Source organism: Phragmites australis, chromosome 6 (genome assembly GCF_958298935.1).
Source record: "Phragmites australis chromosome 6, lpPhrAust1.1, whole genome shotgun sequence".
In the NCBI taxonomy this organism is placed as follows: Eukaryota; Viridiplantae; Streptophyta; class Magnoliopsida; order Poales; family Poaceae; genus Phragmites; species Phragmites australis.
In genome coordinates, this window is record NC_084926.1 from 7,267,367 (window position 1) to 7,327,217 (window position 59,851).

Consider the following 59,851-nt stretch of genomic DNA (forward strand, 5'->3'; position numbering starts at 1 on the left):
TCCCCGCACCACAACGTGTCGTCGCCATTCGACCGTGATTGCCATCGCCATTGACTGAGCGGCCCCATCGTTGATCCCCTCTGCCATGTGCGAGCCGCATCATCTCTGGCTGAGCCAAGCTCACCTACGGCTCCCTCACATCAGCGCGGTGCTGTGGAGCTGCTCCCCTATCGCCCTAGCCTACCATAACCCCGTCGCCGTTGTCCACCAGTTTGTCACATCCGCTATGTGAGGAACCGTCCAAATAATATTCTAATTAATCACTAAGTCAATCATTTACATAATCATGACTTCAATGATTAACCAGAATATCATCTCGGTAATCCCGACACGTGTTTTGTGATCAAGATCAGAACACATGCCTTACCAACATTTAACATCACAACACAACTAAATAAAGAGCGAGTAATTAAGTTTATATTACAAGTTCTTAAGCATTTGCAAATTCTCACAATTTACAACAAAAGAGCTAGAAGGATACTAAAACTAATCAACCCCTAGACAAAAGATAAACTATGCAGCGGAAGCTAAAACTATAAATAACAAAAAGAGGATGGAGTCATATGTCCTTAGACTCCATCACAAAAGCATGACCTCCGAGTAGTTGCCTACTCATGCCCACCACCACTCTCGACGGGTGTGAAGTAGCCAAAGATCAACTCCTCCTCACCGATAGCACCCGAAAGAACAGCATGAGTACACAGGTACTCGCAAGATTTAATCCATAATAGGTATTTACAGATCACCCGACTCCAAGGATTATGCATTTGTACGTTAGCGAGAAAACGGCTACGTAGTTAAGTAGATTAATATGCGAAAGCAGTTTGACATAAACATATGAGCAACTCTACTATACTAAAAGTACCATTCTACCACGTAACCAACTTTATGAATATGTAAGTAATTGAAACCATATTAGCATAACTGAACAAAACCAACTCAACCATATCAACCCACAATCTTGACACTACGACCGATGCGGATGGGCAAAAGCATACTCATGACCGAGAGCGCGGTATTTTGAAATGTTTTTATACCCTGCAGGAGGATGCTCCTTTAACCACACGATTTGAGGACCATATGGCTTATATGACCACATAGGTCCACACCAGGGGTACTCAAGTCAACCTTTCTCATATCCGGAACTACTCTCTTGCACATACCCATATGGTACCAGGGTTACCGCAAGTGTGTCCTGAACACCTCCAGCTCCCCACCACATTACTTCTCATATTCTTTTTCTCTTATGCGTCATAGAGACGCATGGCAAACGTTAGCAATACGTATGATATTCAGCTTATCTTACCATTAGATCGACATATGGTGAGCACGGAAAGTGCTAAAGCCAACGGCACCGACGGACAATACTTAAATGATGCAAGCGGTCTATGGCATCCGGATTCCTCTCCCGTCCGACCTTGGGAAACTCTACATCGGGACAGGAGAAAACAACTCTAACACCGTCCATATCTCGTCTCATCCTCACTACTCATCCAACCAACATCATAAACTCAATATTGTTATCATTATGATAGTAATTAAAGCCTATGCTCGTGAACGATGAATTCATTTCACCACTTGATTTCTACCGAAGAATCTAAGGATGGCTAAGCAATTCAGTTAACCTTTGAATTAGACAACATCAAGTTAAACCCCGGTTACAAACACATAGATCATCAATATCTTAAGACAAGGGATATAATGCAGCAATATAGGTTCTACCCATACCAAAACCCAACACCGACTCGATAACATGCAAACATACATAAAGCATATGTTATCATATTAGACACATATGATCCAAATTAATAGGAGAAATATACTTAGATTCTTGTCTTGCTGCTCTGGTGACCGTCTAATGCTACCCACGTAACACTCACAGAATTCTGGTAGATTGGCGTCGCCTTCGTCCATGCTCGCGTCACGCTTTGGTTCTTTGTTCACTAAAGAATAATGCATGCAATGATGAGCATGAATGAGGTGCGACAATATATGCTACAATATGCATAATAACAAGCTAAAAGTGCAAGACATGTGAAACAATAGCAAACTTTATGATCTAAACGACTTCAGAAAGTTAACAGGAGGCCAGAGACTCCGGTTTGAACTCGGAACATCTGGGTTCTAGAACCTTTGGGTTGTATTTCGGATGGGGGTTCTCTGCTAAATCTAAATCGAATTAATTCAGAACCTCCGAGCTATACCAGAATCTCCAGTTTGGCTGGATTATCTAGGTGAGGCTCCAAGCGATGGTGCTCGGTTAAAATCTCTCGATTTAACCTGGAACCTTCGAGTTCCAGCCGAGTTGAGCTCTAATGTGTTTTCCTCGGTCAATTCAACTCGCATATAAAATCTATCCCACCTAAACATGTATATGCACTATACAAAGGATTCTAGACTCAAATGGCACCCAAAACCATCGCGATTTTTAAACAAAATTCAATGGGGTTTTCCCCCATGCTACCCAGAACTTCTAGGTGAAATCCAGATTATTCGGGTTGCTGCAAAGACCAATTTTCACGAGGAGAACTTGGCCGATTTGATTTGCGAGCCTCTCCAATCAAAAGAGAAACATGTTTGAGATAGTTTATATAGCCTGGACCTCACTTACCAACATAGCAAAATGATTCCTAACTCAAATCCCACCCAAATTCTCAAATTCGTTCCAAGCTCAAGAACATGAGGCGCTTCACAACTTTGCAACCGAAGCTTCAAAGTTGGATTTCAACCAACCAAACCATGTATTCTTGCAATGAGAGTCTAGGAGACTCATCCAAGATATTTTGTCGAGGTTGGTGACCATCGGTGGAAGGTGGAAAAGCTCGGGAAGAGGAAGAACACCGGTACTCCTCGTGCTTCAACCAAGAACACCAAAAGACATCAAACCGGCTCGAATCCTTCAGAAAAATGAAATTGAATTGGATGGATGAGGAGCTTAGGAGCTAGATATAGCATTAGTAACACATGTATACCTCGATTCCTTCTCTTGAGGTGGGATTTTAGGGAGGAGAAGATATAGTGCTTGAGAGAGAGAGGGGCTCCTTTGACTTGGTCGGTTAGAGAGGAGAGGGAGCTCGGGTGGGAGTGAGAGAGAGAGAGGGAGGGAGCAGGTGGGGTTTGACTAAGGAAAAGAGGGAGTGGTTGGCCACCCAGGTGGGCCCTACATGCTAGAGAAAGAAGCATGTTTTAACTGTGAATTTATTTCATTTCTATCTCGAATTTCTTTCTCTCATCCAATTGACTTAAAAACAAGTGCTCTAATGCTCCGAAACAAAAACACTCAAAATCAAACATAATGTTTACGAAGCATGATTATGCTTAATTACGTGATTACGGTTTCGAAATACGACACACTATCTCCTCACCATTGTGCACGCCTCTGCGCATCATAGCCAAGGGTGAGTCCGTGAGGTGACCACCTCTATGCTATCCATCGCCGACCCTGAGCCCCAATCGTAGCGACACCAAAGAGTCGTCCCCCCCCCCCAGGAGCCACTTATGGTGGACATGTTCCTGACCACATCGGGCGATGAGGGACCATAGGGGGTGGTGGAGCGGTGGACCATGCCATGCGAGACCTGGCCCTTGCTAGAAGGTGACGAGCGTGTTGTCAACATGGATGCCATGTTAGCAAAAGTAAAACACTTGGATGCCAGTAGCGCTACCTGGGACAAAACCGGGTCCAAAACCATATGGGGAGGAAAAACATCTGATTTTGATAATTGAGTGAGGTAAAATATCTAGTTTTACGGTTTAGGGGAAACAAAGGACTCGGGCAAAGTTGAGAGAGAGAAAATGAACTTTATAATCCAACGGTCAAGAGGCCCATTTGACTTTACGGCCTAAAATGGGTTCACGGCCCATATATAATGTCTATTGGTGGACATTAATCCGCTATGGGCTTCAACGCTAAGTTGGGCCAGTGAAGTCCACCTGTTTTGGGAAACCTAAGGGCACTCGATCAGTTGGAGAAACAAAGCCTACTTGATTTGTTGACATATATACGACTCCGAAATGAAATTCTCGCCGTGGTTGCAGAAAATAATGCTGATCTGGGGCGAGGAGGACAAGATCTTCGACATCGAGCTCGCCAAGAAGATGAAAGAGTAAGCGACTCCCCATTTGCTGCTGCCAATCCAAATTTCTACTCCTATCTATCCTCATAGCAAACGATCGAAACCACTGCAGGCAGCTGGGCGACAACTGCTTCCTGCACGGCATCCCCAAGGCCGGCCACATGCTGCACGTCGAGCGGCCGTGCGCCTACAACCGCCAGCTCCAGAGGTGGCTTAGCTACCTCAACTCCGTCGAAGAAGGAGATCAGGCCAGCTGATCGGTTCGTCCCAAAGCCAACGTGTGCCCGGAGAGCAGGGTGCATGCCCTGCTCCTGCAGATCATTCAGTTCGATTGATTCGGCTTGTTTCCTGTATGCTCCTGTTCTTTCTGTTTGCTCTTGACGTTGCTGTTGCAAAGGAAGGAAGGAGTAGTAGCTAGCCCACACATGCACTAGTGTTGCCTCGTACGTGATGCCTTATTCGTTTGGATTCTTTGTGATTCTTCAATCGTTCATATATGCAACGTGATGTAATAATACGTTGGTACGCAAAAGAAATTACATGCATGTCGTTCTTCTTTTTGTCTGATGTTCGTCCATCCGACGACAGATTCCGAATGCCCAAATGCAGTGATCGCTCGGACGCTCGCTCGCTCGCTGGCCTGTTTACAAACACGGGCTGACGGACGGGCTGGGTCCAACAGGTGCGCCCGATTCGAGTCCGTGCCGGATGGTTTCACATAAGAAACTTTCCTGTGAGCATCAGTGAGTGATCGATGGGAAAAAAGTCAACCTATTTTAAATTAATATTTTAATAATAACATGTGAGAATTTAAAATTTTAGAAAGTAAGTCTCTTTTAGTCACACCGTACTTTTTGGTGTGACTCTTGCCTTGGTCACATTAATCTCATTCGCGTGACCAAAGAGCCACGTTGGCGGCTACCCTGACGCCGTGTCACGCGTCGTTGACATGGCAGGCCTGAGTCGTGTCAAAAGGGTTGACGCAGCCGCCTATCACGCTAATACTTTTGGCGTGACTTAATTGCATACAGGGGGCGTCTCAACCCTTCTCTCCCGCGGTTCCTCTTCCTCCTCTGATCGTGTGCGAGCATAGGCGATGCTTTCCTCTCCGACGGTGGCTCCGACCCCCATTTCTCCACCAATCAAGTCCGATTCGAACGGGATTTCGTGGGAATATGTCGTAGGAAGGTAGCTCCTCCATTCCTAAAAAAAAATTAGGGTTTTCGGCTTGCATTTGTAGTTCTAGGGTAGTTAGGGTTTAAGATTATGTTGATATTTATCTATAAAATTTGTACGTTTCGATTTAGATCGGAGGTCATATATCGTGCTATGTATGTATAGTTACGCATGTGTATTATGTGAAATTTATTGCATGCAATTATTTGAGCGTAGAAAATTAAATCATATATGGTTAGGCTTAATGTATATTAGCAATACATATTCTTCTATATATATGAGCATTTTTGAATTGTAAGGATGAAATGATGAGGCGTAGGGATTGAATTGGATAATAATGTGTAGGATTTGCCTGTGTTATAGCGATAATATTTTTGTATATGTGTAATATTTGGATGGTTTGTGTAGATAGATCAGATTGTCGTATATTTTGTGGTGGCACGGTTAATGCAATGGAGAGTTTGATAAGATGAGGGAGCGAGTGTTGAAATTTGGGAACCCTCCTTGCTTCGATAAAGTTGTTGCTTGGGTTAGGTCAGTTATGAATGTTGAGGTGGATGTATATAATGTAATTGTACGTGGAAGGTTTGATTCTGATCGGGGTGGTAGGGCTCACTATGTTGTTATAGAGTTGACGTCGGAGAATGATTGGAAGCTGTACAAGGATTATGTGAATATTTCACAAGTTTGTTGTGTGGAGTTGGTAGTTGATGTGGGTATCGGAGGAAGCTCGATGCTATTGGTTCAAGATGTGTCAGGTAGTATTAGCCAGGAGGTGGAGCCTATTGAGTATTTAACTCAAAAAATTCCCATCATTGTCCTAGAGGTCGTCATTGTCTCCAAACTCACCAATATTACTATTCTGGAGGTACTTTGTTCCTTTGTTCAAGAGGTAGCTGCTGGTGGTTGCAATAACTTTGATTTGATTGTTGTATGTAATGACTTCGGTGATGGTTTTTTTGGATGCGGAGGCCCAAGGAAATATCGAGGATACACTAATCTTTTCGTCGAACAATGAGGACGAAGATGAAGATGATGAGGTAGAAGAAGTGAAACATCTGTCTGGTGCTGAGGAATGGCACGTGGGTGCTGTGGTGGAAAGAGAAGTGGATGAGGATGAGGAGGATGCTTGGTGGGATGAAATTTACACAGAGCATGAGATAAGGACACTAAAGGCTGCACATGTGGATGTGCCCAAGGTTCCAGGCTACATGGATATTTCATTGACCAAGAATGGTCATTGATGATAATGGCTTAATGTCTACGGAGGAGGAACAAGACAGTGAGAAGGAGTTGATTAAGAAGGGGATGATATTGGATTGTCTTGAGGAAGTACAATTTTGGTTCAGGGACTACTTAGTGTGGCACCATATGCCGTACGGCGTGGATCATTCTTATGTGAAGGAGAGGTACACTATCAAATACCAGAGAGGTTATGGATGGGGTGTATGAGTCCATCTTATTCCAAGCAACAGTCGATGATGGAAGGTTAAAAATGTTCAACAACCTTACACTTGCGGGTCAACGAGGCCCGGACAAATGCACTACCAGTGCACGTGAGGTACCTTGATCGGCGCTTAGCCCCTATCATTTGGGTAGACCCGGACACGACTGTGGCATCTCTAATTGAGTCTATAGTTGTATTTATCAATTACCGCATGTTGTATGACAAGACATGGAGGGCGAAGTAACATGCCATGACATTACTATGGGGAGATTGGAAGGAGGCATACATAAGGGTACCTAGGATCTTGGATGCAATTTCACATTTCAATCTCGGGATTAAGTGATTCATTTCATCTGGTGGCATGATGGGTAGCGATAGTGGTGTCATGAAGCTCATCATGCAACATGTGTTTTGGTACTTTCCTCAATGTGTGGAGGCCTTCAAGCATTTTAAGCTCATGATTAGCATCGATGCCACTTTCTTGACGAGAAAGTACAAAAGTGCACTTATGATTGCTATTGGTATCGATGCGGAGGATCAGTTGGTCCCGCTAGCATTTGCGCTGACAAAGGGAGAGAGGAACAGTAGTTGGTTTTGGTTCTTGTACCTGGTTCACCATCACGTAATTCGAGTGGCACGCCAAGTCTGTATGATATCAGATCGGCACCAGGGTCTTCTTAATGTAGCTACAGAACAAATGGAGGGTTACCTTCCTCTTGTGCACCAGTGATACATGCATTATTTTGCTACAAATATTTGGAGAAGACAGAAGAGCAAGAAGGTCATAAAGAAACTGAAAATACTTTGCAAAGTTAAAGAGAAGAGACAGTTCAACAAAAAACTTGTAGAATTGGAGAAGGTCTTGAACGAGCCTGCGATAGAGTGGTTGAGGAGCAAAATGGCTAATAAGTATAAATGAGTGCTAGTGTATGATGAGGGTGGTTGTAGGTATGAAATAATGATCACAAATATCTCAAAGGTATTCAACAATGTCCTTAAAGACATTCTTGCAATGATGGTATCTGCCATCATGGAGTACACCTTCCACAAATACAACTTCTATTTTGTCGATCGGTGGAAGAAAGCACGTAGTAGACTTGATGCTGGTGAAGTGTGGGAAAAAGTTATCGGTAAGCACCTCACGAAGCAAGGGGAAATATCTGCTACCCAAGAGGTGCAGCTCTTTGATCCAAAGAGCTATGTTTACAGTGTTACATCCGCATTTTAGACTAGCGTTGGGGGTGAGAGCTCTGGCAGCAGGATATGCAGAGTAGACTTAACTACAGTGGAATGCACGTGCAGGACCCTGCAATTGCTGCATGTCCTGTGCTCTCATGTTATCACAGCATATCAGATGAGAAGAGTGAACCACACATCCCCTGACTACTTGACCCCATTGTATTCTAAGAGAATGTCTCTGAAGACTTGGGAGTCCACCTTCGAGCCTTTACTTGATTCTTCACATTGTCCTGATTACAATGGTGATAAATATGTGCCAGATTGTGGTCTACTGAAACAAAAACCAGGGAGGAGGAAGAGAAAACGTCTCCAGAATGAGATGTATGATTGTTATAATTGTAATGGTGATGACATGTATGGAGGTGGCGACTTTGATGAGGCGCCTATTAAAATATGTTGCTTTATATGCCACCGATTTGGCCACAAGATGGAACAGCACAAGGAGGGCCCGAAGAATCAGCCAATTCGTAGGGGAAAAGGGAATTATAGAAGGGGGGATAGTAAATCGCAGTTTTATAGATATGAACTATTCAATATTGTGTTTTGTTCCATATCAAAAAATTTATATATGTTGGCAATTATGTTGTTTTTTATTATCTAACGACTATGTGATGATTCATATTGCAGGGCGATGACGCACCTCGATTACCCGCTCCTTGAGATGTACTACGACATGGATCACCGAGCACACCTGATGGTCAACAACGGTGAGGTATGATTTGTCAGTAACTGCTACGTATAATTGTTAAGTAACATGCAGGTGTAAATAACAATTTAAATTTAAATTGTATCTTTCAGGTGCTGAAACCCCTTCGGATACTCACTCACAGTCCTCTCAGGTGGGATGAGAGGTACGTCTCATACATTTGGTGTGCAGGCTTCTTACCGTTGGCCAGGTTGGTCACGGTAGGGTTGCCGATGTTCAACAATTCAACGCTGACTGCACTAGTGGACCACTGGAGGCCGGAGACATACACCTTCCACCACCTTCCACCTTCCTTGCGGCAAGCTCATGGTCACGCTACAGGATGTGGCCATGATAATCGGGTTACCAGTGGACAGACAACCTATGTGCGGGAATGTTCAGACTACTGGATGCGCGCGACATGGTGGAGGCGCTTCTTGGTAGTAGGCCTCCTGAGCTAGAGCAGGACGCGAAAGACAAGAAACCATCTGGCGTCAGCTCCACCTGATTGGCTGCCAACTTATGGGAGTGCGCTCCTGATGTAGCAGAGGAGTTCGTTGAGAGGTACGCTCGCACGTGGTTATGGCACATTGTTGGCGGTTACTTGTTTCCAGACGAGAGTGGCCACACAGTTTCTTGGATGTTCTTACTGATAATTGGCGAGGTTTAGGAGAACATTGGACTATACAGTTGGGATCTGCTACGTTCGCATGGTTGTACCGACAGCTATGTGATGCATGCAGGCGCAGTGGGGACCATGCCAACCTTAGGGGATGCGCGTACCTGCTACAGGTGTGAATGTGGGAGCAGTTGCCTGTTAGTAGACCCGACCTATTCCATCCCGGGGTATGTATTTTTATTTGTACTTACATTGCTATTTTTATTTGAACTTGTATTGTTATTTCTGCTTAGATTGTTATTTATATCATTTATGTCTTATGTTGTATTTTAACTGTAGGTTTGGGAGTTTGAGGATGAGTGCTCGATGCCAACTATTGCTATCCTTTGGAAAAACGTGAAGGCCGTGACTGATAACGTAGGCAGGCGATACCTCTTCTATACTAACGAGCTCGACTGCATCATGCAAAGCCACGTGAGTGTAAATGGATGGGCATTTTTGGTTGAAATACTTGCACATGTCAGTTGGCGTTGTTGTTGTATGTTGTTCATTTTCAGGTGACGTGGGAGCCATATGACCGGCAAGAGATCCTAGGCATGGGACTTAGCCCTTTATGCACATGGGACATGGAGTATTTGCATTCTGTTTTGCCGCTTATTTGTTTCTTTATTGTTGAAATCCATCTATCGAACCGTGTGATGAGGCAGTTTGGGAGGTTGCATCGTATGCCTCCAAACACGGCCTCCACGTTGGTGGCCTTGCACAAGTAAGTAAATCTAATTGTCAACCTAATTTGAAGCAATGCTTCCATGATTCATTCCTGCACTGTTACATTTGTTTCTAATTTTGCCATATTGTAGGATTGACAGGAGGAAGTAGAGGGGTGCAAGAGATTGGCGGGACATCCACGACACCTACTTGTTGCAATGGGCCAACTGGGCCCAGACTATAGTGCAAGGTGGGGCCCCTCACCGCTTGGTGCCCTACTATGACTACTTGAGATGGCTGCACAACAACTCTAGGTTAACAATCAAGCCACCTCGAGTTGCGGTTCGAGCAGAAGATTTGTATGATCAGATCACTCACCACGGTTACCAGCCCGAGCGTGCCCCACTTCACAACTACATGGTACTTGCAATTTGTGATAGGTACATCATATTAACTCATGGTTTGTACCATACATAATGTATTGCACCGTGTTTGCAGGGCCTACAACTTGAACGCCTTGCAAAAGAGGCTGGACAAGCGTTGCTAGTCCCACGGAGTTCCGAGGAGGAGGTCGGTCACCTCCATGCCTTTGTGGAGGTAATAGTTCACGTATTAACCATTGTTCTACGTTTTCCACATTTTTTTAGTATTCGAATACACTCTGACATTTTCACTAACTTCATGGCAGAGGGTTCGTAGGAGCTGCCGCTGTCTGGTGTACAAGATGAGCTGCATGACAACGCCGAATGTGACACTAGCACCAGGTGGTACTTCTTCCTAGTCATTTATTGGACACACGATAGCTTTGACGCAGCAGACATCGGTGCACTATGGTACCCAGGCCTGCAGTGGCACTAGCAGTGGTAGTGTTGCGCGCACGCCGTCGCACACTACCTCAAGGATTGCCTCTACCTCTTTGGAACAGCTGCACATGGGAAAGGTAAGGCTCCACATGAGGAAACCTTTGAGAGTGAGGAAGATAGCTCGCAGGGTGACGACCCATCCTACGGGGCCGATGAGATTAGGAACTCATAGCTCCCATGCGCACCTCCACCGACACAACCTTCACAACAGTCGTGGTGTCAATGTGATAGGATCGACATTGGGAGTGCCAATGTCCCGTCGACCAACCCAAGCCGTGAACGGAGAAAGAAGAAGTCATACACACCACGGGCTTGAGTTAATTTCAATGTTTGCAGTGCTTGAATAATGACGTTTGTAGACTACCTTGTGCGTACACCCCAGTCTCGTCGTGTTGCTTGTGTGTTGCTTGTGGTTTCATCGTGTGTTGACTACCTTGATGCTTTTGTGTGAATTATATGTATTAAGTTGGATGTTGTTTCGAACCATATAACTTTGTTGTGAAATGACAATGTGTGCTGCTATGGAATTGCATTTGGATTATTTGTGGAAGGATATCAAATGCATTTCCAACAATTGCTACAACCCTCGATAAAAGAAATGGACCGAGCATACAATTTTGGTATTTGCGAATTCTATTTCTCTGCGAGATTGAATTTATGTATCGATGTGCTGATGCATCTGCCCTGCTCTGCTCTGCACTGCCTAGATGTGGTTTGTCACACCAAACTTAATGGTGTGACTGGAAACACAGTCACGTCATATTGGCGTGACAAACCTATACATCCTTTAAGGCAACATACATGCTTGCCACACAAAATGTACTGGAGTGACAGTCTCTTTAGTCACGCCAATCACCCTGGTGTGACCCAACATGGCGTCACATCGGCCCTCCCCTCAACTCATCATTGCCAGTGCGCCCCTGCAAGTAGAAATGGATTGGCGCGGCACTAGCTTTAGTCACGCCAATAAACTTGGAGTGACACATCAAGGTGTCACACCGGCCCTTTTCCTCCCACCTCGACCCTAGTGAACCCCCACAAACGAAAAGGATTGGCGTGGCACCAGCGTTGGTCACGCCAAGGAACTTGGCGTGACACAACAAGGCGTCACGTCGGCCCTTTTCCCTCCCACCTCGACCCTAGTGAGCCCCTACAAATGCAATGCCCCTAGCGAGACACAATATTCACCAAAACTTTGGCAATAATGAGCTTGCATTATCAAAATTAGGGTAACAAAATATATGCCCAAGTTTCGACATATTTTGGCTCATCAACTCAAGCCAATAAAATGAAACCACAATAACATTTTAATGTTAGACCAAGCAATGGCAACATTTGGTCAAAGTTGGAGAAAATTTTAAAAGGCAAATTTTGACTCTTACGAGCATCAATCGATAAAAATTGGTTAAAAAAATGAAATATCATAATTTTTAGACTTTTACATAAAACCTAGGTTAGGTATCGTGTAGTAGTATTTGGCCCATCATCATCTCGGGAAAAAAGGTATTTAGCTCATCATAAAGGATTTGCTTGCCGATGCATTTGCACTACACCTAACAATGATCAAACTTGCAGTATTGCTTGGTTCACATGGTACATTCAAGATGCTTACACATGAAGTTCACAAATAGTTCATAACATAGTACATTACTACAACACACTAACCATATACCCATCGAACTGACCCCTCATACTAATCGTCTACCCCATCATAGATCAACTCATCATCCTCATCATTGTCCGGGACAATCACAATAGCCTTCATTGTCTCCATTTGCACAACCTTGGTTGTTGCCTCTTGACCCTCCATGGATCTCCTCTTGTGTTGAGGATATATGGCACGGTAAAAATCACGAGTTGTCTTTTTACGGTTCTCCAGATAGCTTGACAGCACCATCAGATGACGCTTACTGCACCATGCAATCTCATGATCTACCTCCTCTTTATCAAGGTATGGCTCCTATGAACATCTCGCATACTCTATTCCCAAAAACAAATTCATATAAACTCTCATTAACATGGTACAACTAGCATAGCATATCGAAATAGAAAATATAGATAATATGCATATAACTAACCATGTCATTACCAACCACATGCCCGCAGTAGTACCCCACACCACAAGTGCACTTCCTTAGGCAATATGGTTCTATCACCCTATTCCCCTTCACTTGATCCTGGACCTCCTATATCCATTCACCTTCAGGACCATACAGTAAATCCTAAAAGTTACAAGTAGCACTACAACGCTGGATTCAAATTCATGATACAAGTTATATGACACCCAAATTTACCTCAATAAATTTATAAACAAGCAACCATGTTCAGTTTTTACCTCTGTCATCCCTTCATAACGGAAGTAAGTTAAACCCCCAGAAGGTTCACAAAGCATGCTTCGCTTCCCATAGTTGCACAATGGAGGATCCGCTACACGTCTTCTGCTCACTTCCAACTTCTCTTTATCTGTCAGTTGCGGTGGATTCGGTGGAGAAGGAACCCAACGAACAAACTTGTCATACAGCTTCGGATACTGAGTAAACCGTTTCACCTTCAAAATCCTAGGATCATACATCTCAGGCCCATCAATCTATTGAAAGAAGTACCACATCTCCCACTCCTGCAAATTATTAAAACATCATATCAGCAAAAGTCATGCCATATGCATCTACCCTAACCCATAATAAATATACACTCACATGATAATCCTTACACATGTAGTAAATGTGGCAACAATATCTTTATGTAGCGACTGAGGAACCACAGTAGGCTTACCGCAGTCACAGGTCGGGACGGGGAGAGCAGGAGGAACGGGGGCATATTTGCAACTAACATTGGGATACTCCTTGCTGATATATGCTCACTTTTACTTACGCCATAAATTGGAAGTCATGTCGTACAACTGCATGAATGCGAATCCATTACGAATTTAACATGCACCAAACACTCTTACAATCAACACTACCATATATGATTTAGTTTTCTATGCTCAAATAATTGCATGCAACAAATTTCACATGATATATATGCGTAACCATACATCCATAACACGATATATGACCTCCGATCAAACCCGAAATATATAAATTGATAGACCATCATCAACACAATCATAAATCCTAACTACCCTTCAACTAACAATACAAGCCAAAAAAAAAAAAACCAAAAGTACTTAGAGTGAATGGGCAAATTACCTTTCTACGACAATTTTTTTGTAAAATCCCCCTTGAATCGGTTCCGATTGGAGGAGGAAAGAGCGGGGGGAGGGGGCGTCGAAGCCACCACCTGTGCTCACGCATGACTATAGGAGGAAGAGAAACTGCAGGAGAGAGGGACAGGGTGACCCCCTGTATGTAGCTGAGTCACACCAATCATGGCGCGACTCAGACCTGCCATATCGACGACAGTGGCACGGCGCCGGCTGCCAGCGTGGCTCCTTGGTCACACCAACGAGATTGGCGTGACCAAGGTGGGAGTCACGCCAGACTCTTTGAATTGGCGTGACCAAGGTGACCAAAAGGACTACTTCCTGAAATTTTTAGATTTCCATGTGTTGCTATTAAAATATTAGTTTAAAATAGGCTAAAAATTTCTTAACCGAGGAGACCCAATCGAGCAAATCAGATGTCACGTCACCAATCAACCACCCGTACAAAACACGTATGTAGCTAGCGACGAAGCTGCACGAGGCGATCAGGGGTGAAATCGGCTCAGAATGGGATGGATATCACTATTCATATTCTATTTCATTTTTTTTTTCTCAAAACCGGAGTTGAATATAGATAGTGTTAGGTATGAATAAATCGTGATAGTATGGATCATGAATACAAATTGAATACATATAAAAAGCGTGCGGTAACAAATAATATTTTACCAGACAGCACACGAAATTAACTATTGCATATGTAACAATCATTTAGCCATTTCACATGTTAAAAATTTAATCTTAGCGATCCAATAAACAAAGTAGCAATATATAACATCTCACAAGGAGACTAACTAGCATATAGTCACATGGTTAGTGTCATAGTAATATTTGAATACTTTGACACGTTGATATTACATAAATAATCGTACAAATTAACTAGAAGCACTAGTACCAAATATTCAGTCAGTGATGGGTTGGGAAAAAAAATGGACCCTACTTAGTCAAACACACTAGCTATTTATTGTTAGGGCGTGACGTGTATTGGGCTAGTTTGTTGGGCCATGAAAGCCATCCGGCATGGACTAATCTATCCCGATCCGGACAGTGCCCTGCAGAATTCGTACCGAATCCGATACGAAAACCGGCAATGATCCGAAATTTCTAGCTGAATTTAAACCGGACCTGCTCGGTCGGTCGCCTGTTATCCGATCTGATTTCGAGCGAACAGTGGCAGCCGCTGTGCAGGCTACTAGATTGGCGCATCCAACGCCGGTCCGGTCCGGCCAGGCCCGGGCAACTTTTCCACTTGCACATGCCTGCGCACTGTTCCCGTGCACCCCCCGAGCCCCAGCCGGACCTCGCCGATGGTCTCGTCGGGCCGGGTGGCGTCATAATTTGGGAGCAGGGTCATGGTGCCCGAGAGAAACCGGCAACTTGTCCTGGATATGTTCAGCGAAAGTACAGCCCCCCCCCCCCCCCTTCATGGCCTGCCCACGGTCCAGCCAATTCGTGCAACCCCGTCACTTGATCTCGTCCTCCGATCGATCGCTTGATTGCCGCTAGCTTGCATGGACCACCACACGCAGCGCAGCGCAGCACAGCAGAGCACCATCGTGTGGGCGCGTCGCGTCGCCTGCGCGCTGGACTGTTGGTGTGTGATTACTAGATTATATATATATATAATATATATATATATATTTCAAATATTTTAATATCATTTATCCGTTTTAAAAATAATAAGGTTTATCCTACCATCATCTGTTGAACGGGTGAGACTTTATGAGCCCTGGCTATCAAGGAAGTTAAATTTAATAACTGGAGAGAGAGGAATATCTCGTCTGTTCAGCGGACAAGAACTTAATCTCGCACGTTAAACGGACGAGGCCTTCATCTCGCCCGTACAACGGACGACATATTTACTCACCTCTCAGACCACATATTCGATTTAATTCAATTAAAAAATATATGTATAATTAGTTTTTTAATATAGATTTTGTATTCAATAATCGATAAGTTGAAAAATATTGCGTATTTATTCGGCGAAAAATAGTAGTTATGCATAAAGTTATCCAAACGGTTCATTCTATTCTTAATTTAATAGGATGTAAAAGTGTGTGGAATTTTTTAGTTGGATGTCATTTTTGTTGTATTTCTTTATTTAGTAGGTGTAAAAGTGTGTGGAATTTTTTATAAAGTGACTTTGTGACAATACAAAATCTAATTTGTTAAATAATAGTAGTTATAAAGTACAAATATTATATAACATGGCACGGAGTTTACATATGCTGATAAATATTACATGGGATATGAGTTTTTCGTCGCTACGAGAAAATCTCGCCCGCTGAACGGGCGAAACTTTCTCTCTATTTATTAAATTCGTTGGCAGTCGAGACCTACAAAGTATCACCCGTTCAACGGGTGATGATAGGATAGACCTTATTATTTTTCAAACGGATATATAATCTTATATATATATTCGTGATTACTAGCTACCGTGGCCGGTGGCCTCTCTGCCTCTGCGCCGGCCCAGAAGTGGAGGGCGTCGATCCCGCCGGCCGTGTCCGCACGTTGGTCACTTTGGTTGGGCGGTTGGGCCCGCGCGCGCGCGCGCTCGTCTGACGGCGCGCCATCGACGCGTCTCGCGCCGGGCAGGCCGCGGGCGTACCGCGTACGTACGTGACGACGGGCATATTCGCACGGCGTACTCCCGATTCGTCCGCGCCGTGCGTTTAGTCGAGCCGTGCAGCGCCGCGCGCGGCGAGGGCGCGCATGCAGGGCGAGTCGGAAGCGCGCGAGGAGCAGAAAGTTCACGAGGAATCAACGTGCGTGCGAAATTAACTCCCGCTGGTCGAGGAATGCACGCGTGCCCGTGCATGCACCTTCTAGCCAGCGAGTTCAATCGGAGTTGTACGTGGTGAACTGTCGGTAAGAGTTACTAACTACTTGAGGCCTCACAGTCACGGATGGCAGAAGCGCGCAGTGGAGCACTAAATATACAGACAGTAGTACTCGTATGATCTATCTGGCCTGGTGCAGTCACTGCTACCTGTTGATATGTGTCCTACTGTGCGTCTCACGGCCGGAACTAATGAGTAATGAGCTGCACGCGAGCAGGCCATGCCTGTATTTGCATGTACGGGCTCGCACGTTTGACGTCGTGCGATAAATCGTATCGCTGAAGGAGTAAGAAGGGTGGCACCGGTTCTTGTGCTAATTTGCAGTTTAGTACTGTACGGTGGTCGGTGAAACAGTAGCTGCTTAGAAAGTTGTAGCTCGATACAACATGCACGGTGTTTTAATGTTGTCAAATAATTAATTTAGAGGCCCAGAAGAAATTTCAACACAGTCGTACCAAATTCATGTGCGCCGGTGTGTTAGCTCTCTACTTCCTAGTTTTCTTCCTACGAAATTCATGTGCATGCGCGCAGGGGGGCAAACCACGTACGTACACATATGTGCACGTACGAGTCTGTTGCAATAAATAACGGATGACCGAGCTAGTGAGAGTTTAGTTGGAGTTGTACGTACGTTGGTTTTGACGTGCGTACGGCGCTTGCATTCCCGTATGTACGTACGTCGTGGCTTGGTGGTGAGAGTTCGTGTCTTCGTGATTACTTGGGGCCTCACTGTCACGGTCTCACAAATGGCAGGAGCACTAAACAGTAGTGCATGCTCGTATAATCTATCTCCTGGTGCTTGCAGTCTCGATCTGCTGTTCATATGTGTCTTACTCTGCTGCGTGTTACGGGCTTACGGCCGGAATCAATGAGCTCTAGCATGCGATCGGGAAGGCCATGCATGCACGGGCTCACAGCAGCCTCACACCTCTTACGTCGTGCGCTAGTATCGCTCCAGTAAAATTAAGGGTGGTATACTGGACTATACTGGTCCTTGCGTTTGCATATTTGTACTGTACGGCGACGTACGAGGCTGCTTAGAAAGTTGTAGCTCGAGATAACATGCACGCGCAGTTTGTAGCTAGTTGTTGAAAAATACTGTATGGCTCCAATTCAATCAAAGAGTTAAAGAAATGGGACCAGGAGGAATTTTCAACGCAGTACCAAGTAAAGGCTTATAACAACGAACTAGCTAGCTGGACTGATGGACACAGCAGGTACTGCATGTACTGCTAATTTATCAAGATGCTTTCGCTTTTATTTAGCCAGATACAACTAGTTTAATTGTTTATAAGGTTACAAAGAGCTATTTACGCGTGGAAATAAGCAGCATGTCCATGTAAAATCACTTCATTGTTTCCTTGCTAGGAGTAGCTTTTTGCTAGCTTAGATAGGATTACTTCTAGTAAAAGTAGTAAGCATGCACCCATGTGTTTAATTAGTCAACTTAATCGGCACGACATGGAATAAACAGGCTTGACAGCAACCGATGCGATACATATCTAGTAGCATCTAGCTAGCTACACATAAAACAAACAAGATGGGCAGCTATCACTTTCATAAGCATGCTTAGCTACATACTTGGCTTACCTTTCTCATCATCAGGATCTTTATGTGCTGATCGATCGGCATTGCTTCCTTTTTCCTTTCCAAGCTACTAGTAATCACCTGAGAATCTGGGAAACCTAGCTATCCTTCAAAGTCAAGCATGCGTTTCCTGCGTACGTGTGCGTGTCGTTGTAAAAGGAGGGAAACCCAGCTGGATAACCACCCCGGCCCTCACCCCTGCAGCAACGAAAGGCGAAAGGCTTGTGCAGACTGCAAATGCAATGGCAGCTTGTCTTCTTCCAAAATGGGTTGGTGAGTTCATGGATACATGCGCAACCTCTGCATGGACGCCGGAGTTTGAGTAGCGGTGACCTTCTTTGCGGCAGGGATTGCTGCAGTGCACGCCGGCCATATTGCCGTTGCTAGGTAGCTGCAGCAGGGCTTTGTGCCTCCTGGTTCTATTATTTCGTGGATCTCAATGTCATGTTTCTTATGTTATGTCTAAGAGAAGAGATGGAATAAAAAAAAATTAAGAAAAAACTTTCAATGCATACATGTGTGTTGTTATTTTCTTGAGGATTTTAATTATCTAAGGACTGCTTAAAGATCTAGTTTCTTTCATAAGAAAGAAACTCCTCTCTCGTCTTTAAATTATTTGCCACATCATCTTTTTCTTAGTGGACATCTAATTAATGTCTAACAAACCAGCATTGGGAGTGGCCTAATGCGTGGAAGAAACTTGGGTTGGGTTTGTGTTGTACCTTGTTGGTGGGTGGGAGTGCGAGACACTCAAGTTGTTGTGCATTTTTAGAGGTGCCTTTTGGGCAGCAGAAAGACATTTTTGCTCTCTCACAAATTGTTAAGATGATGATTAATCTATTATATTAATAATTAACCAAAAAGTCTAGTCCTTTGATCTCCAGGTCTAGGAAGCACCATGTTAATCAGATAAAAAAGAAAGTAAAGTGTTCCTATACATGTTTATAAATTACTTACCATTGTCATTAGAAAAAAAAACTCAAAATACACTTATACATGATTATATATTACCCACATTTGCCATTGTTAAAAAATTAAGTCAAATACACACGAAAGAATAAGAAAAACCCAATAACTCGTATGACCACTGACATCGATATAGGCAAAGATCAGTATGGGAGGATATAGGTGTTGTTGTCCATATGGCCATCACTACTATAAAATAGGGCTTCACTGTCAGTTCCAAAACCCCTATCACTACTAATTTTGGAACCAACAGTAGGCAATCGGCAGTGATATATAGTCCCAACGCTATCATTGCTAGGTTCTCCATCAGCAGTGTTGTCAGAAACAAAAACAAAAAGAAAAAATATTGGGCGCTCGCTCAGCCCCCCGCGCCAGCTCCGCTGCTACTTATTCGCCAGCACCCACTACTACCTCCTCACCACAGCGCCCTCCTCGCCGATCGAGACAAGTGAGTTGAGAGAGAAGAGAGACCACACGCCGCTCGGAGGAGCCGCAGAGTCGACTGCGATGACACCAGAGAGCATGATGTAGACAAAGTTGAGGCTGTCATCGCTGACCTCCTTGATGATGATGGAGTCGAGGCTGCTCAAGCTCGCTGACACCCACTACTACTCAAGCTCGCCATAGCCCCTTGCGCTATGCACCCATGACGCTTGATGTAGATGACCAGAGACACCTCATCGAGCGGGCGAAATCCCTGGTCCGCTTGTGCAGCCATGGCTGATGGGGTGACTCGGGCGATGCCAATGCCAGGAGAGTGAGGAGAGGGGTGGTCTAGACAGGTGCAGGCGGGGAGGGAGTGATAAGGCTAACGCACGAGTGGGTGGATTGGAACTGGGCGACGCTCAGGAGGAAGGGGTTGGGATTGAGGTGGGATCATGTGAGAGCGCGCAGCGAGCGAGCGAGAGAGAGAGAGAGAGAGAGAGAGAGAGAGAGAGAGAGAGAGAGAGAGAGAGAGAGAGAGAGAGAGAACTTAGAGATTTTTAGGCCGGACGTGGACGTGAATGCGATAAAGTGGATTCAATTGATTATTTTAGCTTTGGCTCCTAGGTTCACTGCCGGCTCATTACAAAAACTAGCAGTGACACTATAATTGCCAGTTTTTGTTATGAGCCGGCAGTGATATGTTACTATCACTATCGGTTCTTCATTAAAATCGGTAGTGATACTGTTTTTCTTATGAACAGGTGGTGATAAGGTGGTAAAAAAGATCATTTCTGTAGTAGTGCACCGACATTGATAGAAACAATGATTGGTATGGCAGGATACATGTGTTGTTGCATCGGGCTTGGACTCTGTAGCTCAAGGTCACGACGCTAGGCAGGCGACATAGCAAGATATACTTTGTAGATCATTGATGGTGGAACTGCAACCTCTGGCAGTGACAAATAACACGGACGAATCCACTGATATGTAGAGCGGGACACATGAGTCAATCAATATAGGAGAATACGACACTGTTGTACTCGGTTTGAACCATGTAACTCAAGGTAGCTACGTTAGGAAGGCAATAGGGAAAGGTGCAGTGCGTGAAGACGATGGAGCGTGACCTCCCAATCCAAACAAAAGTTATTTGATCGGAATAGCAAATAAAATAAAAATAAATGTCTATAGAGTATAATCTATATGAAATAGAGTAAAGAAATGACGATATACTGCCTAAATAGATGTAAATGTTGTTATGGTAGGCGCATGTTTGAATTATACCTATCAATGAGCCATCATAATAGTGATAGAAAGAAAAGCGATGATAAAATAAAACGCAAATTGATGAGAAATACAGAATAATACAATGATATGTGCAAAGTTGGATTATTGATACTAGGCACGTAATTGTGCGGGCCACCTCACTGGTTCTTAAAAAAAAGGAAAACAAAAGCCGCTAGATGTCAATATATGAATGAATTCCTCAATATTTGAATGCCGGTAAGGCTTATTTGTAACTTTTTTTCAATCTACTTAAATCAAAGAGCAATCCTCCCGCTCATCGTTCAAAAAACAAATGCCGGTAAGTACGTACTGAAGCGACGTGTTTGAACAGAAGAAGCTATTAGGAAAGAGGTGTACGTACGTAGTTAGCTCAGCTAGCTTAGGATCGAATCGGATTCTCGCGTCCATTCATCTTTGAATCCGTATGCAAAAGACATGTTGCTTTCGGAGGAGGGTATAATTAGTTAGGAGATTTGAACGTGGCCAACATTCTCTTACATGAATGTCGAGAACGATGCACGCACGTACGATTGACCCCTTTGGTTCACAGGAATTTCAAAAGAAAAAACGTAGGAATCAATAATTATATGGAATGGATATTGCAGCACACTTTGGTTTGTAGGAATGATCAAAGAAAAACCACATAAAGTTTTCATATCCTTCCACTTAAATAGGAAATCACGAGAAAAGTATAGGAAATAATAACTTATTCTGAGCTCTTTTTTCTCTTTTTGTTGCGTAGGATGGAGGTAGATTTTGACGTTGTTACGGCTAATCCAAGACTCTCCATTGGTCTATTACCGGTATACTAAGATTAACAAACGTGATTCCACATCTCTCTTCTAAAAATTCCTACGTTTTTTTTACATCTCATCCACACAACTTTTTCAACAAAATTCTTTTGTTTTTCAATCCTCTATTTTGCACATATATTCCTATCATATTTCTATATTTTTTGTATTCCTACATTTTTACAATCCTGAGTTTGAATGGGGCCTAAGCTTGTGATTTCTCAAAGTTTTGTTTACCAGTAGAAACGCATAATTAGTCAAACACGCAAAAGGAAGCAATAACATTATTATTTATAGGAATATTACAAACCCCATTTTTTGCGGGAAAAACAATGAAAATCAAGATTGATGTTGACACATTAAAATCAAAACTTTTTGCACTTCATGTTCCATCAACTGGCTGCATTTACCGGAGCCGTGCGAAGAGCAGGTCTCTCTCTGATGGTCCAGATGGTCCAAGTGCGCCACGACCGGTCCACACCCACCCAAGCTGTTGAGTGTTGACCAGACCGAAAAGCAGCAGCATGTTTGGTGATCGGGTGCGTTGCGGCCTGTGTGGTGCACGGACTTTGATGGCCGCCGAGGCGCCACGTCCTGAGACAGAGCTTCTCTTTCCCCGGGAGTAGAATGAGCACATTTATTTAATGGGTAGCATTAAGTATAGATAAATTCAATCATAACACAATTATAACACCAATAATTTGATAAGTACAGTTTCAGAGGTCAAAGTCAAGGATAGATGATTATGCACCGACCGAGGGTCTATTTGTTTTTATTATGATTTTAGGATTCTAATTTAAAAATTAAAATCGAAAACAAATAGTTTGATTTTATAATTCAGATTCTATAATTCAGAGGCAGATTATACCATAATCCAGGAAAAGACTATTTCTAGATTATAAATTATGGATTGTGGCACATATTTACTCACCATTGTTATTACAAACATAATATTTCGCTTGATTCTCTTTTCTCCTGAGCTTCGTTTCCTCTCCTTTCTCCCGAGCTTCGTATCAAGTCTGATCGTGTTGGATCCGACCACATCGGCATTAGCCCCGACCGCCATGGCCTCGAGTCCCGACCACCTCCGCCTTGGCTTCATGTGTGAGATCTGGCCACCATTGTAGCCACCAACAGGCACTGCAACCGCCGCAAGTGTCACTACCGCGATACATCATATGATTCATATGTCGTTCATCTTTCCTATAGCGTGAAAAACCTTGAACTGGATTTTGTCGTATAACAAATATACCCACCGTTGTTATGTCACTTACATCTTCTTTTCTTTCCTATATTTTTTTCCACCACTTCCCCAAGGACTCACCCTTCGCTTTATATTCTTTCATCCGCTCCGCTACTCCCTCTCACCCCTACTACTACTAGTTGAGTTGTGCCTCTGTCGTTTACTATACCCATCCTCTCATCCCCTCATTTCTTAGATACCGGAACCCTAGCCACCCAAAGGTGATCCGGAACAATTCGGTCGTAGGCCGGGAACTAAAATCATTAACTTCAATGTGATCTGAAAACAATTTGGTTGTAGGAGACTCCATGTAATTGCCGAGCCATGCTGAGCCACCGTAGGTTGGCCCTGCTACCTCAGGTGACTTGATTTGCCTTCATAATATTATTATTTCCTCAATCGAACTGCCACCTCAATGTTTTCTTTGGATGTCAATTTTATTTTTGGTGCCTCGACGTCCCCACGATGATTCAATCATGTCCATGATCCGCTTCCGGCCTCCCTCCTGCAAGCCAAGGCACATCCTTGATCAACAATCTTACAATTGCGATGGTGCCCACTTTTCACATGAGGGAAGAACGCTCCCAACATATTAGGTGATAAAGTTTTTAATCAAATAAATTCGGGTTCATAAATTACTTCCTGGCTCTGTTTGAGGTTCACAAGATAAATATTTCCAATATATATTGTCATGGCTTAGCGAAAACATTTGATATCGGGCAGATCTGGCGAGCCCAGCATAATTTTTTTTCACTACACTCGTACAACAGAGAGGCTTCATGGGCTTCTAAAAAAAAAAATCCTCATGCACATCCATCCATTCCCGTGACATAGGCCATAGCAAATGCTAAGTATAGAGATGCATGTCATCAGTATGCAGGCACGTAGTTTTTCTTGGCAGTGAGCTCAACCGAACTTAGGACTAGACTTCTAATCAATTGCACACGAACAAGACACGAACAAGAGAAGCCTTCCCAACCACATTAGAACAGTTGGGTTTTTATATATATCCACTGCTACATAATTAGTCATAAATGTCGCTCATCAGTACCGATTCAGTCAAAATCGGCACTGTTAGGGTATCAGTACCGGTTGTCAGTAATACCAAGCATCAACTTGTTCATTCAGATAAAAACTAGTACTGATAACTAGTATTAGTGCCGATTCGTATTACGAACTAGCATTGATACTACGATCGGATCTGAAATTTTTATGCAATGTATTTTTGGCTCACGCTGGCGTCCGCTCGGCTCGATCACCACTCACGCGTCCACCTTATCCTCTCGGTCACCACTCACACGTCCACCTTATCCTCTTGGTCACCACTCACCTCTCGGTCTCTCCTCCAGCCTCCTCCCTCACCGGCATCCCCTCCGGCTTCCTCCCCTCCTGTCTCCACCAACCTTCCCTCTGGCCTCCTCCCCCATCAGCCACCGTGGTGGTAGTGACGGTTGCGGTGTGTTGAGCATGCAGCGGCAACAAAGAAGAGGGGAGGTCGAAGGGGTAGCAAGGAGGCGGTCAATGGCGATAGCGCTAGGTACACCTGCGGTTCAAGATCGGTCTGTGGTGGTGGCTGGTTGCTGGGCAGAGGAGCTACCGAGGAAGGGTTCTCCATAGAAGCTTCAGTTTTTGGTTGAATCTATGAATGCGTGTGTGATCGATTTATGTAGGTTGATGGTAGTAGACTTGAATTGCAGGTGTGTGCACTCTGTGTATACATGTATGAATGTTCTTCTCCTCTATTATGTTCATGCATTTATATTTGCTCTGTTCTTGGGGATGGGTTGCAATGTGAAGACAGGTGTGTTGAGCGCTATTCTTGGGGATGGGCTGCAATGTGAAGAGAGGTGTGTTGAGCAGAGGGAGAAAGAAGGGCTGAAATGCTTGCAGAAAGCCGGAAGGGCAAGTGTGCTGAGCATGCGGCAGCGGCAGTGGCAGGAGCATGACGGCAGTGGCGACGACAGGAGCGGCAGCTGAGCCGGCTCTTTCGAGCCAGCTCGCTTATTTTTTTTGGCTCAGAAACCTTTTTCAATGTCGGTTGGAGGCATGAACTAGCACTGAAAGTTCTTTTCAGTGCCGATTCCAGATTCGACACTGATAGTTACTGACTATCAGTGCTGAGTAAAGAGTGCCGGTTGAAAAACTGGTAGTGAAGTCGTTTTTCAACCGGCACTGATATGTAGATCTGTAGTAGTGATCTGTTTCCTATGATGCAGTCCATATTAAACGTTGGTGATAGATGCATGGCTGCATGTAGGCAAGCGATTTTGGCAGTGATATCTGCATATGTTTATCTACGTATGCAAGTGAGCTAAGCATAGGACTTCACAACCACCTTAGAACGGTTTTGGCTTCTACCGTGCATCCATACTTGTCGCGACCCTAACAAATGCTGGAGATGATGCATCGATCCGTTAATTCATGTGACACAGATCAGCCCCCACCAAACCTTAGAGATAGGCAAAGCAAATTTTGGCAATTTTTTATTCTCTCTCTCTCTCTCTCTCTTTGTGTGTGTGTGTGTGTGTAGTCTTCACAAATGTTGAAGATAGATGTATATGTCAGCACGTTGGCAAGCTAGAATCGTCCTCTTGTTAGGAGAAGTTTAGGAAGGCATTTACATATATGTATATATAATCTACAATCCCATCTACGGATGCAAGTGATCAAATCATAAACTAGAGCCTCGGTTAATATCGCTCCAATAAATGAGGAAAGCCTCTTGACAACCTCCACATCCACATCCACCATGGAAATATTTGGGTTCCAACATGCACGTGTACGCGTACAACTGAACCTCGTTTTGGACTTTTAGTTTCCTGCACCGGAACAACAGATAGCCTCGCAACCACCCCTCTACACATTTGGCGCTTGTACATGTCGTAAATCCTCGATTGTGACACAACAGCTAGCCCCTAGCAAATGCTGGAGACAGACGCATCTAGTCATGGTGCAAGCAAGCTCATTTCTTGGCAAGGAGCCAGTGCAGGAAGACAGGTGTGCACTGCATGCATGCATGCCAAATCTCCATTGCATGACGCACGGACACTGTAGTCCATGCTCTCTACCTGTTTTTCTCTTCTTGGCCGGGATCTCCAGAAAATAAAAAGAATTGCATTTCCGAGAGATTTTGTTTGGCAAAAGTTTAGCTCGTAGCTTGATTTCAGATCTAAAGTTTATATACTAAAATAAGTGATTTAAACATTTATTTTTTAGTTTAAAATAAAAACAATATAACTCACCCAAAACACCTATACCATAGCTTTTGATCCAAAATTTTGAAGCTAAATATACATAACTTTAAAGTTTCTTTAAAATTGGAGCTCTACCAAACATACAGGAAAACCGTGAAAGGGAGAAGAGATGGAAGCATGACAGCGGGGAGCATCGATGATAGTGGCAGACCATGGCACACCAATTAGAGTGGCATGACGCTGGTGTTTGCGAAAGGGCCAGGGCCCCCAGCGTCCTCAATTCCCAAAGCTGTCCACCATCTGATGACTGTTCTGCCCCTATGTCTTGGTGTAAAACCAAGGCTAATGTACTGGGCAGATAGCCCCCTAGCTAGCCCTTTAGAATGCCAGGAAGAAGCATCTCCAACCATATCAAATCAGCTGGTTAAAAGTATGTATCAGTATTTATCGTGGAGAATAGAATAGCTAAGAGCTAGCTAATAATTAGTACTAGTTAGTATTTAACGGATTCCAAGATGTATGCAACATTTATAATCTTATTACAGGTGGGCCCATATTAGGTTTAAAAAACATGTTATAACTAGTTCATTAAATATGTTATCTATTGTACTTTTTATTAATGATATAAATAATTTTATACTATCATGTTCTCTTTTAGATGTCATTTTGGTCTTCGGCATATAGAACAAGATTATAATACTTTTATACATGATATATTTATCCCTCTTGATTTCTCCAATATTCAATCAATGACACATAAACTACCAATACACCATACTCATTGAATTAAAATTTCACTTTTCAATAGATTTTAATATGAACACTCTAAGTAAAACACCACTTGAAAATCTAAAACATGACATCTATTTAAAAATAAAATAAAATTCCTAAAATAATATTTATTTAAAAATGAAGGTAATAGTAGCTAGCTAGCTATATTGTTAGAGACGCATAAACTGGCTGCACACCTGGGCAGCTAGCTTCGATTTTAGGTACTAGGCCAGCACGTAGGGCGCCTACACGTCTCACAGAGATGCACTCATGCAGATAATGATTAATTGAACAACCATGTAAAAAATGAATCTTACTATGCAAAAAACGATTGTTGTGTTAAATCATTTCAAACAATAATTGTTATTACTATACGCTTGCTCAGTTGGTAGAGGGTGTCTTGGAGGACGACCCGTCTACGGCCGCCCCGGGTGCCGACCTCCTCCTTAAGTGAACGTCAGATCGCTGGCATGACTTAGAAAGAAACGGCAATCTATTGCCAGTAAGCTCTAATTGAGACCATTGAAGTCACATATACACTCTTGCGGAATTTTTTTTTCACATGAAATTTTTACGCCCGAAATAGACCTGGAATTATATCTGCATTGTTCTTTACTATACACCTTCTTGAGCTAGAAATTTCACCTTTTTTTAGCTGTGCAGGAATCACTTTTGAGAGAAACTTGATCAAGACATCAACTGACCATACTTCCAGATGGTCATATTTCACCACAGCTTACTACCAGCCAAGTTCAGTGGGTGTAAATAAAGCAGAGGTGTGAGGCAGCAGGAGACATGCATGGATGTACTTGGAGCCAATGGTGGTAACACACTGCTGCACTTATTCCAGTGTGGTAGGTCACCGGTACAACCGGAAGGTAAACCTGGCGCTGTGGTGTGCAATTAAGCAAAAAACCAAACTTAAGCTAGGGCAGTGGACAGAGGAAATGGCGATGCAGATTGGAGGTAGTGGAGATGGTGGGATGCAGTAGGCCATAGTGCAGGTCTGGGAGGGGGTGAAACATGGCCCTGTCGGTGGGCATGGGCTTCTTCTCCCATCTCTCTCTCTCTCGTCCTCCCAAGGTCACCGTCACCATTGCGTAGTGGTAGACTCCTTCAAACATACACATCCTAGCCACTTTCTCTCTCCTGTCACCTCCTCCTCCCTCTTCCCCTTTCTCGCTCCTCTTCGTTTCTCCCTCTCCCTCCTCTTCGTTTCTCCCTCTCCCTCCTCTTCTTGGCCTGTTCTTTTAGGGTGCATCATAGATGGATGATGGATAGATAAGATGGATATGTTGTGTTCTCCTAGCTAGCTCTCTCTCGAGGAAACATTCCCCACTTTGTGCCAATTTTGTTTTTGTTATTGCTATTGAGATTTTTATCACTAAATTAAACCAACCATGGTACTTCTTCTTCTACCATACCCCTCCTTTGTTATCTAGCCTAGCTTAACCAAGCAATATAATCCATCCCCATCTTCTCCTTCCCCTTGAGGCCAACGTCATCTCCCTATTTCTTTTCCCCAAAACCTACAAGTAGAGCACACCACCACCAACACAGCCTTAAGAAAAAGCATGGAGAAAGAATCATTTTCCTAACAAGATCACCAAACCCTCCAAGCTAGCTCAACCCCAACCTAGCTAGGTAGACGAAGCCATGGAGTACAAGAGATCATCGCATGTGGAGGAGGAGGAAGAGGAGGAGGAGGAGGAAGACGAGGAGGAAGAAGAGGAAGAGGAAGAGGAGGAGGAGGAGAAAGGGGGCCATCACTACACCACTGCAGCAGCTGCACCCGTAGGTGCTCCGCAGCAGCAGGTGCGCAGCCAAGCTCTTGGCCTTGGCTCGTCTTCCTCGCACTCCTCCATGATGGATTCTGCCGCCTTCTCGAGGCCCCTCCTGCCTCCCAACTCCTCCCTCGTCTCGCAGCCGCCGCTGCTCCCTCCCGGCTTCCTGCCGCCTCACCGCCAGCCCCAGCACCACCCGAGAAGGGCGGAGAGGGAGAGGGAGAGAGCTGGGAGCACCCAGCACCAGCTCCGGGAACAGGCGAAGAATGGCGTTCTTGGCGGTGGCAGTGGCACCCCGCCCCAGCTGGCCTCTACGCTCGGCCTCACAACTGGCGGCGGCGCCGTGGGGGCGGAGACGGCGCAGTGGAGGTACCGGGAGTGCCTGCGGAACCACGCGGCTCGGCTGGGCGCGCACGTGCTCGACGGATGCTGCGAGTTCATGCCGTCCGCGGACGACGGGGCCGCCGCGCTGGCATGCGCCGCCTGCGGCTGCCACCGCAGCTTCCACCGCCGCGAGGCGGTTCCCGGAGTTGCTGCCGCAGCGGCGGCGTCCCCCTCGGCGACGACCCACACCGGCGCTAACGCCAACTCCTCCCGTGTCATGCCTCTCCTCCTGGCCCCGCCGCACATGCGGACGCGCCCGCACGTACCCGCTTCCCCGTCGTCCGCTCCCGCCGCCCTGACCGAGTCCTCGAGCGAGGAGCTGCGCGGCCCCGCGCCCGCGCACCCGCCCTACGCGCAGGTGGCCATTGGGTCGGCCTCCGCTACCCCGGCGCCGAGCAAGAAGCGGTTCCGGACCAAGTTCACGGTGGAGCAGAAGCAGCGGATGCAGGAGTTCGCGCACCGCGTCGGGTGGCGCATCCACAAGCCCGACGCCGACGCCGTCGACACCTTCTGCGCGCAGGTCGGCGTCTCCCGGCGCGTCCTCAAGGTGTGGATGCACAACAACAAGCACCTCGCCAAGATCCCGCCCACGTCCCCGTCCTCGCCGCCGCCACCGCACCACCATGACCACCACCACCCCCCTCATCCACCTCACCACCACCACCACCCTCCACCTCCTCCTCCTCACCACAACCAGCCGCCGCCGCCGCAGCACCATGATGCATGAATAACTGGGTAGCAGCAGTGCAATGCGAGAGGATGCATTAGCTTATTACCTTCTTTCTTTATCCTTCTTCTTCCCTTGTAATTTCAGTGACATCCTGGTTGTCTTGTCAAGAAGTTAACTACTCATGCATCAGTTTAGGAGGCAGTAATGTGATTATGCGACCTAATCCCATCGGAGCCGCACTTCCTCTTCCTCGTTGCTCTCTCTCTCTCTCTCTCTCTCTCTCTCTCTCTCTCTCTCTCTCTCTCTCTCTCTCTCTCTCTGCGGTAGTGCATGGGTAGCTGTGTTTGTTGTATGTGTGTAGTGTCGTAGTGCTGCATTGCATTTGCATTGCTTGATGCAACGTTCTCTCGGGCACCCCCCTTCCTTTTGACTTTGCCTTTTGGGCGTGTTGGATTCCTTTTGGCAGGGCAGGACAGGGCAGGGCAGGACGGCATTGCGCTGGTGCTGCGTGCATTGCTGCTTGCCGTTGGTTTGGTTTGGTTAAGTTGGTGAGGGGCCCTTTTGCTTGGACGGAATGTTCTTATGCACGAGGGTTTGTCATTTTGGTGTGCAAAGTACGATTAAGGGGGTCATTAAAGTAGGGTACTGGCTTCTAAGCTTCTCTCCTAGCAGTAGCTTTCTGGCCCTTCTTAATGGTGTCCTCTTCTGCTTGCAGCTAAACCGCTTTCTCTCAAGGGCTTTTGCAGCCTTTTTTGGGGGGCAATTTTGTTTGAGCTGCTTCTACTAGCCTTCTGCCAAAGATGCAGTACAGTACTAGTTCTAGCTAGTATAGTTTTTTTTGGTTCATCCTCTCTTTGGCCAGAAGTGTGGTAGTACTGTAGCGTGGAGTTGGGGACTTTGGCCAGAAGGTAGCTGAGGTGCCATGTGAGTGTGGACTGGTGTGTCAGGAGCGCAAAGAGAAAGAAGCCCTGTGTTTGAGTGTGTATGCTGCTGGATCACGGATGGATGGCTATGCAGCGTGAATGATGATATGTACTTGTCGAGAACTGGAGGCTTGGATTGTAACATTGTGTTTGATGTGGTATCAAGAAAAGCTGTGTGTGTGTGTGTTATTGCCTTGCTGGTAATGACATTTCATCTCATTATTCGTTTTATGTCACCAGCACAAGTACAACAACGACAAAATGATGTTTCTGTATTATGGTTCCTAGTTCTGAATGAGAAGTAGCTTCAACTGGCATTAGTTTCAATTGTTAAAGACGATTGGTGATATGCATTTCTGCAGAATTTGTCAATTTTTGGAAGGTGCAACTGCAATCTGATGATAACAATGGGTGAGCTAGAGCTTAACATTTGATACCCCAAGAGAGCTTCTCAAGCTTTTGTCCTGTGATGTTCATGTAAGCAGTAACAGCCATGACAACAAAACCAAGAACAGGATGCACAAGCACAACTAATAAATACGACCCCTAAAATTTGCAGGTACCGTGTACTTTGCAATAGCTCAGCTTATTTATTTGATCGGGAACTGCATCATTTATATGAACGTCATTGGTACCAGGGGACCGAACTGCGGCCGCACTGTTATGTTCGTCACTCCTCTTCGTAGTTTTTAAGTCCCTTTTTAGTTGCAACTGGTTATAAATGAAGTAAAGTAATAAGTTGTGATATACTGTATTTATTTACAATCTCATGAAAACCTGTGTTGCTAAATCATTTGTCTGTTCCAATATAATCCTGAATAAATGCAATTTATGCTCTTCATTTGAGATGCACATAAGCCCATTGTTGTGAGTTCTGTAAGGGCAAGAAAATGCAATGGAGACGACTGGTGATTCCGGCAACGACTGGTGATTCCGGCATAGATAGTAGTTAAATACAGCTAACGTCCATCTACAGAAACATTTTGCAGGTCAACCTCACAAGTTAACCATCAGCACCTAAATCATTGAATTCTTATATGTGGCATTAACAAGCGTACAGATGTTATCAAGAACGGTTAAATCAGCAGACCCAGGAGACTAAGAAAACACAGTGCAAACTAATATAATGAGCGACTGAACTAATTTCAGTCAGAAAAGCTCTCTAACTTTACGCATATCCCCTTCCTATTTGTACGTCCCTCGGACAACTCCGGCTAAATTTGACACAAGCAAGCACATTGAACAAAACTGGTGGGAACAAACCCTTCGAGCACAAGATTCTCCAAAGTCTCCACTGAAGTCCAAAATATCAACTGCTACAGAAGTCAGTGGGACGTAGCTATCCCTCGTTGTCATACCTCGTTTTAGAAATCGATGATCCATCTCAAAAAATTTGGATTCCAGGTAAATCTTTGTTATTGATCAAGTCGTACCCTCAGAAGCAAGCTTCATACGCTGGTGATGTTCAGCCACTTTGTAGTCAACTATTTCCGAAAACAGCTGGGCATCCAATATACAGTCAGGACGGCCAAAAACAGCAGCTTGCACACTAGCCACCAGTTCAGCAATCTCCCAGCCAGAGAAGCCATTGATCTTCCGTGCAGCTTCCCTGAGCATATCATCAGTTATGTCCTTACATGTATCTTGTGCTGCTGCTTGTTGAACAGTGAACCCCAAAAAGAACCTTTGCCCTCTTCCTTAAGTATATTCTGGTTCAAGTATAACTTGAGCAGTTGGAACCTCTCCTCCTCCCCAGGTAGGGGGGACTCTATAACTTCATCAATACGGCCAGTGATAGCAGCATCAAGGTCACCAGGTCGGTTTGTCGCAAGGACAAGGACAAAATCCCTTGACTGGTCACCAGTTCGAAACAATAGTGCATTGAGAGCACTCCGCTGAGCTTCGCTCATATGGGTACTCTTGCGTCTGGTACATTTGAACAGAAAACAAGATATTAGAGGTAGAACTTTCAGAACTTCTTGTACTGATGCGGTAAGCTACTGCACACCTACCATTTAATACAAACACATTTACAGTTCTGTTATGATTTTTACATAATTAGGGAATAAACAGCATGCTGAAGGCTGGACAGCACCGGCTGAAGGGGAAGGGATTTTAGGAGAGGGGTGACCATAGACAGGTGATTACAAACATTGGGTATGAAAAGATTAACTCTTCTTTGCTTAATGATAATACCACAATACAAGAGGAATGAGGCCATAGACTGGGATGTTCAGAAACTAGGGCTGAGAACCACTAACTTAACACTGCTACTATAATCCCGCATGGTACTGCCATTGCACATAAGAAGTTTCGAGAATGCTGTTGGGTTCTAATTAAAATGGGTCAAATTAAGCTTTATTTTGAGCTCAGAAACTGTAGGCCAGATAATGAAAGATTGAATTTAGGTTAAGGTTCAAAGTTAGTTCAATTCAAGCCTGATAATCAAGGGAATGTGTACATGCTTGATTTCAGCACGTCATTCATATTTATAAGAATATTACCTGGAGATCAGGCAAATGATTGTTAAGTGTCAAGTTGCAAACTTACTCACACAAGAACGCATTGGCTTCATCTATGAAAAGCAGCATGCCTTTCTTGGACTCCTTAGCCCAGTCAAATATTTCATGGATCTTGGTAACAGCCTCAGATCCTAAGGTTGCAACATCTCCTCCCGTCATCATGGCATAATCCAGGCCCTGTCATGTCAAGGACATCAGGGTGTGAGAATTAATTGATACCGAATGCCTCTACAAGCATACATCAATTGACTATCTTGATTACCAGACTTGTGTCCCCACTAGTCCCCTCTTAAAATGATAATGACTAATGACCCCACTAGTTAAAATTCAACAACATACAATATCTGACAAGGGAACTTCCACAGATCACCAACAGTACTCTATAACTGTTTTAAACCTTTAAGTGAGCAGCAGGAAAATCAAAGGATTAATGAGGAGACAATGTTGCACACTTCGGCTCCATCTCAAAGTATGCACTTCTAACAAAGAAAAGTGTCACAAAACTGAACTTGATGGATTGATATTTTCCCCATTAATATTTGCAGTCTGTGATTTTGAAAATACTTAAACAGTTCCACCAAAAAAACATGTTATTTTCAGAAAGATCTATTGATAACTTACAGATTTGCGAGCCATCTCCCTGGCTACTAAAGTTTTGCCAGTTCCAGGAGGTCCATAGAACAGCATGTTGCGGAATGGTGCATCGTCAGACTTTGTATTTGCAGTTGCTCGTGCAAGATGTTCAATCCTCCGCTTGAGTGAAGGGTGAAGAATAACATTCTGAAAGCCTGCTCCTCCCAACTGAGATGCCGAGCTAGGTTTGAGTAACCTGGACCCTGGCAGTGGGAACTTTGGCATTGATGATTCACGGATCAGTGAAGGCTGGACCAAGATTCTATTGATGTAACCCCGCGTAACCCTCACTCCTTCCATGAATATAAAAGAGCAAATAAGAAAATCAAAAGTCACTATTATTGTTTGTCAAAATGGAACAGGAACATTTAGGCCATGTCATTGTTTGTACACACTATAAAAAGAAAAATAATATGATATATTGATATTGAGACAAACCTAGTAGTATAAATTCCAGCAGCTAGTGCAGTAATTCCTCCAATACCCATTATTAGTTTACTCTTATCAGTCATAAGCATTCTGAACCCACCTGCAAGTCCACATTAGAAAGGAAGATCATAACCACTGACAAAATGGCAATTACTGAATCACGTCATAATTTTATTAATCGAATTTTCGACAAAAGAATGAAATTCATCCTTGCTGTAGTCCAAAGAAACTGTACAAATAATAAAGGCTAAGCATTTGGGGTAATATTGAGTTGCCTGAGACATTTTAGCAGAAGAAAAAGGATGGGTAGATTAACTTCATACGAGATGCTAACGGAAAGAGCATCAAAACCTTCAATATGCGAAAAGGTTGTATTGATGGCAGCAAGCCACTTTTCTCTTTCGCCATTCATGTATTCCAGTAACATTTTTTTTTATCATATTCTTCTGATAGCTTTTTTTCATGAGTTTCAGTTTCGGCGTCCGCTAAAGATTTAGCTTCGGCTATTTCACGGTCTAATTTAGCCTTTTTCTTTCTCAGTCTGCAGCATTTCTTCCAAAATCTTCTGTTCTGTGGCACGCCTAGCTTGTTCTCTTCTGAGGGCAGATGCCTCTTGCATCTTCACAAGTTCAGCATCTTGTCGCCTTTGTGCTTCACGCTCCGTCTGCCAAAATATATGCTTGATTTATGTGTTACTCTTAATAGCACCAAAAAAACATAGAAATATTTAAGCAATAAAGGAGGTAGCTAAATGAAAAAAAAGGGACTCTTCAATACCTGCATTCTTTTTCTAGCTAATTCATCCTCATAGCGTAATCCTTGTGCTTTTGCTTTTTCTTGTTCCTGCAAATTATTTCTGTATTCTTCCCCCTCTTTCTTCTTCCTCTCCTGCAAAACAGATATTGAGGATCAACAGAGAAACATGAGTGCAGTGCCAGCAACTAACACCAAAGAATCATAATAGTCGGATGCCCACATGAGGGGAAATAATCTCTAACAGAACACAAAAGACCTAATTTTTCATATTGATATGTTTCCCATTGATATGCCATGGAGTTTCAATTTGTAGGTCTTTGCTATTCAAAAGGTCGAGACATCATTATAAGTTTAACACGTCCACTGTTTGGATTCAGCCAATAATTTTTCAGTATTGACATCTCACTGGTAAAAGTTACTCTGCTTTACTAATCCCACAAATAACGGAAACTACAATCTTATGAAATTGATTCTGGCGAAGTCATGAATTCACACAGTGAAGCAAGGACTAAGACCACTGAATTTGGCCGTTAGGTAAATTTAACTCCAGTAATTGAGCATTTGGGCCTCGTGAGCAGCCAATCTCCGGACACGGACTGCCTACAGCAAGGAACATTATTTGCACCAACAAAGGGGAAAAGGCATCACGAATTCACGATGCCCCTGAACCTCTCGTTGATGGCGATCTGGACTCTCTCGGCCGCCAGCTCCTCGAGGCGCGTCTCCTCCTGCTTCTTCATCAGCTCAAACACCTGCACCCGACCAATAACACAAACGGCGTCAGGAGGGGCAGGCCCCGGTTAGGTCGGGCGAAAGCGCGAGCACCTTGCCTGCTTGTGGAGCGCGCGGGCCATACACTCACAGGGTCTCGGGGTCGGAGCCGAACGAGGTGGCGGAGGCAGGCTCTCCGGCGGCGGCGCAGACTGCGGAAGAGGGAGAAGCCGTCCGCGTAGGCGACGTTGGTGAGCGACGACGCCGCGGCGGCGAAGGCGACGGCCGCCCTCCGCGGCGGGCGCAGGGGGAGGCGGCGCAGCATGGCGAGGGAGGCGTGGGGCCCCACAGGGTTCTCGAGGGGCTTTGGCGAAGCGGCGACTTGGGAAAGACGCGAGGAGGAGGAGGCCGATAGGGTGACCATCGAATACGTACGGAATTGAATTCGGATACTATGTTTTATTATATTTTAATTTGAATATGAATATGGATCTAGATATCTTCGAATATGAATACGAATTGGATAGTTTGAATACGAATTCGTATTCGGATATCTACTCGATCTTCGAAATTCAGGTTGGAAATTTAAATTTTTGAAAAAAAATAACTGAAATTTGATAAAATTCGACTGAAATTTGTTCTAATTTGATTGAGCCGGAATTTTAGAAATTTTGTTCAAAATTTATGTTGGAAATTTAATTTTTTGATCAAATTTAACTGAAATTTGATGAAATTTGACTGAAATTTGTTCCAATTTGATTGGGTTGGAATTTCGTTCATATCTGAAATTTTTAAAACTTTAGCAAAATTTGGTTCCCTGGTTGGCGGATACGGATACGAATCGGATATATCTCGAATTCGGATATCCACATTTGAATCTGAATCTCGAAAACGAATTCGGATATATCCATTTTAGTATCCATTTCAGAAATGAATACGGATACGGATATCCATATTCGTATTTTAACGGACACGGAATTGGATAATTTGGATTTCCTGCCATCCATTTCCACCCCTAGAGGCCGAGGACTGAGGGGTGTTCCCGATGATTTCTGGGTAAACCATCGGTGGCGTTTGGCAAGTGGGAAATTGAAGACGGGATAAATCTAACTTGTGTTTGGACATCTCACCTTGGATGGAAACGGATCGAATATGCATGGAATAGAATTCGGATAGTACGATTTACCATATTTAAATCCGAATATGAATACGGATCCGGATATCCTCGAATACGAATACGAATCCGCATTCAGATATCTACTCGATCTTCGAAATTCAGGTCGGAAATTTAAATTTTTGATAAATTTTGACTAAAATTTGATAAAATTCGACCGAAATTTGTTCTAATTTGATTGGGCCAGAATGTTAGAAATTTTGTTCAAAATTCCTGTTGGAAATTTAAATTTTTGATCAAATTTAACTGAATTTTGATGAAATTTGACTGAAATTTGTTCCAATTTGATTGGGTTGGAATTTCGTTCATATCTGAAATTTCTAAGACTTTAGCAAAATTTGGTTCCCTGGTTAGCGGATACGAATACGAATCGGATATATCTCAAATTCGGATATCCACATTTGAATTCAAATATCAAAAACGAATTCGGATATATCCATTTTAGTATTTATTTCAGAAATAAATACGAATACGGATATCCATATTCGTATTTTAACGGATACGGAATCGGATAATTCGGATTTTCTACCATCTATTTCCACTCCTAATCTCACATGCACCCGACCAATAACATGTACGATATCTTTTCCTACTTTTTGAAACCTAGGTAGGGGTGGGATAGAGGTAAGAAACTTATGAGATTCTATAATTACCTTTCATTATATTGCTCTACAGTCAATCCTCTCTTTGTTTTGAAAATATATTTTAGTTATTATAACTATTTTCTATCTCTATCATATGCCAAACTAAACAAAGACTTTATTTGACACAGCTGAAACCTATGAGTTTTTTAAAAAAAATATTTTTGCTAAAAGCTATTGTCAGTGTATGGAATATGGATCTCCGTTCTAAGAACTCACACCAGCTAATACCAGTTGGCAGAAGATTTTTCCCATACTAATGTCCCATCACACGACCAATCAGCGCATTCACGACTAGGATCCTTACCACATAAGGAGATCCCGCGACTTAAACCTTGTGCAATGATAGTGTCAAGCCTAACACAATGATTACACGGTAAAACCTTTTTTCATAGGAAAATAACTTCAGTAAAACGGTCTTTCCTTTTTAAACGATTCTTCGGTGTTGCTTTTATTTATTGATAGAATACGTGTTTAGTCGATAACGCTTCGGATCTATTCGAGGAACTTCAAGACCAATATTTCGACAATACTTAGCAGCATTAGGTAAAAGGTAAGTGTATTTCTTGGTCATATTACTCGTATGTTTTAAAATATTTTGTTTTTATAAAATTTATATGCAATGTCAATTTGATGAGAAGTCACCTATGTTAGGGTTTAACTAAATATTCCCTTATCGTTTTTTAAGTTTAAGTGATTTATGGTTAGATGTCTTTCGTAAGTAGAATTGCTTAGCCATACTACCGAGAATATTGGGAAGTGCCTTATACAACAATGATATTAATTGAATAATGACATAGCAACATGTAACCTTAGGCATTGAGCAAGAGGTGTTGATGATAATTGTAGTTATATTGTTGGTTTAGTATTTGCTCAAGTAACCTAAGTAAGTACCAGTTCGTAGAGTGAGAACCAAGAAATACCGTATCAACCACGAGCTCTTATGGGGGCATGACTTATTAATTAGTGGATTTCAGTTCGTGTGTACCAAATCGTAAGAGTGACTGTGTGGGGAAGGCTTTTAAACCAGAACCATTTAGTTAGTGGTAAGAGATGTGTCGTGGAAGGGAAGAGTAATTCTTTCTAGAGCTATAAGGCATAAGAGTGGACTTCTGGGTGGTGTGACACCACTTTGACGGCAATGAAACCTCAGCGGGCATGCACAATCTAGAGGTAACTTTATAACGGCCTTGCAGTGATCTCCTGACCACACACATTGGAAGTGTGTAAGCATCTAGCTAACATGGACATAATAGAAAATTTAGTCACTTGCTTGCAGGTGATGCAATCGTGTCTCGTGGAAAAAGCTAGACAACCTCTGCAGAGTATAAAATCTGATATATTAGTCGTGTTCACGGTCATAAAAGATTTAGATCCTCACATGATTAATTGGTTGTGGAATGGTTTTGGTTATAGTCGTAGATGTGGTTATGATGGTACTAGATGGTATGTCTGGTGAAAGTTTTGATTAAGGTGTTGACCTTAGTGGTGATGTTGGTGGAAAGTTGGGTTAATCTTCACTTAATTTAATGTTTTTATATAATTATCTTTTATTACTCGTATTTATGCAAATAAACCTGTTATTGTTATAAGCCCGCATATCGTTATTTTCATGTACGCTTGTTGAGCGCGTCATGTGCTTATATTTCCTATTTTTTCTATGCCATGTGACATGTGTGGTACTGCTCAACAAGTGAAGATTTTGAAGACTATCAAGACGATGATCTGACGTTCTAGGCACGTGTCTCTCAGTCGATTGCTTGCGGTGTTGTTGGACACAAGTGCTTCTGTTTCGCGGCAAATATTTTCCTAGAAGGCAATATATGTCGATTGTTATAAGAGCATAATGTTTATTTCATTTAAAGTATTGTTTTTGGTATTTTATCTGTGACATCTTTATGTGTGTTAAACATTTTGAACACACATAAGTTGTATCTGGTTTTGTCCATTAAAATCGGTGACACTTAAAACCAAAATTTATTAGTTTTTAGAGTTTTTCAAAAAAGTCTCCCTAAATCAGTTTTATCAGTTTTTAGTTCATTTCATCATAAGTTAGCTTTTTAATTTTTCAAAACCAGCAATAAGCCAATCTATTTGCAAATTATAGCTTCTGAAAAGCAAAAGCCAACAATAAATTATACCAAACAGAGAAAAAAATATGTATAAAATCTTATAATCATATCCCATACGTATACCCACCTTATTTTATCCTAAGGTGACGTTTAGATAGCAGGGATTGAGAATAGGAAAGGAATATGTACACTGAAATTCAATCTCAGTCATCAATCTCTATTTCAATTTGTATTCTAACACTTTATTTATTTTACTGTTTCTACCCCCGGTTGTCAAACGCCACTTAAGTACTTCCTTTCCCTTCCCCATGCTACATACAAACGCCACCTCCGCTTTCTTCCTTCTTTTCCAAGGGAGGCTCTTCTTAGAATCCGGCTTGGACTTGAGCCTGTCGACAGTTCGGTTGACTGCAAAAACCCTCCCAAAAGTCACTGGATTTTAACTTTTTCCCTAAAAATTGTTTTGTTGCAAAAAAAACTCCCTAAAAGTTTGACTTTTTTTTGCAACCCCCCCCCCCCAAATTCAAAAAAATAAAAATTATAAAAAAATTCTAAAACAAACTAGAGATAATTCTAAGACCTTTTGTGAAATTTGTTTTCAAAAATAATATCTTTTGCATCATATTTCATAGAGAGTAAGTTTGGAAAAAAAAGAAAAATGTGCATCTCATTTATTAACTCATGTTATTTTAACTTTATCATGTCTACCATTATTTTTCCTACACACATAATTGTTTAAGTAAACTAATAAAAGTGGTTTCACTAATTTTGGAGTGTTATGGATTAGTTATGAATTAATCTATCTGCAACACATTTACTCAATCCTGCACATTATAATAACTATTTCAAAATTTTATGTATTTTTACAAGATAGAGGATCATGTAAGAAGACTAAAAAATTTTGTTTCATGATTTTTGGATTAGTAAATAATTAATTATGCATTTAACTCGAATTAATAAATGAGCTGCACGTTTTTTTTTTCAAACTTACTCTCTATGAAATACGATACAAAGGATATTATTTAAAAAAATCACAAAAGTCTTATAATTGTCTCTAGATTTTTTAGATTTTTTTATTTTTTTAAATTTTTTATTTTTTTGGGTATTTTTCAACAAAACAAACCTTTAGGGTGTTTTTTTTCAACAAAACAACTTTTAAAAAAAAGTCAAAATCAAAGTGACTTGGGGTTTTTTTTGAATTTTTCCCTTTTGTTTATCAGGCCTAATAGTAGACTCATCCGTGCGAATGGGCCGGGGAATAGGCCTTACCAAACGAGGCCTCAGGGGCTACAAGCTCAATTGCCCTCTTGGGCCTGGCCCACCTTGCTGGTGATCTGACCAGCACGTGCTGATCCGCCATTCAAAAGCACTGAAATCCAGAACAGTTACTATCTGAGAGCAAAGTTTGCAGGGATTTTTCACAATCTGATGATTAACTTTCTGCCAACCTGAATGGAGTGACGCAGTAGACCTGCGTATTTGAGAAAAAAAAACCTTTCACCCAACCTATGTTACAAAACGGAAGAGAGAAGATGCAAACAAGCGGAGCAAACGAGCTGGGGGCTGCAAGAGAAGGCAACACATAAAGAATCATGTGCGGCTAGACGCTAAAATTAAGTTGATCCGCTACAGTAGGCCTACAACATTGAGGAGTTAGTAGTCATCTTCGTCGTCCAGGTCTGGATCATTGGACGGCCGTAGTCTCTTGCCATCTCTCCCTCCGGGGCGCCCTCCCTTCTTCGGTTTTCCTCTGCGGGAATACACCACGAATTAGAGTTTAGAACCAGGCATTTCTGCCACAGAAACTCCCACAGCCATGAACAAAAGTTAATTTTGCAACAACTCAAGGCTAACTTCTTCACTCTGAAGACTGAAGAGTTCAGTGAAGGTCATAACGTTTGTTTTGAAATCACTGCAAAAATTGTATCCGAACACTTACTGCCCATTTGCAGGAGTGCTTGCGCCCTTCGAACGACCTGATCCATACTCTCTTCCATCTGCCATGACACAAGTATCAACATGTATTTCTTAGCCGATGTGGATTCAACTTTCAACTCAAAAGGAAAACAAAGAAATCTTACCATCTCGCCCGGCCAAATGTTCATCAACCTGTTTATGCAAAGAGAAACAAGTAGTCCAAATTAGCAAACTCCAAAATTTGGATAGCAATACGAAAAGAACAATTTGGAGGCATGCTGTTCAGCAGCATTGGGCACTACTATTCGCACCGCTGGAGAAGTAACAGATGACAGAGAGAATAGCCTCTCGTCGGCCTGAAATTTCCGGGAGCGCTTGAGACTGAAATCAAGCAGAAGCCATCATGAATAATTCTATGTGATCTGTACTGCCTGAACTGTTTCCACAATGCAAAATAGAAAATAAAAGGCACTTGCATGTGCAAAATAATGACATCAGACCAAAATCTCAAATAGCCAATGATTACCATAAGTCTAAATCATATTTCCAAATATAAAGCTCTCATGCTGAGTTGCTGACACTTCATGCAGTAGGGAGAGAAGCTGACATGACATAACACTAGCATGAAAACAGTTTTTTTCTGGATTAAAAATCACCTGCCGTACAGCTAGCACCCAGATTTGCATCCAATAGTTAATTATACATGACCCATGCCAATGTATACAGTTCTGAGGTAAGGTCTCAATCATATAGTTAATGAAATCAAAGAGCAGAGAGATTGAAATATTCCGAGAATTTAGTTCAAAAAATAAGAAATTGTATACAAAGAGTAATATATCCTAAAAAATAATGAAATTCCCCAAATATTGAAGACTGCATCAGTTTATTCAAGAACATAATAACGAACATTTAGTGTCTTACTTAGAAGTGTTTTTCGACGATGACAAAAATGATTCAAAACCCTTTAGCACGCTTCCAAACTGATTAGACTCTTGTAGGTAGGTAGTCTCCATATCATAAACCTGGAGGCGTGTAGACATTAAAATTAGTTGGACAAAAATGACTAAAAGCATGAAGGGTAAGCATTTTAAATCTCTGCTTGCCCATATATTCGTCCACGTCCAAGGTATAAATGATGATTTTTCAGTGTTTGCTAAAGATAATTGCCCATCTCCCTATTACCAGTGTAACAGATAAGAGCATACTTCAACAAGACAGTTTACAAATATTTTGACATCGTTTGATGCTCTTCAGGTATAGAGGTTTACCTTACAGTCAACTTGAGTACATGCCGGTGACACAATTGATCTTGTGTCAATTACTAACCAATTTGTTGGCAAAAGGTAGATTAGTCACTAGTCCCGCTAAGCAATGTGCTTCCTCAGCTGGATTGAAAGACTTCAAACAAGAGCAATATGCTTCCCTCCCTTTTATGGACAAGAAACGTTTCCCTTTCCACTATATCAGCTGTCCAATTGATTTAATCATTTTCGACGGAATACATAAGATTCACTACTCACGTAGGATCATTTTCTGTAATTCTGAAACACTTAATAGTGCCCTGTGAGAGAGCATACTAAAATACAGCATAAAAAGTTCTTATGGTCATCGTATAAGTAAAGTAGCTCGTTTAGTATGATTGATTTCTGACGAACACAGCAATTAACTGCGACTCTGGTTTGATGGTCAACGAAGAGAATGATTTCTAACAAACTGTTTAGAACATCAAGTGTTTCATTACCACTTGAACCTAGAGCAATCAGTATGGCAGGCATCAAGCACATTGTGCAATTCCGCCAATCAAGCAATGAAGTATTTAAGCAAACAGGCATGTTTAAGCGCACTGACAAATTTCCATAAGACTCTAGATCCATAAAGAGTCCAATCACAAACATCACTCGCTCACTGCAACAGTGTCTTCCCAAATTGAGATCGTGGTTCACTTCGCTCCAATGAGTAGTGTATTTTTAAGACTGAAGACCACAATGCCCCTGTTTGATCAGAAGGACAGGTGCAATAACATCAGGGGTTCAACGTATTCGTTCAGAAATTTATTTTTAAGATTTGTATTGTCCCTGAATCAGTATCTAAACATTTAAGTCAAATTCAGGTTGCCACAGATATGCGCAACTCGAACTCAACAATCTTTTTAAGCCGTTAAGTGTTTCAAATCACAATGTTGACCAGCAAATTCCAAGGGCGGGGTTCTACATCTTCAGCAACGGCAAGCCCCCTATTCCGGAAGAAAATTGCATCTTTGGAACAAGGGCCCCGCCTGCCGACACAATCCCTAGCGGAAAAGGAGCCCCGAGAGAGGCAGGGGATCGGGGAAGACCTAACCTGGCGCTCGATGAAGCGGAGCTCCTCCTGGAGCCTGGCGCGCTTGCTCATCAGCGCCGAGAGCATCGCCGTGGGGTTCGGCGCCGGCGGCGCCGGCGAAGGCGCGGAGCCCGACGCGGCCTTGTGCGCGCCGCTCCCTCCTCCGCCTCCCGAGTCCATGGCCGCCGCTTCTAGGGTTAGAGCGCTCGCGTCTCGTGGTGTTCGGTTTTGGCTAGCAAGTTTACAGTTACATGCGAGTCGTTGCCAATCCACCACGTCGCCCGCGAAATAAATCCTCGAACGAGCCCACTTTTTTTCAAAAGAAAATCGCGCAATTTTGATACTAGTATTGTTGGGAAAAATATCTTGACCTACAGATATTACTAAGTATTACTAGTGTATTTTAAAACTCTAGAACTCTACACTATTTATCAAGACTCAAGCTTCTAGAGATCATGAGACTCCATAGGCCATTGCCTCTAAGGACATAGGAAGTAGTTGGCCTCCGCAGATAATTTTAACAAGAGAAGAACACTCACTGTAATTGATCTGGCACGAAGCGACTGACAATTGATTGCCATATAAGTTGTGGACACCCTGATATTTGTGATAGTACAACGTCATGCCACTATTGATAACTGACTCAGTACTGCGCCCTTCCCTGGCGTTATCTCATGGTGCCCAGACCTACGAGCCCCTGGAGCTCTTAGGCTCCGAAGTTATCTTAGAGCTTGCGGACCTTGGAGCCTACTTGCTCTCGAAGCGTGTGAGGAAGGGGACATATGTTTACGATCAATACATTTGGTGTTATCTTGCCTCTCGACGTCTTCTCCAAGCTTGAGTCTCCTCTCTAGAGGAAGCTCTCGTTGCACCTTGTTTGCGGAAGACGTTTCGTCTTCTACCAACAATGTGCCATCTGAGGGAAGAGAACACAGAAGTACTAGAGAGGTAGGACACTACTAAAAGACCATCAAGGCACTAGCCCAAACAGTCGTTCCTATTGCCGCACACATGCAAAAGCATGCATGTTAGCCGCAACCAGACACACTATATGCACCCGTCAGCTCTGCAGCTATGTGGAACAACGGCCCCCTGGCTACTGCCCACCCAATAGCTTGGGTCGGCACGGAGGCCCAAGCCAGTGCAGAGGCCTTACAACAATGGCACAACAAGGATCTCACCGCACCCTAGAAGGTTACAATCAAGGCCGTAGCTAGACAAGTTGCCCTCCAATGATTCTAGACGCTCAAGCTTAGGGACACTCATGCCTGGGCCTAGCCCCTAGACGCCTCCTGTGACGACGTCCAAATCACCTTCATCCAGCCATCGTCCTCTTAAGGCCTGGTTGCCTGGCAACTCCCTCGGCCTCCCCTGCCGGAGGGGGGGTTTCGGGGAGACTACAGGCTCCGACACGCACAGACTTCACCAGCATCCTCGCTGTCGACCACCAGCTCCGACACCACCGGAAGAGTATCAATGCATCCTGCACAGGGCCGAACGTGGCTATAATACAGATAGCTGTCGAACCCTCATAACCTTCCTGGAGGATTACATTAGAAGGCAGACAACGCGCTCGGCAAGAGAAAAGGCTGGCGACATGAGACCTAGGGGTCGTAAGCGTGCAACAGGGCGCTAGTGCCTTGCCAATCCCCCTTTGGACCGCTAGGCCGCCTTCGACTCGGCCACAAACGGTGTAGTACCCCAGCGACAAGGACTGAGTCGTACAAACAACCCTGACTATCACAGAGCCAGGATGGCCTCCGATGTGGGGGGAGGGGGCACCTAAGTCTCCGGAGCAGTTAGGGCCCCCAACTTGGCTCCGGATGCTGTTTTTTCAGTAGGGTCAGCGTACATTGAAAGTAGCTAGTCTAGCTGTTGGAAGTTCCAACAACAGATGATGACTAGGTAGCAACAGTATACCATACGACTTAAGTTATATCCATTTTCAATAGTAGGCAGTAAAACCGAAGTTGTATTTGTAGTCAAAACTTTAGTCATACCTTTACACAAATAGTGCACGGATACCTTAAAAAAACCTCCCCACTGATACCACAAATCTCGGTGGTGGAGATGTCTTACAAAAATCCTCCCCACCTATGGCACAACCTTGATGGTGGAGATGCCTTACAAAAACCTCCACACTAATGACTCAACCTCGATAGCGGAGAGATTTTTAAAGGGAGATTCTACTATTTACCACTGAATAAGTTGTCTGTTCTACGATATGCCATTAGTGTGTCAATGACATGTGGGTTCAGGTCCCACATGTCATTCTCACAATGGATGGAATATCGTAGAACATACACTTATTTAGTGGCAAATCGTAGATTGTTCCATTTTTAAAAACCTCCCCACAGATGGCACAACCTCGATGGTGAAGTTATCTTTAAAAAACCTCCTTATCCCTAGCTTAGCCTCAATGGCAGAGACATCTTGAAAAATCTCTCCACCAATGACTCAGCCTCGGTAATGGAGAGATCTTTAAAAAAACTCCCTACCAATGGCACAACACGGTGGTAAAGATGTCTTAAAAAAAACCTCCCCGTCACTAGCTTAGCCTCAGTGGCGGAGACATCTTGAAAAACCTCCCCACCAAAAGCTTAGCCTCAGTGGTGGAGAGATCTTTAAAAAACTCCTCACCAATGGCTTAGTCTCAGTGATGAAGACATCTTGAAAAACCTCCTCACCAATGACTTAGTCTCGATGACGGAGAGATCTTTTAAAACCTCCCCACCAATAGCTTAGCCTCGGTGGTGGAGATATCTTAAAAAACCTCCCCTCCAATGGCTCAGCCTCGGGGCGGAGAGATCTTTAAAAACCTCCCCACCAATGGTTTAGCCTCAGTGATGAAAACATCTCAAAAAACCCCACGAGCGGAGATGCCTTAAAAACCTCGAAGAAACCCTCTAGTATGTCGTAGGAGAAAGCACTGATGCTGTAGATGTACTAAAAACCCTCCTGCATGTCGTAGGCTAAAACCCCGATGTCGTAGAGGTACTGAAAACCTTCTGGTAGATCGTAGGTGAAAGCCCCGATGCCGTAGAGGTACCGAAAATCCTTTGATAGGTTGTAGGCGAAAGCCCTAATACCGTAGATGTCGGTGATATGGGAACTGGGGGTTCCCGAGTCCCGAGGCCAGGACAGTGCAGTGCCACATGGCGTGATCCCTCGGGGACCATCTCCTCGAGGGCCCGAGAAAAGCCAAATCCGGGAGGGGGTGCTCGGGGCCAAGAACACTTGGTCCCTGAGTACCCAGAGTACCCCGAGGATCCGAGAAGAGCCAAGTCCGGGAGGGGGTGCTCGGGGTCAAGAACACTTGGTCCCCGAGTACCCAGAGTTCCCCGAGAACCCGAGAAGAGCTAGATCCGGGAGGGGGTGCTCGGGGCCAAGAACAGTTGGTCCCTGAGTACCTAGAGTTCCCCGAGGACCTGAGAAGCCTCTTACCGGTGGACCCCGCAAGGGCTCCGCTGTGAGGTGTCGATCGGTGGGAAGCCCGATGCTGCATTTAAGGAGGAGCGTGGCCTGTCACATCTAACCACTCCCCCCCACGCGTGTAGTACCGGGTACGTCAGTCTCTGCCACTGCCTGGGCAGCGAGGCGTGGGCACAATTAATGCGACGAGTCCCATTGCATGTCCTTCGCAGAGTCCAAGGAGAAAGACGGCTTGAAGATATTGTCGATGGGCTCGAGACGTATCGCCTGTCGCCCTGCTGTGTCAGAACGTATCAGATCTATTCTGACCGGACGGGCATGAGAGGATACTCAGTGGCTGGCCGGTGGGCCCCCCTGCACCTGCTAAAGTTGGGGCGTGAAGACCAACGGGACCGACCGAAGGGCGCATTTTCAACCCCTAATATCAAACTGTAGACCTATGATGGTTGTTTTGGGCATACCCCGGAAGGCCTCCCCCAGTAGATAAAAGGAGGGAGCGCTTCGTAGAAAGACAGGCTAATCGAAGTTCGGAGAGACCAGACTTGATTTGAGAAGGAAGCTCAAGACTTAGAATAGCAGCAGCTTGTAACACAGAGATCCAGAGAAAGGCATTCTAAGAGCATTAATAACACATCAGACATACAGGAGTAGGGTATTACGCCTCCGTACGGTCCGAACTTGTCTAAATTCCTTATGCATTTACTCCTACTAGCCGACGATCATCCATCCCGCCTAGATCCCATACATTCACATTAACCCCACGTACGAGGTAGATCAAGAATCAGCCCCCCAGTCGAATCTCAAAGGGGGGCTCTCAGGATCCCCGCTTGCGGTGTTCATCCATCGACAGTAGAGGTACAAAGAAACCCTCCACTAGGTCATAGGCAAAAGCTCTGATGCCGTAGAGATACGGGAAACCCTCTGGCAGGTCGTAGTCAAAAGCTCTGATACCGTAGAGGTACTAAAAACGCTCCGACAGGTCATAAGCGAAAGCCCCGATACCGTAGAGATACTTGAAACCCTCTGGCAGGTCGTAGGCGAAAGGCCTAATGTCGTAGATTTACTGAAAACCCTCTGGCAGGTCGTAGGTGAAAGCCCTGATGCCGTAGAGGTATTGGAAACCCTCTGGTAGGTCGTAGGCGAATGCTCTGATACCTTAGAGGTACTAGAAACCCTTCGGTAGGTCGTAGGTGAAAACCTCGACATCGTAGAGTTACTGGAAACCCTCCGACAGGTCGTAGGCAAAAGCCCCGATGCTGTAGATGTACTAAAAACCCTCCGACAGGTCGTAGGCGTAAGCCTCAATGTCATAGAAGTAAAAAAGAAACCCTCCAGAACCTCACCACAGCAAAGGGTCGAGGGGGTCACAGACTGCCTCCCTTGGTCTAGCCATCAGCTTCACCTCCGATGACTGTTACTGGGCTCCGGATGGCCCTGCATTCGGAGCCTCGCCATGTCTAAGGGCCGAGGGGTCGCGGACTACCTCACTCGGCCTAGCCATCAGCTTCACCTCCGGCGACTGTCGCTGGACTCTAGATAGTCTTGCCTCCAAAGCCTCACCACGGCTAAGGGCCGAGGGGGTCACAGACTGCCTCCCTAGGTCTAGCCATCGACTTCACCTCCGACGACCGTCGCTGGGCTCCGGATGGCCCTGCCTCCAAAGCCTCGCCACGGCTAAGGGTCGAGAGGGTCATAGACTACCTCCCTCGGCCTAGCTATCGACTTCACCTTCAGCGACCATCGCTGGGCTTTAGATGGCCCTGCTTCGGAGCCTCGCCACAGCTAAGGGCTGAGGTGGTCGCGGGCCTTCGGAGCCTCGCCACAGCTAAGGGCTTAGAACAGATTGTTTTGAGTCAAAAAGCAGGAACAAATTTGGAGAGGATTCTGTACCAACATTGGAACTAGGGCTAAGGGGATCGCGAACTGTCTCCCTTGGCCTTAATAGTCGGCTTCACCTCTGAAAGTACTTGATGTCGCCTAGATGGGGGTGAATAGGTGTTTTCCAAAAATTAAAAACTTCGCAGTGGATTAAATAGTACCCGAATACTCCGGTTCAATCCGGATATTCCGGGGTCCGGAGTGTCCGAGTTCACCCAGATTATCCGGCCTATATAGAAACTTCAAAATCAATGGAAACTTAAGCAAGTCTAGATTGATCTATGAGTTACCATAGGTTCTAAGAGATGCCTAATGACCTTTTCACCAACAACCTGCAGCTACAAACTCACAAGCAAGTAGATCGACGCAAATCACTCAAATTCAACTAGAACAAAGGAAATGCAAGAAAGTAAAGGAGACAAAGATTTGTTCTCGAAGTTCGGCCACTCCACAAAGAAGTGCATACGTCTCTGTTGAGGAGCTCACAAAGAGTTGGATTTCTTTCAAACTTTTCCTCACCTAAGCGACCACAAAGATCGAGCTAGGGTTGCTTACTCAAGTTGATGGGTAATACAAACTTTCCGGGACACTCCACAAGCTTGGGTGATCTCCGAGCGATGCCTAACCGTCTAGGAGCTCAAAGCTCCAAGAGTAAACAATGCAAATCAAAGGCTTGACAATGAACTCAAGTGATCAAGTATGGGATTTAAGCTCTCTAGCTCTTAATCTCACTCTCCCAACCCTGGCTCTAGAGGAGTTAGGAGGACTATTGAATGACAATGAATAAGTTTATCCACGAGTTGTTCAGCAGCAAATGAAGAATGTGGTGAGAGGGTATTTATACCCACCCTCTAAAAAACTAGTCGTTATTGTATTTTTTTGAACTAACTCGGAGTATCTGAGTTTACCTGGAGACTCTGGATAACACTTAGGCACTCAGCAGAAAGCACAGTCCGGAGCCTACGTGGTGGGTCCAGATACTCCAGAACCTGGAGTATCCGGACCAACCCGGAGACTCCGGGATAAAAAAATTAAACCCATATCGAGAGCCCTAGCTCGGAGCTCTACGCGGACACTCCGGGCAAGACACCAGAATCTAGAGTATCCAGGCTAACCCGGAGACTCCAGGTTCAGACAACACTTGCCTTCTTTCTAATGTCCGTGGGTGATTGTGTCTCACAACTTTTAGTTCTAAAATGATACTTTGAGCACTGAGACATCATCAAGACTATCATTACGCATCCCTCTTGATAGTACGGTATTCCTAAACTCAAATTCAAAAATAAAAAGAATTAAAGTCTATTGAGTAACTAAATGTCGCTTCTCTATTCTTTTTGAGAGACGCCAATGTCGTTTAACTTCTCCACAGGGACTTCAAACCTGTTTATAACCTTAGTAAACTCATTAGTCTTTTAATCGTTTGTCATCAATTAGTCAAAACCCACATACGGGGTCTACATGCACTTTCAGCCTCCATCCATTGCCATTAGGCTTCGAAACTACCTCGTCTCCATCAAGCCGTCTAATGGCCTCACTATCAGCTACACCTCCTCTTAAATGGATGATGAGGTCACTATCCCCCACCAAAGGTGTCAGGGTCCAAACCCTCTACATGTCGATGACACCTACCATGGTTGCGTTGAGGCCTAAACCTGTGTAAGACTTTGTCACTCCAGTCGCTCATAAAACACAATCGCACTCTCCGACTACTAACTACTGTTGTGTGTGAGGGGGCCGAGGAAAGTAAGACACTGGAGCTTAGGCGCGCACACACAAAAAGAAATAACACTAAGCGGACCCAAGGATTTAGTTATATTAATAAATTTCACATTAAAAAGACGCTTATATGCCTTCCTGAGTTCCTGGTATCTGGACTACTCGGAACTAAAAGCACTGACAAAGGATGGGGAAGGTAACTACAAGCCCTAATAGCAGTGTATGAGGCGGCGTATGCGCTTCATCTGTGGCCTACCATTGCGAAGACTGATGCAGTTGCCAGCCCCCGCGCTGTCATAGGATGAGGATGAAGAGAACTCCTTCACGACATTCTCTCCGTTTTCCTTTTCCTTTGCCTTCTCTTCTATGCCTGGGCTGCCTCCTTCTTCGCTTCTTCCTTCTGTTCTTCATCGATCTCCTTCTCTAAAAGATCCCAGTTGACCTCCTCTTCATCGTCAGAGATATCGATAATCTCGACTGGAGCGACGAATCAGACTAGAGATCGAGACGGAGTGGTGGGAGGCGGCTCTCTCTGCAAGGATGAAAGCACGATGGTGGCTGGCTCCAACCTTGCAAATATGCCCACGAGAGCGCTCACCCTCGGAGGCACCACTACAGACAGAACCGGTGCCGGCACCAGAGGTGATCCTGCCCCAGTCAAGCTAGTCAAAATCATGTCGATGAAGAGTCTCTCCCTTACACAACAATGAAGGATCAACTGGGTAGACCCCAACTTTTATAGCCAGTCCAATCGTTTGTGCACACCTAGGGAAGGAAACAGAACCGCCATGGGTGCCGTCCCACTACCTTCCCAATTATTATCCGACCATGATCACATCCCGGTCAAAACTGCGCACACACAACAACTCCCTACGACAGCACCCTAGTTTTTTGCATACGCATTCCATCACATCTATTATTTGAATCCCTTTCGATGCATGCAAAGGCAACCGACACAAGGCCCCATGAGAACCGGTGCCTTACCTCGTCAGACGCACTGACGTTACCATGCATCATTAAGCGCTTGTGAAAAAAACGGAGAGAATATCTTGCCTCTATATACAATCTCCATTATGATGGCTTGAATGGCTAAAAGGCTCACCATCGCAGGGCTTCAAATGGCTTTCGGCTCCAGCGTCTCTACGTCTCTGGCCTTAGCACAGGCTCTGAAGTGTATTACCTTCGTTCAAACCTCAATGTCCTTCGGTTCCAACGCCCCTACACCTCCGACCTTAGTATAGGCTCTGATGCATATAGATCCCACCAAACCCCTACGGCCCTTGGCTTGGACATCGACTTAACCTCAAGCGACCCCCGTCGGGCTCTGGACTGCATCACCCCTGTTGATCTTCAAATAAAACCAAGTCGATATCTCCTACTCTTGTCATTGGATTTCGGGCCACACAACTTCCTCCGGATCACACCGTCTCCATCAAATGTCGCCACCATCGCTTGTGGTCATCACAAGGAGGCCCTTTAATGGCGAGAGGTTGTTTATGATATATTGACCATGAGGCTGGGCTGGAGCTAGTTCCATCTACATCTGCCCACCCCTCTAAACCTCGGACCAGCAGATGAGGGGGTACTATAAGGGAAAATTCCTCAGCCCATGAGCATTACTAGGGAGTCACTATCAAGCGCTCTTCCGAAGCCCTAGGGCTCCAGACTCTCTGCCAAGACTCAAGCTTCCAGAGACAATGAGGCTCCTTAGGCCACTGCCTCTCAGGACGGGGGAAGCAACTGACCTCCCTAGAGAATCTCAACAAGAGGAGAACACTCACTGCAATTGGTCTGGCACGAAGTGACAGACAATTGATTGTAGTATAAGTGGTGGACACCCTGACATTTGTGACAGTTCGACACCGTGCCACAATTGACAACCAGCTTGGTATTGCGCCCTTCGCTAATGTTAGCTCATGGGACCTAGACCTATGAGGCTCCTGGAGCTCTTGGGCTCCGGAGTTACCCCGGAGCCTGCCTGCCCTCGAAGCATGGGAGGAAGCGGGGACATCTTTTTATTATCAATACATTTGGTGTTATCCTGCCTCTCGACGTCTTTTTCAAGCTTGAGTCTTCTTTCTAGAGGAGGCTCTCGCCGCACCTTATTTGTGGAAGATGTTTCGTCTTCCGCCAACAAGTATTTTCCCTTTTCTATGTGATAGTTCAAAAAGTGCTAGGCCATAATCAAAGTTCGAGGTGTAAGTTTCTAATTTATTTCATTTTTTGAAGACCCATAATTTGGGTAAAAATTAATGAAAAATTAGAGGGCATTTGCATACTCTAGATCAGGCTTCCTTTAGTGGTGGCCTTTCAAGAGCGCTAACTTCCCCTATTTTGGAACATTTAATTTTATCTACGACATCAATTTTTACTAGAGATACTAAAAAATACTCAAAATACTGTATAACCAAGCACAACACCACACGACGATTATAAGCTGGATATGATTTTGGTAGCGGTGCGATTTTGGTACCGCGTGTTGAAGGCTTGGCCTATGAGAGACCGCGTTGACCCGAGCACGAATGTAGTGCGGCGGGTACGATGACATGGTAGGTCTGGCACGACCCGTTTATGAAAAATTCTCCCAAAAATAAAAAAATAAAAAATAACAGCTAAAAAATTCAGAAAAACAAGAAATTTATAAAAATAGACAAAATGAGCTTTTGATTGGTTACCTCGTTAAAACCTTTCTACTATAAAAAAATGAGTACAAGCTATGCTCCAAAAAAAATTACACAGTTTCATTAATAACTCCAGATTTTTTTCTTGCAACATGTAATATGCTTCCTCAAGTGCTACATATATTTCATTACTACATATATTAGCCTTAGTAAATCTTAAATGTTCCACGTCTATTTTTCTATAGATCTTTTTAAAATATTGCTATATTGATGACTATGCTCGTGAGTTCTCGATGTTTTGATCCATTAATGGGCTTGATTTGCTGAAGTGGCTAGCAAGTAGTAAAAGAGAGATAGCAAGATAGAGAATTAGAGATATATGGCCATAAGTGGTTTTGTGGGTGGTGCAGTGGTAGGCTGGTTGCCATTTATAGGTCAAGTGGGTGGCAGGTCATGTTCGAAAAAAATCAAGAAAAATTAGAGAAAATTCAAAAAATAATAAATAATATGGAAACAATAAATTTTAGAAATGAGCTTTATTGATAGGTTGCCTCATTAAAAACATTTCTAACAAAGGGAAAAGGAGTACAACATAGGTTAAAAAATTAAATTTTTTGTGAGGAACTATTTTCTGCAGTGTGTTGCATTCGCGCTTCAGCTTGTTTATAATTTTTTACTATGGTAAGTATTTTCACAGTCTCACTTGTGAGACTTGTTTTTCTCTCTTCAATTATCCTTTTAGTAAGACTACTGAAGGTAGCCTCTAAAGAAACTGTAGATACGAAAATCATTAAAAAAATCTCGTGCTAACAGTGAAAACACTGAATATATCGACTTGTGTTCATGCCACAATGTTCAAAATTCTTGTTCACGGCTTATAACCTTGATGTCGATAAAGGATGTTAGCTTCCCTCCGGATATTAGAATTCTGGCGCTTGTAAATGATCATGACGAAGAGTCTAAACTTCTTGATGAAGAACCTCCATCTAATATTTCCCCATGATGTCTTGTTCTTACTTGTTGTGGGTGCTAGTGGAGGTTATTGCAAGCAAACTCCGGCATACTTTGTGTTATATTTACGATAAACATTGAGTAGCTTAGTACAAACATTAGCAAAAGAAGTAGAATAATCATGGCCAAGAGCATCAATTAGAATTTGGAGAACTCTATAGAAACCTACGATTTTAGCTCTAGGATCTAAAATAAATACAAAAACATACAACAAAGGAATTTCTTTCTAATATTTTAAAATTTAGATTTTATAAGAACTACACAATCTCTTAGGAGATTGTCCTTTTCATAGTTGGTTAAATGAGTAGTAATTTAAATAATATTATGCATTACTAAACAAGATATTGGATAATAAACTCTTGATAAACTAATAGTTGAATTATAAAAAAAATCTAAAAAACTCTATTATACTTTCGCTAACATACCAATGTGCTTCCGTGAGTAAAGTTTGACCCCATGCTGATGATAGTGTGTATGAATAAACACACTAAATATTCTCTTATATGGTACAATATTTTTGAGCATGAAGAAAGTAAAATTACATCTTATTGGCATGTCCATAACAAATTTTTATGTGGCCGCACACCCATTGCAACATAATACTGCTTATATACTACAATTCGTTGGTTAGAGGAATTCACAAAAGTTATTGCAGTACAAAAAATCCTCTAGGTATGACGTCAACCTCTTTAAACTGGATTTTACTGTAAGATTGATAATATAATAAGCACAATATTGATGTAACAAGGAAGGTTCAACATATGTAATAAATAACGGAGTAAGAATATCCATTTCTCTAGAGTTTACACCGAAATTATCTAAAGTGATAGAAAATATTTTATTTGTGAGCGTAAAATCTTCAACTACTTGAGATATTTTTTCAGCAATATTTTCACCGCTATGTGCATTGTCATTCAACTAGAAACCTATTTGTGAGGAACTATCCAAATTGTATTTGAATTAATCATTTGGGTGATCATTTAAAAAGATAAGAGCTAGCACACGTCCATCTCTCGAAACACCACGTGCTAACCCACATCCTACCACAACAATCGTAGCCACCAATGATTAACACAAATTCAAATTTGGTAGTTGCAGCATGTGTTTTATGCTCAAGATCGAAACACACGTCTTTACAATAAGCTTCATCACATCAAGGTATAATAAAAAGAGAGCAATGTAAATACATTACAAGCCTCTACGGTATTACAAGTTCAATAATTTAAAGATCGACGTTGCTAGGAGAACAAAATATAATAGATTTATCTCCTAGCATGTTAGAGTTACTACACAACGGAATTAATGTCTTTATACAACAAAAGAAGTGGCACCATTTGACGTAAGGCACTACGAGTAGTCCACCACTACTCTTGCCCGTCACCAACATCAAGGGAGGGGGCATGAAGTAACCGTATACTATTTCATCCTCACTTGCAAAAACTCAATAAAAGCAAGATGAGTACGAAGGTACTCGCAATATTTACTCCATAGTAGGTACATATAATGATCTGACTACGAGGATCATGCATTTGGGGATGCGTAGCAAGGAATCGGCCACAAGGTTAAATGAATTTATATGTAAGAGTCATTTATCGACTCAAAAGTGTGAGCATCTACTAAACTTGACAATTGTACCATCCTATCTTGAGATCATAAACATAACCATAAAGATCACTTGAACAAACTCGTATCGTCATCAGCCATCACTAGCCACTTCCCAACATACCATACACAACTTAACATCAGAACTCTACTATTGATGCGGATGGATAAAACATGCTCATAACCGAGAGCACGACAATTTGAGTTGATCTTACACCTTACAGGGGGTACATTTTTACCCACGCGACTCGGATCCATCCTCTTGGACCCCGAGACAACCTTTCTCATACCCGGAACTACCCACTTACGCTTGCTCCTATGGCACCAGGGTTACCGCAAACATGTCCTGGACACATTCGGCTTCCCACCACCTTGCTTCTCCTCATCATTTTTCTCTTACGCGTCATATGACACAAGTCAAGCGTCAACACGATGTATGATAATCAACTCATTCATACATTTATTGAATATGTAGAAGTATGAAAAAGTGTTTAAGCCAACGGCAAACAACAGTCAATGCTTAATTGATCTAAGCAGTCAATGGCATCCAGATTCCTCTCGTGACCCACCCCTAGCACCGCCCACATCTTGTCCCATCCCCACCAACTCTTCATCCCAACATTATTTGCATTGTGAAATACATTTAACCCCTATAACTCGTGAATGATGGGTATACTATCGCTCGACTTCTAGCAATGAACTATGCATTGCTAAGCATCTCGGATAGCTTTTAAGTTAGACATTAACATTGTTATACCTAGGTTACAAGGATAATGAATCATCAATAATCAAGGCAGGAATAAATACATCAACATAGGTTCTACCCATAAATCCCGATATCGACTCGCTAAAATACACAACATATATAAAGTGATAATTTATCAAATTAGACACCACAAGATCCAAAGTAAAGGTAAAATATGCTTATATGCTTGCCTTGTTGCTTTGACACTTCACTCATGTACACCTTCGGTTCGGTATCGGTCTCGACCACTTGAACCATTGGCACGTCACTCTCTAAACAATTGAAGAATGCATCGAATGAACAAACTAAGATGTATGCTTATGATGCGTGACAGCGAACGAGATGCAATGTGTCATGTTATTAAAATATTTGCAAAAGAACACCCAAGTGATTAGGTTAGAAGAGGTTTAAACATCACATGAGACAACCTAAGCTTAGTGGGTACTGTGTGGCTGGTGGTCAGACCAGCCCAGATGGCAGTTAGACCGTGGGGGTTGAACAGAGAAGAAAACAGTATTGAATAGACCTAGTGGTCAGACCATTGGGTCTGATAGTCAGACTAGCCCAAATGATGGTCTGACTCCTGACTATGGAGTCTAACTTGAAGTTTGACCAGTCAAGTCATGTCTTGGTAGTCAGACCAGCCCTAGTGGCAGTTACACCACTGGGTCTGGCCGACGACACCTCGACAAGGTCGGCATTGAAGGCTCCGGCGATACCTTCAATCAAGAATGGTACCAAAACACTCTACAAGACTAGATGTTTGTTTCTTGGGTGGTTTGGGTGACATGCAAGGGGTCAAAATCAAGGACCCCGTGAATAAAGTCCATTGATAGGGTGGAGCTTGGGTCTAAACTAATGAGGGGCCGGTTGGAGCTCGGGAAGCTTTCTAGGGGGTTAGCCAACTCCAGGGAAGCTTCGATTTGAAGATCTGGTTCCGGGGTGGTGATTGGCCTTATGGTGGAAGAAATCGCGTGAAAGTGTCTCCGGCGAAGAAGGCAACGGGGAGGAGCTCGGGAAAGCCTTCAGGGAGTTCGGGGAAGTCTTCTCCATTGATCTCCGACTATCGTGGTGGTAGAGGGGGTCACCTTCCTTTTTCTCTCTCTCAGTTTGGTGAAGGAGGAAGTGAGTGAGAGTGAGAGTTGGAAAATGGGCTTTTAGTGGCGTCTCTGTGCCCTGAGCCCACATGCTGAAAGTTTTCATTCTCTTTCCTGTTTCTTCCTCCTTTTCTTATCCTTCCTAAATGGATTTGGGGCTTTCTAACAATTTCTAAACAATTTCCACTCATAAATATATATGGTGAGAACACGCATTGATCAAGTTTGCAACGTTTTCAAAACGTTTCTAAATACTTAAAATAAAACAAAATACATGAATCATGATATCATGATGCGTATGCATGCTTGATGACTAGGTTATGATTTTTGGGGTGTGACACTATTATTCTTTTTTCTAGTTTCCACTCATTATTAACAAAATGATCAACTATACTAAGATAATCCTCTCTAGCCCTACCTGCTCATATGTCCGAGGTCAAAGCAACTGAAAATGTACATGTTTCTAACATTTCTTTAAGCTTGCTATGACACGTATTATAGTATTTTACCATATCCCTAGTAGTTGTCTATCTAAAAACATGCATGAACCTAGAATTATGAACTTGATAATGAAATCTTCAAATGCAATAGACTCACCAATATTGAGTGGTAGATCCGCTCTTACAATGAAGTGGCATAACTCTTTTCAAGCATTGGTAGAGTCATACCCCTAATGACAAATAGAGTCATTGGGGTTGTATTACAACACCGTCTGCTTCATGGCTATTCTACTCTTTCGTTTGTAAGTTGCGGCGTGCCTCTTCAAGTGTCCCGTTCCACCTGATGACTTTACAGATAATTCACTTTTGCAAATATAACACCTAACATACCTGACACTTACCCAGTATTCCTCTCTACAGATCCTTTCGAAATATTGTCAAACTTCGGAAGTAGTGTCTCTTGATCTTTTAGAGCCGGTGCTTGCTAATGTGTGTGCACTTGTAGAGCCTGACGGTGGCAGTCCTGGTGCATGTGAAGCAGCTGGAGGTTCACTGTCAGGTTCTTTTTCATCTATAGCACTGCTATCAAATGGGTCGTAGTCCCTATGAGTCATTGAACAAGAAAATCATCGATGGACAAACCATGATAATCACTGTCTATAATCAATGTTGAATGTCACTAAAAAATCAAATATTTAGAGTTATAAAAGATAAACAATAACATTACAAACAATGGAAGAAAAAGAAATAACATAGCTGCAAAAATCACCAATATTTTTTCAAAACAGCACGATGACGGTATTGAAATTTTTTGGATTTTTTATAACAATTCAAACTAATTTTGTCAAGTTATTTCAATTTCTTAAGAACTTTGAGAGAAGAATGAGAGAAAAAAATAATAGAGCAACTGTTTGTTGATGGTGTGGAATGGGAGGGCATGATGTTACTCTATTTATAGATGAAAAATGATGAATTTTGCAATTTTTTTGAGCCAAAATGGTAAAAAAAAATGGTTAGAATTTTTGATTTTTTTTGGTAAATGTGTTAAACGGGCCAAGCATAAACTGTTTAACCTATTAACAGGTCGCGCCTCTGCATGCCCAGCTAGGCCACGCGTGCCTCGTGCGCCACCAGTCGAGTCGTGCCTCATGCCGACCCATTTGGCCAACTTGCCAAGCTTAAATCGGGTTTGCAACTAAGATATGTTTGAAAGTGTTACCCTACCAAATTGAAACACGGAGTCCACATCATATCTTT

At 43.5% G+C, this 59,851-nt stretch overlaps 3 protein-coding genes and 1 pseudogene across 3 annotated transcripts in view; 2 read left to right on the forward strand and 2 right to left on the reverse strand.

The window, feature by feature from the left end:
- The window catches only part of LOC133920406 (uncharacterized), a 7,272-nt gene extending 2,633 nt beyond the window's left edge, over nucleotides 1-4,639 (forward strand). The window contains exons 3-4 of the mRNA XM_062365027.1: nucleotides 4,039-4,106; nucleotides 4,189-4,639. Of these exons, the coding sequence (XP_062221011.1) occupies nucleotides 4,039-4,106; nucleotides 4,189-4,333 (213 nt within the window). The 3' untranslated portion in view covers nucleotides 4,334-4,639. The remainder of the gene's footprint in view (nucleotides 1-4,038; nucleotides 4,107-4,188) is intronic.
- A 23,568-nt stretch (nucleotides 4,640-28,207) lies between these two features.
- LOC133921420 (zinc-finger homeodomain protein 7-like) lies at nucleotides 28,208-30,156 on the forward strand. Its single transcript, XM_062366279.1, has one exon. The coding sequence runs from the start codon at nucleotides 28,774-28,776 to the stop codon at nucleotides 30,010-30,012; it is 1,239 nt and encodes a 412-aa protein (XP_062222263.1). The 5' UTR covers nucleotides 28,208-28,773; the 3' UTR covers nucleotides 30,013-30,156.
- A 1,734-nt stretch (nucleotides 30,157-31,890) lies between these two features.
- LOC133921422 (uncharacterized) lies at nucleotides 31,891-36,340 on the reverse strand (annotated as a pseudogene).
- Nucleotides 36,341-41,399: 5,059 nt separating this feature from the next.
- Nucleotides 41,400-44,319, reverse strand: LOC133921423 (uncharacterized). The gene is made up of 6 exons (XM_062366280.1): nucleotides 44,074-44,319; nucleotides 42,655-42,755; nucleotides 42,045-42,114; nucleotides 41,898-41,925; nucleotides 41,756-41,813; nucleotides 41,400-41,566 (listed from the first exon to the last, which is right to left on the reverse strand). Exons 1-6 carry the CDS (start codon nucleotides 44,230-44,232, stop codon nucleotides 41,470-41,472), a joined length of 513 nt encoding a protein of 170 aa, XP_062222264.1. The 5' UTR covers nucleotides 44,233-44,319; the 3' UTR covers nucleotides 41,400-41,469.
- Between the last annotated feature and the right edge of the window lie 15,532 nt (nucleotides 44,320-59,851).

Coding starts and splice junctions, on each gene's coding strand:
- LOC133921423 (XM_062366280.1), bottom strand. CDS start 44,232: ATGGACTCGGGAGGCGGAGGAGGGAGCGGCGCGCACAAGGCCGCGTCG. Junction 42,756..44,073: donor TCCGCTTCATCGAGCGCCAG/GTTAGGTCTTCC, acceptor ACACGCCTCCAG/GTTTATGATATGGAGACTAC. Junction 41,567..41,755: donor AGCACTCCTGCAAATGGGCA/GTAAGTGTTCGG, acceptor GTATTCCCGCAG/AGGAAAACCGAAGAAGGGAG.
- LOC133921420 (XM_062366279.1), top strand. CDS start 28,774: ATGGAGTACAAGAGATCATCGCATGTGGAGGAGGAGGAAGAGGAGGAG.